This window comes from Botryllus schlosseri, chromosome 6 (assembly GCF_051294905.1).
Source record: "Botryllus schlosseri isolate E-star chromosome 6, Bs_hap1, whole genome shotgun sequence".
NCBI lineage: Eukaryota > Metazoa > Chordata > Ascidiacea > Stolidobranchia > Styelidae > Botryllus > Botryllus schlosseri.
Window position 1 is genome coordinate 14,702,439 of NC_137241.1, and position 72,089 is coordinate 14,774,527.

The 72,089-nt window shown below is 40.9% G+C and overlaps 2 protein-coding genes across 4 annotated transcripts; both read left to right on the forward strand.

Moving 5' to 3' along the window:
* The first annotated feature begins 16,909 nt into the window (after window positions 1-16,909).
* LOC145441083 (inter-alpha-trypsin inhibitor heavy chain H4-like) lies at window positions 16,910-53,015 on the forward strand. 2 transcript variants are annotated; one of them, XM_080318869.1, is made up of 15 exons: window positions 16,920-17,922; window positions 18,222-18,400; window positions 22,302-22,383; window positions 27,226-27,393; window positions 27,479-27,663; window positions 27,748-28,026; window positions 28,093-28,214; window positions 30,369-30,624; window positions 33,309-33,493; window positions 43,955-44,151; window positions 44,378-44,495; window positions 46,345-46,602; window positions 47,255-47,439; window positions 48,597-48,753; window positions 51,984-53,015. In XM_080318869.1, exons 1-15 carry the CDS (start codon window positions 17,803-17,805, stop codon window positions 52,487-52,489), a joined length of 2,997 nt encoding a protein of 998 aa, XP_080174995.1. In that variant the 5' UTR covers window positions 16,920-17,802; the 3' UTR covers window positions 52,490-53,015. The 2 variants fall into 2 exon arrangements, with proteins under 2 accessions (XP_080174996.1, XP_080174995.1); XM_080318870.1 differs by lacking the exons at window positions 30,369-30,624; window positions 33,309-33,493 and having other exon boundaries at window positions 16,910-17,922.
* A 7,513-nt stretch (window positions 53,016-60,528) lies between these two features.
* LOC145441084 (cytochrome P450 26B1-like) lies at window positions 60,529-70,775 on the forward strand. 2 transcript variants are annotated; one of them, XM_080318871.1, is made up of 8 exons: window positions 60,529-60,830; window positions 61,395-61,502; window positions 61,565-61,756; window positions 64,688-64,894; window positions 65,076-65,239; window positions 66,651-67,155; window positions 69,356-69,495; window positions 70,089-70,775. In XM_080318871.1, exons 1-8 carry the CDS (start codon window positions 60,645-60,647, stop codon window positions 70,312-70,314), a joined length of 1,728 nt encoding a protein of 575 aa, XP_080174997.1. In that variant the 5' UTR covers window positions 60,529-60,644; the 3' UTR covers window positions 70,315-70,775. The 2 variants fall into 2 exon arrangements, with proteins under 2 accessions (XP_080174997.1, XP_080174998.1); XM_080318872.1 differs by having other exon boundaries at window positions 60,699-60,830; window positions 61,400-61,502.
* Window positions 70,776-72,089: the final 1,314 nt, after the last annotated feature.

The window sequence follows — 72,089 nt, forward strand, 5'->3', positions numbered from 1 at the left end:
GTAGTCATTTGCAATACACCCGTTCACTACATTCTGACTAGACTGCGACGTTATTTCTCTACTGATTACAAAATGACTGATGGGTAACGCGCGATAATTGTTAGACTCGCCATAGAGCATGGGTCGGCAAACCCTGGCAAGCGCGCTAGTTGTGGCACGCGAGATGATTTTTCATGGCACGCCAAATGATTTGACGCAAACGAAATATTATAACCATATTTTAGCAAAAAGTGAATCAGAAGTTATTAAAATAGAGCGTTTCGGAGCAGATTTTAATCATCTTGAATATTTTTCCGCGTATCGCGCGATTTATTTGAACCTGATATCTTGATTGTAATGTGGCAACCCCTCACAAATAGGCACAATGTACAGAAATGAGTCCAACCGTGGTAGCAATTATTAAAGTACGACAACTTAACATCGTATGAAACCGTTTGGATACTTTAGTCTAGTGCCCACCAGAGGTCCCAAACTCAACTGGCGTCGCGGGCCGAATTCAAACCTTCAGATCGCTCGCGGGACTGACCAAGCAAATGATTTCAAAATGTATCATTGCGCGACTAAAAATAAATGGTGCAAAAATTACGTACAGCGACATGTCTAGTGCAGTAGCAACCAATAATTTAAGAATCACTGCCGTATCCGAGGATGTTGCCAGCTGCAGATAAGCGGTTGGTGGGATTCCTTGCTTGTATGACAAAATTAAAAATGTTTGACACGCCAGTTGGTAATAATTTCACGATTCTATACATTTTGGCACGCTGCATACAAAAGGTTGCCGGCCCCTGCCATAGAGTATCGGCCAGAGTTTCAGACAAATATCCAGGTAAGCCTAGCAAGAGAAATTTAACTCATGTCTGTCACCCGATCAATCTAATTTATGCGGATATAATATTTTTTCGAATTGGCCTGGTGCACAATATCTTAGTAATCAATATCCATTTACCCCGCACTCGCTCAATGCTGGGATTGAGGCGGGCACGACAGTTTTATATCCTATCTCTCATGCATGTAGGCAACGTCTTCTTAGCGATACAAGCCTTTAAAAAGGCTATTGTTGGTAACGTAGTTCTCAAACGCCCGCGAGTCTTGTTTTTACCACCTGCAACCCGAAAGGACGTTCTCCCGGCTTTACAACAAAGTAACGTAATATATGAATTCAAGTGCCACTGCGATTGTCGGTACGTAGGGAGAACTTCCAAGCGGCTGCAGGACCGTATCAAAGAACATATCCCACCGTCTGTCAAATCTCGAAATCGCAGCATAACAATCCGCTTGTTCTCGAACATAACCAGGCCGTGGGTCAAAAAGTCTTCTATCGGCAAACTTTTACTCGAAAATCATACATGTGCTGCTAATTTAGGGTTGCCATACGTCCGGAATTTCCCGGACATGTCCGGAATTCCACTGAAAAAATGCGTCCGGGAGGAAATTCCAAAATATGCCTAAATGTCCGGAATTTTGAAGGCTTGAAATAGGCTCAAAAGTTTTTCGCAAATCAACATAAACAATATTATTTTCAAGCAGATTTATGCTATTCGATATATTTCTTCGCGCTGCTCGCGAGTTAATGCGACGTATATCGCAGTTAATATGGGGCACCATCAAGCACCGCCCTCGCAAAAAAAAATGAAATCAAATATAAATAACCATCATTTATTGAAATAAGTCTAATTGTAATCGCAATTATAATCTAACGTTATATTTCTAGAGTTGGTTAAGGCCGTGGATACTTCAGTCACAGAGAAGGGTTCCAAATCTTGGGGTCGCCTGCCTTTATCTGGGGATCACGAATATGTTGGACGTAATCAGCTTCCAAAATAGGCCGTGAGTAAGTTTGGGCAAGTTTTTTCGTAATCAGTTTATCAAGTTTTGAGCTGGGCCACGGAACATTTTCAAGTTGGGAATGAGGTCGCGACCATAAGAGGTTGGAAATCACCAGATGTGCAATCTGATGGTGCATTTTGTAGTAGCTTAATATATGGAAGAATCAATATAACTGACAGAATTCATTCATAAAATTAAACAACCATAGATGCATAGGAAGTGCCCAAGAAGTTAAATCGATTAGCCTATGGTGGGCCCAAGATCAGTGCTTTTTTAGGCGGAAGGGGACTGAATAAATGTTATTTCGGACATGGTTAAAACATACACCCAGATAGCCGCACCAACCAAACAGTATAGCAGGGCTGTCATCTAGGGTTACCATACGTCCTCTTAAGAGGATATGTCCTCTTTTTTGAAAGTGTCCTCGGAGGACGCCCTTTTGTCCTCTTTTTTGAGATTTTGTCCTCTTTTTCGTAAATTTAGGTCACATTTAGAGCAAAATGCGAGTGATATGCCGTAAATTAGCACAGAAGCGACGCTATTTCGGAGTGAAAAACGGTGATTTGAGATCCGAGCGAAAAGTTGACCTTTTTTTTTAGTCAACCGATCAGAAAGTCGGAAAAATTCACCGATTTTTGAGAATTCTCCTCCGGTTTTGCAAGTCTCAAATTTCTGAAAAAGTGTCCTCTTTTTAGATTTCCAAAATATGGTAAGCCTAAGTCATCACAATCCTGACAGGCCAGACACGGCCTGCCAGACGATTTCATTCGGCCTGTCAAAAATTTTAATGCAGACACTATAGCAAGTAGCAATCACCAGAGCTCATATTACAGATGGCCCAGTTCATGATCCATAACTTCACTCCATTCCTGTTTGTATACAGTCGATGGGCAATGCTTTGCAAGTATGACGTCATAATTACAGACAATGTGCTACACCGTGTTTTGAATCCGCTAGTGGGCGCAAGAGAGTGTCCGGATTTTGCTTCACAAAAATATGGTAATCCTATGCAGCTAATTATCATGAGGACATGTTCTCTATATTGGCTAAGGGTCGCAAGTTATTTCATTTGTCTGTTCCTGAGTCCACCGTCATCGCTATGAGTAAACCTAGTCTATGCCAACAGAAAGAATTTGTGTATCATTTAAAAATCGCGCTTTAGCCTGTTTTGCTTCGCTATCACCGTGCCAACGCTACAGTTCTCTCGTTTTTCTAACTTTGTATATTTTCTGTGTAACGTCATAATTAGCGATATAAATTGTTGTTAAACAGTTATCCGAATTATCGCAATATTGCTGGCGATATCCTCTGACGAGATGTCTCCCGAAAAGCTTCGGGAACATATATGAATATATTATTCAAATGTGTTATGACGTCAATATACTAATTCGTCCGTTTGATCATCTCCAAATCTAATATAATCGTTTGAATCTTTTTTCCCGATCATTCAACCGGCCCTTTCATCGGAGTCGCTCTCGCTATCCCGATCGTAAACATGCTGTCATTCCAATGTAGTAGAAATGTAGTTGCGTGAATGAACAATAGAAACTAGGCCAGGGGTTTTCAACGTTTTTTCAACCATTTTCCGGTTGGAAACTGTTCTGCGGCCCAGCTCTTAGCCGGACACAGGGGTCACCAACGCGGTACCCGAGGGCTCCAGTTAGCCCGCGAGGACCAGATGAGTAGCCCGCGAGACTGTTTTAAAAATAGATCGACTAGCAGCATTTACCAATATTCGTCAGATTATTGCCAGTAAGCTTTTAAATATAATGATTGATGGATTTAGCTATTCTTGTTTAAACCACACTTACATGTAACCTACAAATGACAATAGATGCATATAAATACTTAAAATGATGATATAAAATCTCCTCAATTACAATTAGTAATATACCAACATGTAAGAATCACAAGATATCGAAGACGTAGGATACGGCGCACCGCCTATAGCCCTATACAGGCCACTTGACGGAAAGCCATTCTAGGTCGTCCAGGACAATGTTAAAGTAGTAAACAACATTACAATTCGGTAGCAGATTGCCGAAAAGTACTAGAAGATTTTCAATATCTGTATGCCCATTAGGTATTGCATCTTTTGACACAGCTTGTTACTCCTAAACTCAACGCCGTTTAGTACCATGTTTCTAACTTCATTTAATCGTTGCTGCTGTCCGGTATAATGAAATCTGTCATGATCTGTCTGGATGCTTAACAGTTGGAGATTGAAATTGTAACACTGCAAAATGACCTCCACCTCAAAGACCACCAGGCTCCAGCAAAATTTTGGTGCCTTGTTGACACGGAAAAGTACAGTGGTGTATGCGCAGCAGCTGTGAAGGTTGAAAGCGTGTTTAGTTCAACTTTCTCAGCCTTCTCGGATATGAACTTCATCACAAACAAACCGAGAAAACACCTCACTAAAGCACATCTGGATCACTCACTCAGAGTTGCAGTGTCAAGTTACCTACCAGAGTACAGCTCCCCAGTTGATAACATGCAATGCCAGGCTTGCAGATGTCGCAAGTGCATAGGCAGTTCATGACACGAGTGCTGTAATGCATAAGATGGCGTACTCGACATTGCACCACTGCATATTCTCAGAGCTTTGTTCTGAAGCAACTGTAGCGCTTTCAATACGTATTTTGGCGAGAATAAATACGCCTCAATACCATACTCCATAACTGATCTTATCAAAGTTTTGTATACGATCATAAGGCAAGACTTCGACGCACCCCAGGTAGTACCAGCCAATGCCCTTAATACATTGAGCCGTCTTGAGCACTTTGCGACTACCATACGCGAATGCGGGCCATAGTTGAGTTTTGCATCAAATGTCACCTCTAAATATTTAAACTCTCGTTCTAAGCGCAATTCGACCTGTCCGATGAGTAAATTGATGTTAGGGTACTTGCGCTTTCTCGTGAACAACACACCGGCCGACTTTTTAGCGTTAATTTTGAATACCCAATGGTGGCACCACTCCTGAATGGAGTTTAGCGAGGCTTGCACGTTTGAGGCTATATCACAAGCATTTAGCCCGATATCCCAAATGCATACGTCATCTGCAAATACATTGATGTTAGTCGTTAGGTCATGAGGGAGGTCATTGATCATGATTGCAAACAAAGTCGGAGACAACACGCTTCCTTGTGGAATACCATTATCGAGCGCAAACGTGTCTGATAAGGTGTTACCGAGACGAACCTGAAAAGTTCTGTTGTTAATGAATGAATGCACCCACCGCAGTATGTTTCCTGTAAGGCCAATTTTCCGCAGTTTAAGTAAGAGTCCGTCTCTCCAAACCATGTCGTAGGCCTTTTCAAAGTCCAAAAACACCGCTAAAACAAATCTTTTATTGAATAATGATTTATAGATATCGTCGTGTAGTGATATTATGCAATCTCGAGTAGACCGTTTGCGTCGAAAGCCGCAAACATGTGAGTGCAGTATTCTATTCCGTTCAAGCCACCAAGTTAGTCTGTTATTAATTAACCTTTCCATTGTCTTACAGATGTTGCTCGTCAGAGAAATTGGTCTATAAGATGAGGGATTATTCGCGGGTTTGCTATCTTTTAGAATAGGCACAACAATTGCATGCCGCCAAGATGCTGGGCACTGGCCCGTAACCCACAAATTATTGATAGAATCAAGAAGTTTTTGGAGGCTATAGTCACTGAGGTTCAGAAGCATTGCGGAGCAGATTCCATCAATACCCGGCGCAGTATTCTTCCTAAGTCGCAAAACATCAGACAATTCTGAGCGGGTCAAAGGTAGGTTCATAATGTCATCGCTCGGAATTTCGGCTAGGGCTGCGGGAATGGTGACGCTGCAGAACTCGGAGCGACGTTGGCGGTGTAATACGTCTATATTTTCATCACTACTGGTTGAAGCGAAATGCCGAGCCAGTGTGTTTGCCATGTTGGCATTGCCTGTGATTAGCGCGCCGTTCGAGACCAATTGGTTTACTTAATTCCACGAGCGCGAGCCTGACATCGAACGAATTACGCGCCAGACTTTCGTCAATTTGGAATTGCGATTTGTGCTGTTACAAAAAGACTCCCAATAAGATCGTTTTGCCTCGAGTAGCGTTTTTCTCGTGCGCGCTCGCTGTTGCTTGAACTTGATAACATCATCAACGCTAAAGGATCGCTTCATTTTTTGATAAGAGGCCCGTTTTAACCGGACAGCTCGCGTACAGCTATGATTCCACCAAGGCACACTACTTTTTCTAACTTCCTTTGTAAGCGGAATGGTATGCTTAGCGGCTTGGAATATGACGTTAGTTATATCTTCGATCGTCAATTGACCGGCGTCGTTACTAAGATTGGAGAATTGCTGATGGCAAATGTTTTTGAAATCTGGCCACTTGGCCCGACGGAGTGACCACGACGGGTGATGTTGATCTTGGATATTGACTTCTATGTCGAGGCTGCTCAATATGACATAGTGATCACTGCCAAACAGTTCGTTTGTGATTGTTGTTCGCACTCTGAGACTGGTTAAAGATAAGCTGATACGAGTGGGGGTGGCAGTGTTGATCATCACTAGTTCCAGGTCCTCCATCACGGATAAAATGTGCCTGCCATAAGCGTTCGGATGATTGCTTCCCCACATCGGATGATGCGCGTTGAGGTCGCCAACGATAAGCACATGAGGGTCGAATTTCGCGAACGACTTGCGAAAAACCGATCTGGGTATGGACTTGTTCGGAGGGGCATATGCGTTGACGATTGTAATACCTCCAAGGTGGACTATTTGAAGTTCGATCGGTTCGATATCCGCAATTATTGACTCTGTGAAAGATATCCCCGCTTTAATGACTAGGCACACACCGCCGCCGTGTATGTCACGATCATTCCTAACTAGTACATAATTCGGTATCTTAGGTGTATATTTGGCGACGAGGTGGGTCTCTTGGAGGGCAATGACATCAGGGTTTGGGTAGGTACTCTCCAGAAAATATTTCAACTCATGAATTTTGCGGTAGATTCCTCGACAATTCCATTGCATTAGGGTGAAGGGTTCGGTGGATATGGCGTACTATGATGCTTCAAAGTAGTATGAGGAGTTGTTAGATCGACACCTCTCATGGGCGTTGGAACGAACGGTTGGTACTCTGGTGTATCGGAACTCGCACTGGGCGTGGCACTTGCAGCAATAGTTGGAGTCTTCTCGTTCGTGCGTGAGGGGGTTCCTTCGTCCCCACATGGCTTGCTAAGGTTTTTGATATTTTCAATGACCGGTATGTGGATTCCCAGCTGGTCGCCGGCTGACTTCGCAATGATTTCCTCAATTTGTGGTTGCTTTCCCTCCGAGAAAGCTAAAAGTGTATTTTTCATGACTTCAGCTATGAAGGTGAATAATGTCATGGTTGGGATTGTAACAAATTCTTGCGGATCCACTGTATAAGGTCGGTCTTGGAATGAGGAATGAGGAGGAATGCTTGCTGCCGGTGTCGAACTCTGGTTGCGAGGCACTGTTGGAGGTGTTGTTGAATATCTTGTGGCGTTTCCATGACTCGATGTTAGTGAAGGAAAATCGGTTTCAGACTGCCAATTAGGTGGCGCTTGTCTTTGAAGATAAAGCTATCTTGCTTCCCAATAGTTGACGTTCTCATTCACCATTATAGAATTTATCTTCGCCTCTTGACGGAATCGAGTACAACCTGCATAGGCGGCTGAATGCGCAGCGCCACAGTTCACGCAATATGGAAGGTTTTTGCACTCTTTGTTACTGTGATTCATGCCGCATTTCGAGCATCGCTGACGACTTCGGCAGTGCTTAGACCTGTGCCCGTAGCGGTTGCAATTAAAACAACGGGTCGGAGGTGGATTGTAAACCCTCGTTCGAAAACGCAAAAACCCGATGTTAACAACTGCAGGTAAGATGGTCGAGGCGAAACACAGCAAAACCGACCGACTAGGTACTATTCCTTCCTTAGCGCGATAGCTCAGACGTTTCACGAAGGTAACCTGCTGACTACTTAGGGTATCTTTTATCTCGGCATCGGACATGTCGAGTGGGACATTGCTATAATCACTCCACGCACTTCTGGAGTTCTGGCTTTGAAAATCTCTGCGCGTATTTCTATCGGTTTGTCTGGCTCTCCCAGATTATCACATGCTAATAATTTGGATAATTGACTATTGTTAGCACATTCAACGCACAAGTCCCCAGATGGCAGGACACGAATATCGCGATATCGACCTCCGATAACACGTAGCAAGTTTTTGTTGACGCAGATAGGATTATATTGCCGAATTGGCTTTTTCAAACCTGTTATCACAACTGACATATTGTCATTAACTCCAGTCTCCCTATTAGAACTTTCCTTAGGGAAAGGGCCCTCTAACTCTTCAGTAGCGGAGCGCTTTTGCGCTCCTTTACTTCCTAACATCTCTTCAACGTTACCAAGCACGGGATGCGGCAACAACGTACACGATAGGAAACGAATACAGCTGTTTCGATATGAAGCTCCCGCTTGTAATTATCTGTCTAGATGAGCACGTCCGCTCACTACGACGTCCAACTATCGAATGACTGTAAGCTAGTGATAAACAGCAACCAAATTACTTTTCTTGAAAATAGCAGCATTATATTTATGTAGAAATTGGGTTGACTTTTATTATTTCAAAACTAATTATTCAACTGCATTTTTTGAAATACGTGGCCGTGTCATTAAAATCTGCGTCTTCAATTTCATATCAACGAATGCTGAAAATCCATTTAAACAAAGAAAGGTGGTGGTGAATGTAATAATAAGGCATAACGCTTCCGACGACATATTTGGGTATGATCGCAACAATGATGACACTAAAATTGACAAACAGTTTTTTTTATTGAACATATAACGTCAAGCCTGGTAATTGATATCCAGCAGCTCATCTGGAAGTTAGTAGGGAAATGGTTATGTAGGCCTATATCACAGGACAAAAAGGATTTTTGCTAACATTTCGAAGTCTCCGTGATTGACTTTACGTATCAAACCATTTATTCTTTACACAATGCCCAGCAAAACACCTCCATAAAGCCAAATATTTGTATCAGTGGGCTATTGGCAATTTAGCAACTAAAATGAGTCCACACAGCAGGATATTCAATCTCAGACTGCCATCCTGTTGATGTGAGTTCTACTGCAATGAAGCAAAACTGCTTCGCTTCGCTTCGTGGACCATATGAAAATGCTTCACGGACCCCCGGTTGAGAACCACTGAACTATAGTTTGTAGATGTGATTGGCGTTGCTACGCAACTAGCACAAGTAACTCCCTGTATTTTCTACTCGATTAACAGTATAAGTAGTAATTTTGAAGACACTGAAAACTACTTCAAGTAGCAGAAATATCTAAGTATATTTGGTCGGGGGAGGGTGGTCGCATACTTTCGACAGTTATTCGGAGGTGGCTATATACGAAATCGCAACATGTATCTTCTCGGGTAACGCAAAATGTTTATAATGACACAATACCCATTCGTAGAATATTCGAAAATATGTTCAATTACCGCGCTTTAGGGGCTGTTAAGGCTACTACATTTATGAAGTCATATGCAGCCAACATCGTCGCGGAGCGGAGCTTTGTTTGGAATACATTCGTGTTAAAATTAATAACTGGGTGCAGTACCAAATTCAATGTGGGCAGATATCTCCATGACATTCCCAGTTGATTTACCAGTCACACAAAGCACTAAAACAAAACCCAATGCAATTAATTTCCCGTATTGCCAATCACAGATGGGAATTCGGATTGCGTACATCTAGTTCGAAGCACATGGTATGAACCCTTCCCCGATGGCTGTTATAACAACCTTGATTTGACCCCGGATATACCACATGCAATTAATATATATATATATGCGATTGAAGCGCAAAATATTTTTAATAGTAAAATCTCAACCAGGACCGTACCAGTACCGTAACTGCCGCGCTCCAAATCGTCCAATTGGGGGTCCCGAAATTATGTCGGTGAATGAACATAAATTATATATACATCACTCATCGACAATTTATGCAACTCATTTTCATTTTTTTTGCGCTGGGTGTGATTTCATGTTGTCAAATTTTTGATTATGAGTACCCTTCCCCCACGAAAAAAGCATGATTTTATAGAAAATAAAAATAGGCATTTCGGCGTCGACCATTACCACGCCGCAATGCTCGAAAACATATGAAGTATTTGCCAATATGGTACTCTGAAAAGTGTGCCAATAGATCGCCTGCGAGAAAACCTTAGCCGAAAAGGATTGCTCTTATGTCGACCGGGAACTTCGAAATAAATATAAGCCTATTTAATTGTCCATAGCTGCCTAGATTGCTCGTGTCTAATTATTCTATCGTGGCAATCTGAACCCCTCAGGTCAAATAACATTTCTCAGAGAAAAATTATTTGCCAGTGAAGAAATACGAATTTTCGATAAAGCCTCCACGAACGTTTCTTTGATCTCGCATGGTTTCTCAATAAATTACGGCATGATGTGTGGATTTACGTCTTATGGCCATTTTCTTAATTTTTCTGAAAAGTTGTGATCAGCGTTTCACAATTCAGTTTCAAAGCAAGACCAATTATAGTGTCCAAAGTAGGGTTGCATTTAAAACAAACGGTGTTTTGAAACACTTTTTTAAAACATATTTTAAACGAAAGCCCTATTAAAAAACAAAATTATATTGTTTTCAAGTTATAAAATTATGCTATATTTGTGTAAATACTTTCCAAAAACATGTTGTATGACCACACGGACAATTACCACCCAATTTAGCCGACGTATATCGTTATGGGATGGTTGGAACCCATAAAAATAGTCAGTTCAACAGTTGTAGTACAGATATTTTGTCAAAGGGGCTATATTTACCCTATATTTTGAATGGTCAATTTCAATCCATTATGACTTGAAAACAATGAAAAACATGTTTTAAATTAGGGCCTTGTTTTAAACGTGTTTGTTTTTAGTTGATTTTTGTTTTATGTGCAACCCTAGTCTAAAGGGTGTGTGGTACTATCACTCTCGCAGAAATGAGCTCCCGAATGACACAGTGAATCTACAGTACGATAGTCCTTTCTACACTTAACACAAACTGCTGTTTCTTTTTTGACTAAGCATTATCTAAAAAAACAAGCAAGGTAAATGAAACAGACCATAGTAAATAAAGAATAACATAATGAATTTATAACGGACAACAACAGCTCTACTTGCGCCCCCCCCCCATCCCCCAGTCTTGATCACTCTTACTCCCTGAAACAGATTATAATTCTATTTTATTTTCATATATTCCTTTTGCATCTATATCCTGCTTTTCTGTTGAAAATTCATTAGTTTCAAGCAGTTTGTTCATATTTCTATAATAATTTTTCCCTAATTTCAATTTTTACCCCTCGGCACGTTTTTGGTCATAACTTTTTTTCCCTAAGGTAAAAAAAGTGACAAAACCTATCATTGAAAAGCTGGTAAAATTATCTTTCCAACAGTATATAATACGTCTTTATAAGAATTTTTTCTAGGTCAAGCCATTTTTAGACCAATTTCTACAGGACTAATAGTTACGTTCAAGAGTGATAACGCTATCGAAGGAATTGGATTCGAGATGAAGTATGAATACACCGAACGATAGACTCTCAGATTTGCTGCATTGTTTAAAAAACATGTTATTTCTTCGATATTCTCTCTCATGCCAGACATATTTGACTGAACACAGGATTTCTTCTGCGAAGCAATGTAATCAGCCTGATCAGGACGACTGTGATAGTTTCCTAGAAAATTTGAACAAATTACATCCAGCATTGCAATTCACGTCGGAAAAAGAAATTAACAACCGGCTGGCATTCCTTGACGTTCTTGTGGAGAAACGGGATGGCCAATTCCTTACCTCCGTTTATAGGAAGCCCACGTTTTCGGGTCATTACCTTCGATGGAGCTCTTTCAGTCCAAAAAGTCGTAAAATCAATTTAATCGGCAGCTTGGTCCACCGGGCGTTGATGATTTGTTCCGAGGTCAAATTGAATAGTGAACTTGATTACATCCGTAAAATTTTCATTGACAACGGATACCCTGAGTATGTCATCAAGCGGACAATAAATAATAAGTTAAGTCATCGGAATGATACCAAACCAAATGAAACCCCCGAAGAAGTCTCTCGTGAAAATAGGGATGTGTACGAAAGGACGTTCTCCCGGCTTTACAACAAAGTAACGTCATTTATGAATTCAAGTGCCACTGCGATTGTCGGTACGTAGGGAGAACTTCCAAACGGTTGCAGGACCGAATTAAAGAACACATCCCACCGTCTGTCAAATCATATATCTCGAAATCGCAGCATAACAATCCGCTTGTTCTAGAACATAACCAGGCCATGAGTCAAAAATCTTCTATTGGCAAACATTTACTAGAAAATCATACATGTGCTGGTAACTACCACGAGGACATGTTCTCTGTATTGGCTAAGGGTCGCAATTTATTTCATTTGTCTGTTCTTGAGTCCACCATCATCACTATGAGTAAACCTAGTTTATGCCAACAGAAAGAATTTGTGTATCATTTGAAAATCGCGCATTAACTTGTTTGGCTTCGCTATCTCCATGCCAACGCTTCAGTTCTCTCGTTTTCCTAACTTTGTATATTTTCTGTGTGACGTCATAATTAGCGATATATATTGTTGCTGAACATAGTTATTCGAATTCTCGCATTATTGCTGACGATATTCCCCTGACGAGCGTCAGCCGAAAAGCTTTGGGAATAAATATGAATATTTTATTCAAATGTGTTATGAAGTTCTGTACTCCTAAGCGTCTCTTCAAGTTATTTAAGCATTATGCTTGTTCACAATGTTCACGAAATGTGCTCACTAAATTTCGACAATTTATAGCCCGTGAAAAGTAATAAAACAACTCTCGTATTGCCATAAGATGTACCTGCCACAAGTCACATAAACTGTGCTGGGTTTTGAGAAATTACTTGATAGAAGGTCTGATGGAGCTCCTTGGAGACTGGTGGCTGAATGAACAGTTTTAGACACCGATCAGTTTTGCGACCAATTGTTTTGCCCGTGGAAGAATGGCCTACGAAACTGCTTAACGTGCTAACTTAATCGAACGTGCCTATCATACTTAATCTTCATATCGTGCTAACTGAAATTATACTTCTAGAAGTAGCATACATCCAGAAGTGGTCCAAATGTACACGAACTGGAAACCAATGAGACATACGCTCAAAAACTCAAATGTTCCAACTTTTATTTTTGTGTAATATTATACAAGCTACAGCGAACCAAAGAAGAATGTTTGGTCACAACCGTCAAAAAATAAATATAAATAAAATAACTCAAATGTTGCCATAAAATCACGTGTCGAATTTGGCTCGAACATACAAATTTGACGGTACACATTGCCTGTAAATCGACATTTTGACTTCCAGCTCGTTATATCGATAAAACATCAGAGGCAATTATTACATAAACAGTCTCTGTATGAAGGCATGCTTGATTTGGCTGTTATTATCAGCCTTCACCCTATAAATTTCATAAATGAATCGAAAAAAAGTCCACTCAAGGATAGTAGTGAAAAAAATGTACCATTATATACAAGCAGAGGTGGTCAGCAACGAAGTACTTCTACTTTTTGGAAGTACTCAAGTAGTTTTCCTCTACTTCTGGTACTTACTCAATTAGATCTGATTTTTGCTACTTCTACTTCGTAACATTTTGTGATCTACTTACTTACTTTTCGCTATTTTCAGTTTGTCAAGTAGAAGTAATTTAATCCCCCAATACGAAAGATAGCAATCTAGCAATTACCTATCTAGCAGCTCATGACGAGTCCTGCTAATCTGAAAAATCCGGCATTTTAACGTTATACCTGTTTTAGCAGATCATTTTTGAAGCGTTATGGACAAAAGACATGAAATGTATTTTCCGCTTTTTAGAAGTGGTATTTGCATTTCACTTTCAATTCGTAGTATCATACTTTGAGTTCTAACTACTTTCAGTTCTTCAGTTTATGTTGAAGCATAAAAGCAAGTGTAGTAAATGCCTCTATTTTCCGAAAATAAAGCTACACCAAATATAAATTTTACTATCCACAATATTTGTCATTACCGTATGCTAATCGCGCAAAGTGTTGAAACCGTATCCGATACAACTTCTACGTATTGCTCTTCGCCTAAACTTGGGGCCTTATTATATTGAGTAGGGCGCCATGCCATGATGTTCTCTAAACGGGGTATTCTAGTAAACGAAGGGTTAGTATCGCATTTTCATATCAATACTATAATTTGCATCCCATGATGCGAAAGAATACTTATGCTGTCGAAAATTGATGCTTCCTGGGCTGCATCAATACGATTCAAGCTCTCTGCACCTCTTGCATAGGTCAATTTGCAGCTTTTCACAGTACATGTGACCGAATTAAGACTGTTTTCAAAACTACTTACTTACTTGAGTAGATTTAAAGTCGATCAATGCAACTTCTACTTCAAGTAGTTTGAGATGGCTTATGGAAGTACTACTTCTACTGAGTAGATTTTTTCGTCGCTACTTCTACTTCTACTGGAGTAGCTTTCTTGACTACTTTGACCACCTCTGTATACAAGTCCTATACTTCACAATAAAAATGATTGCTGGTTTGTTCGTGTTGAAGGTTACAAAGTAAAATATATGCGTGAATGGAAATTTCTTTCACAGCCCCCCAAAACAGAAAACATTGACAGAGACCCCATAACTCGCGTAGCCTACGTCGAAGTTTTTTTTATGCCGGCATGCAAGTGTAGACAAATTCACAGATTGTAATCACGAAATTATCATGGAGAATTTTTCAAGTATTTTCGGTCCTTGTGATCTATCGGTACCACATCCCCCCTACCTACTATAATATAAAAATTAAAATACAAGTAGGCCTGAATCAGGAAAACACACGCTGCTCTTGGAGGAATGCCTTACACCAGAATGATCAACCAACTGAAGGACAAACGAACGAAATAATTACTTGCGGAAAAGAAGCAACGGAGTGATACCGCATCCACAACGGACACATAAAACATCGCATTGATAATACACCAGTAATGCGGGTTGCGGAGCACTAAATATTCGTTTACTGGAGCTTGGGGTGAATCCGTCTTTTTAGTTTGCGGTGAGCAACTTGCCGTGGAGTATATAATTTAAGGCGGCATAATGGCAAAAAAACGCGGGGACGGAAACTCGGCTTAGGGAGCGAGCATTGCAGGCTTACATCAACAACCAAGGATATTCGACCAAGCTGCAAACTGCCCGGGAGACAGCGATCAAGGCAAGCTTTATAGTATTTGAATACATTTTAATACCATAATAAAAAACGTGTCTGTGGGTTAAAAAAGAGTATAAAATATATCATGTTAACCATTGTTTTCAATGATGAAGGCGAATGAATATCATTTTTGGTAGTCGACCGTCACTTTCTTATTGCCTATAATACCAATACACTCACTAAGCAGCATGTATCAGCAATGTAATTCCCTGCTTTCACTTTAGAAATACAATTAATACGCCGCAGAATATAGTTAAAATTTCCTGCCCACCCCTGATATAGCACAATGAAGATCCGCTAACAGTGAGCAGTGAAATTACCAAATTCCATGTTTCTATTGCCAGTTACTCAATACATCACACCTCCCATCACTCCTACGTCAGTTTGTGTAAAGGATATAGGAAACGTGAGTATTCGTGTTGTGACAAAGCAATTGAATACAAAATACTGGATTACGATCACGATTACGTCGACTTTTTTCAAACTCATTCGATCACGATAGCAATCAGTTGAAAATAGTATCACTGTCGTAATCGACTACGATTACAAATCACGCTACCCCCTCCGTCTACTCTCCGAGCAGATAACTCGTTTTAAAATACCTAGGAGAAGAATTGAGCCAGGTACATATCAATAACATTGCCAATCTTATTTATTTAAAAGTTTTCGTCACTTCTACTGATCCCCATAATGGCCTGGGAAATAGGCTCGTGATAAAATAACTGCTTATTTGTTTTGATAGGTAAATACACAAAATCATACGAATATATTTCCTTCTACCAGCGTTTGGACACCGATTATGCAATGTGATGCAAATATGTGCCGTGAAGACACTGCTAGATCTTATATCTTATCAATTCAGAACTGGACTTTGTGAATGTTCATCATGTTGTCTCTAGGACCTCTGAGGTCATTTTAATTTACCTTTGGTGCTCTAAATCCGAATCTGGTATTATGTCTTTCTATTACGTCACGTTTTAAATATAATATTGAAGTTGATTACTTCTCACTTATGTGGTTTTGTTTTCAGACGACTTCTACTTATACACCAAAATTCTCTCGGCAAGAAGAATTACTCTTACAATTTGAATTTAGAAAAGTAGAATGTAGTTTAAGGATAAGATGGCTTCACTCTTATGACTTCAATTATCAACTAACACGTGAGATAGCACCTGAATCACGATAAATGGAGATTAGGTATGTGGGTTGTGTCATTATTTTTCGATAAGTTTGACCCCATCAGGTTTATAGTATATTGCTACTGCAAACCAGAAACCGCCTTGAACTGTAAATGTTTTTATAATAGAACTGCAGCATGCCGGGGGGTTTAATCAGTCAAAACACGAATGCATCGACAGAACAGAGTAATTGCAAAGTATTTGTTGTAGACCTAATCACCTTGCTGTCCCAACAGAGACCTCCGTATTTTCATGTCTACACATAATAATCCGTAATTATCACTGTACTTCAGCGTTTCCAACGCATCCTTGATGTTTTAGTATGCCTTCGAGTGAAACTGAATGTCAAATGTCGAGTCAAATCGAAAGTACCAGAATCAATGCGTATTTGTTTCCATTTTGAAGTAGCACGCACCTCAGGGCTTGTTTTGAGCTGTCAATAAACAGACTCCAGTCAGCTGCTTGATATTTGGCTATACCGTTGGTATCATGGCAGTAAACGAAAGATCTTTCACCACAAATAGTTCAGAAGAAGCTATATATAGGCCTATATACTCTATATTCCTATAAAATACTTGGAGAAAAAATAGCATGATAAGCACACAAGTGTGCACGATAGGCAAAAAGGCTAATAAGGACGTTGAAGTTAGCATGATAAGCAGTATGGCTACTTAGATAAGCGCACATCCTGTGTCTTTTAATGTTTCGAAGCACGCTGATACGACCACGCATTTGGGTCATTTGTCATAGCGCACTATTTTCTTTGACATTATAAATAAGAACAATGTTACGTTTATTGTTGACAAAGTTTGCGATTCAGTAATGAGCAGGGTGCTGTCACAAAAAGCATTGGCCGATTAAGTCTGCAGGTCAGATCTATAAAGATAACGATGGTAACTATATATGGAGCTATCAAACACCAGATACAAACCAAGCGCGATGTGTAAGAACGATACCTGCTACCGACTAAAAATGAATGCATCCACATCTCTTTTGAAAACTCGAAGAGAGAAGCTGATTCAGGAAAAGATTGAGAACCACCGGATGAAAAAGTTCACAGAAAACTATGTCATTCGGTGTTACAACGGCCCAGGCTTTATCATAGATGATTTCAATGACTTTATCTGTTGCTTTAATACGCTGACCGTGCCACCATTAACGAAAGTCGAAATTTTATCTAAATAAGAAATTTGGAAATCCTCACGGCGAAAAAATCTGACGTAATAGAGCAATTCTGAGCTGAGAATAGGATTCAGGAACCAACAATTAGCGCACATCAATCATCAAATTTTTTGGCGCAAATGTTTTCACAGAATTCGTAGACCGGTGTTTGGTATGATATTGTACGGTTTAACAAGCTGATGAAAAGATAGTATTCGAGATGTTTTCTAGCCTCGCTGAGAATTGAGATCGCCCATAAGCCATTCTCTAGTAAGACTATACTTTTTTTAGGTGGAAGCTATAAAGATCGTTCGAGCACTGCAAATCTTGTTGGCTTAAATGGTATGCGATAGATAGAATATCACGGGAAAGATGGGACAGTGTAACTTCATCCTCGGCATCGTGTTGATGGTTTCCGTCGACCTCACATGCATTCAAGCTAGATCAGTAAATACGGCCGGGTCATTTGTGGTCAGCGCCGAGGACAACAAGGTATCGATAGTTGCATATATTTATCGCAAACACGCATTACACGGAATATGTTATTACATCAATAAGATGTATTCCAGTGGGATAGGGACATACAATTCTCTGGTGAGACGAGGGTACATCACAACTTTCGCAGGTTATCGGCTGCTGTAACATTTACAGGGTGATATCACATTTCTTTGTGGAATGCACCAAAGCGGTTTCTGGGGCACTATAAGTTTTTTCGACAGTAATATTTGTGTACCAAAATACAACCATCAAGTCAAACAAGGCAAATGATTGCAATGATTGTTGAATCTCAGATCCGAAGGAAACGTTCTGTTGAGTCAACGATGACGCAAATGAGTGTGAAAAGTGTCGTCAAATCTCGCTTTGCAAAAGTGACCACGACTACAATAATGGAGAATTCCGCGCGAGTAGATAAAGAACTGACGTTTTCTGTTCGACTACCCGAGGCAGCTTTCATCAGCAAATTTACCATGTGAGTGACCTATATTGCTTTACAGGAAGTATCACGAAAATGTATCGGTATCACTGTGCGGTGCTAGAAGTAGTATTTTTCGCCCGTGTGCATGGTGCGGCTATTTGTGGCAACACCAAACAAAGTACGGCTCTCAGGCTTTAAAACAGGGGTATAAAACCTTTAATCCAAGGACCATTCACCGATGATTGCGCGAACACAGAAGCGTTTGCTGCTAATTCGTATTCTTAGAAATAACTGTTTTATAATCTCTGTCAGGCCCCATAAAACGTCGGTATTCGCACCCTCGTAGAATGATAGACCTTACATCTGAAGGCGTCTCCTCAGGTTTCCTATATATATCTGCAGGTAATTTCATCACTACATCTGACTCACACACACACACACACACACTAACACAAACAAACCCACACCATTACTGTAGCAAACGAGGTCCGTTATATTAAGCGATTCTCGAAAAAGCCGGAATAACGGTGAATCCGAGACTTGTATATTTATTCATATCGGCGTGCTACGTACTAAAGTTGCGAATATCGATACCATGAAAAAAATTATTGTGCATTCATTGCCTAGTCGAGCGACGCGCAAGACTATTTTAAAGCCAATCAAGAAATATTGGTATTTGTATATGTTACTATTCATCTTAACCTCTCTCACCGACGTGATTAGATTTACCAGGAAAGTTGATGGATGTGGTGTCTTCGGAAACTTGGGTCACATACTTATTAGTGTGAGTAGGATCGATAAATTCTCTGGTCTGGCTCCTATCCCGTTTTTTGAATTCTCTGCTGGATCCGGTCTGACATCTAGGCCGCATTCTTGAAATAACCGAGATCAGGTCCGAAAAACATTTATACGAGTAGGCTACTTATTTCTAGTATGCTACAAAGACAGTAGATCATACGGTTTACGGGCTCAGGTCATATATTTATTATCACAGCAAAAGAAACATGCAATATAAACCCATGGGTTTGTATTGAACAAAGATCTTCCTATCATTCATTGTATTGCTGTCTTGTGATGTTTTGAAGAGATGAAATCTTGTGAATAAACTTGAACTTGAACTTGAACGTATGTATTGGGGCTGCTCGCGTGTGGTTGGTAGTTACAACAGGCATCAATCGCGTCAATAGCGATTCTGACCCTATCAAAAACTACGAATTCATATCCAATTCATATTCAACTCCAGGCGTATCAGAAAAAAATATGAATCCGTCTCCGGTCTGTCTGCGGCCAAATGGGTTAGCTTCGGCCGGCGCCATTGCTCTTATTATGTGGAAGGAAGTTTTTATTTAGCCATAAATCACGTAAGATATCGAGAGATAATATAAGTCGTTTCGAAAAATACCGCGCTGTCACTCTTTGGACACCCCTTCTCTAACAGGTTGGCTACCCCAGTGCTATTATCGATACCCATGTCAGTGTGTGTGCGTGCAGAGACACCACCAGCTTGTTTTCGTCGGAGTAGGGGTGAATGACATGCGCATATCTGGCAAAAGAGTCAAGAAGGATACACAAGTTGAAGAAATAACGACGTAGAATTCTACCCAAGTACTATTAGAACCAGTTCTTATATAAGCATCCCATAACTACTTCAACTAGAACTAAAAGTTGCTGTCTGGAAAGACTGTATATACCAGTAAAAAAGTAGTTTTGAAGAGCAGTCATAAATAAGCTCTTGTGGTCCGCAAAAAAACAGGAAACTGATATACGTGGACGGTATGCAGGGAGCTGGGTTTGTGCTGCTATACTTCATGCAGGATATAGATGTTTTCAGTAGCATAAGGAGTTGAGCGCATCATGTGATACAAATGATAGCTTTGCTATAAACCAGTCGTTCTATACCGTTTGTCAACGCAGGACCTCCTTTCAGAAAATGTGAGAATGTGAAAATGTGGCGCCTTCTCATCACAAGGCCCGTAGTTATTAAGACGATGAGCGATACGGATAAGTTGTATTGGATGGTACACCAACGATTTTCTCTATTAGGATGGCAACTGAAAATCTGGTAGATCGCATTATTCTAAATGCTGACCTGTTTACTGTGATGAAACTGTCAAATAGACCACTATGCCGTTTGAAATTGCGTACTTGAGCCATGCAACTGCTACATAAATTGCAACGATCTGGAATACTACATGAGTATTTCGTAACAGTAGAAGTACTTCGTTACTGACTAACTCCGAATATGTGTTACGTTAGGCAAGCACGCATAAATAGCGTGACACCACGGTATATAACTGGCAGTCCGTTTACAAATATCAATTGGTATGCTGTCGCATGCAATTAACATTGATTGCGAAAGTTGTAGACATGGAGTGTGATCGAGAGCGTGGGACAGATTAGAAAGTACGACAGTGGTTGATTGCAGAGGAAAGCGATATAAACTAAATTGAGACAATCGAGTCCAAAACTGTCGTATTCCGAGAGCGGTACCCATCTTGAATATGGAGGAAGTCTCATTTTGACAAGTTTATGACTAATAAAATGATGATTGGATCAACCAGCTCACCGGCGCACAACAAAACGGAACAGAGCATTATGACTATTCGTGTTTGTGTGAGAATGTGCTTATATATGTGTTAGGCCTGGCCCTAACTGCCTCACTCCAAACCCCGAAATGGGGAGGGGCGAGTTCGAAGGAGGCACAATGTTATTTTATACATCAGCATAAATTATCGCGTATTTTTGGAGAATTATAGAAAATTTTCTTCCCGCCTTGCGCGATTCAAGGTTGCTGCTTTTCTGCATTTTGATATGGGTATGCTCTTTCCCTCAGAAATGCTCATAATTCATAAAGATGGATATTTCTGCTCCTGTCATTACCGCGCCACGACACACAGTTTCGACCAACATGCGACTCCGCAAAGTGCAATGACAAAATCGCCGGCGGCGAGAAAAGCTTGCCCGACACCTCCGATATATCAATGTTCAACTGTCCATTGTCCAACTGCCTGATATATGTGACTAAATGACCGGCGCCGAATATTCCCGTTCTAGCAATCTCAGTCCTGTAGTACAAATGTCACCCGCAGACAAAAATGATGCATCCCGCGAAGATATGTCAACTTGGAATACTGTGCGTCTCACCAAAGAAGTTTATCTTTCAGTTTAGTGTGGTACGTTCGGGGATTCCAATATATTTTGACTATAAAAGCCGAGAGGTTACTAAATAACATCATACAACAATATGATTATTATAAACGGCTTTCGAAGACACCGCCTTGTCGGCTCTACACGGCCAAAATATGCACGTCAACACGGCTTATTCTGTATATGACGCGAAAAATGTCAACTCAACGGAAAGTAGACGTGGAAACCGATTTTCCGAGCACCTACTCGACAAAAATGACCCTTTCTTCATTCAATTCACCAGCGATCAAAGTTTGGTGAATGAATTTGACGTTTATATGCCCTCTCTTTCGGATCCGCAAATTTGGGGGCTGAAAATTTTTGTCGAGCTTGATAAGGGGGCTATGAATCGAGAAAGGTTGAAAACCCCTGGCCTAAATCCATTGTCGAAGTCGTCGCGAAACTCCATGTTCGTTCCCATGGGAATTACATATGCGTCGCAATTTCGAGGACAATTTTGGCCATAGCAGTTTGTATGGTATGCGTACAACAGCGCATTTACCTGTGCAAAGTGTGCATGTACTGTACATGTACAATTACATGTTTTCGACATAAAAGTCGTGTGACGTGATTAGCTATAGTCACGATCAGGATGATGACTTGATCGACCCTTTGATCATTACTTTCATATGCTATATGTAAATTAAAAATCAATTTGATTAAAAAGCACAGCCGAAATTTCAACAATTCGCGCTTACAGCAGAACCCGGAAAACCGATGTCTTATCCATAATTAAAGCGATGTTTGAATCGGTTACCTCTCTTTTAAGGAATGTAGATGGTATCACATTTATCGGAAAAGTCAAAGAAAAGGCTTTGGCGAAGCGGGAATATGAAGGAGCTGTTGCAACCGTGAGTTTGGTTTGCACGCCTAAGCTCTCTTCAACTATTGCATGTTATGACCTGGGGCTTGGAAGTTTTGTTATCGGCGTGTTATCTTTGCGAAAGTATCGTCGTACGCAAGTTCGCGGCTACTCTTCTGTATTATGAGATTTGTAAAATTGCTAGTATGCTATTCCGCAGTCATTCCTAACCTTTTCATGGTCGCGGTTCGCGTTCCCCTTTCAATATATTCCCATTGTCCATTGTCTGCTCATTGTGAATCATAAACGGTCAAATGAAACAAATATGTGGACATGGTGTTATGGTCAACGTATATCGCAATATCCAATATCAAAATCTTCCGTTTTTAGGTAAAAAAATCGCCTTACTTATGACAATTTGTAGTTCGCACTTTAGATTTGCAACAGCAATAAGGAAGTAAACGTATATTTTCTTGACGAGCCGAACCGTCATTCCTACATTAAGTGACATCCGCATCGAACTGCCTCTAATCCGCTTTGGTTTTTTAATACCAATTCCAATGATAAAACGTAAGAATGATGATCCGTATGCCGTGTTCCCGAATGCATGATTATCAGCATATTACACATACACATGCATCTCTCGTACACTATCTGGCGAAACGAGAGAGTAGCTCAGGACGCAACAATGCTGTCTGGCGATACGAGATAGTAGCTCAAGAGAAAAAGAGCCAGGCAGCATTGTTGCGTCCCAATGCCAATCTCCATAACAATGAAAAATTCGAGGCTGATTGTGGGAGTTACAGGGCCACGAGCGGAATAAAATTTATATTTTCGTAATCAGTGCAGAGTCAACTTTCGATTGATACCCGTTTTACCAAATTTAATGCTTGGCAAGTCGGTCAAAAATGACCGTCAAATTGCCTGTAGCCAAATGGAAATTGTGACGTGTTACAATTTCACTGAGGCGTGAGATTTGCCTGTGTCGACACCATATAGCAGTGGTCGGGAACCTATGGCTCGCGAGCCATATATGGCTCTTTTGGGCATAAGATATGGCTCTTTTCGAAATTTCTATTTTTGTGCTTAATTTCTCAATATTGCAGCAACTTGTAAATAATCTTCAGCACGACCAGTATAATTATGCTTGTTGAAGTACAAACAGGTCTTTGAGTGGTTAATACAGTGGCGTATTGAGGGTTTGGTGGACGATACGTTGATAGATCAAAGAGACTAGGAGATATGGCGACGTTTGTATCACAATGCAGTTTCCAATTCATTCTATTCACAATTACAAATTCAAATTACAAACAACGCCATAGCTATCCACGTTCTTGATTGATAACGCAGCTTTGTAGTCGCTGTTAAAATGTAGGCGTGTTGCGTAACGTTATGTTACCGCCGAATATTTTGATAATTGAGAAGTCGAATCAGAATCAGAGCGACAATTACATTCGATTATTATCAGATATTATAAATTCTATGATATTTACGATGAATTGCGCTGTCACAGGTAAGGCATGGCCAGGCCGTGCCTCACATATGCCTTATTACCTCTCCTTTCAAGCTTCATTTTCGAACAATTATGCACGTTGCATGATTTTGGTAGTAAAAATGTTCAAAATCGAGTAGATAGGTGCGGCACTGTCTCACTTGCCTCCCCTAACCCCACGTTACTGACACATCACGCATTGCAGTGGGTGTGTATACTGCTGTGTAGTGATCATGTGTGGCTCCACCTACGTATGTCCTCATGGGTCCTCGCGTCCCGTATAACTGAAGAAAGTCTCAAATTTTGTATGAACAACAATATTATCAACCAGAATACAAAGCCATCAGGAATACCATGCAACACCAAAAATGCATTAACTGTAAAAAGCCGTTGTCTATTATGTCTGTTGGAAATCTGAATGGCAATTGTAGTAAGGCTGCTGCACACTGGCTCTCGCGACACGACAAAACGAGAGAATCGCGCCTGTCTGTGACAAAACCATGCACACCGCGTCGCCAGACTACGCAACAAAGCGTCAGCGAGTGGGCTGCGCAAAATTTTCAACTTTGTCGCGAGTTGCGGGCTCAGCGCAGTAGAAAATAATCATGCGCTCTTATTTCGACGGTGCTGTTTCAATCTTTTCTCATCCTTCAACTTCCTAACTCAACATTCTCGTGTACCAGATGCGTAATTTATCGAGGGTTACACAGTGAAGGCTGTGCGGGATTGACGCAGTGCGCTGTATGATATCCAACAAGCCCAGAAAAAGAATGATTCAACCACAAGTTGATAACTTAAACATGGAAGAACGAAATGAAGATATATTTGATTATTAGATTACTATATGTACACAATACAACATGAATAACAAAGAACATGACCGCTAGCCCGCCAATGCCACTGACATGCTTGACATTACGAAAGTACCGGTAGGCCTATATATTATGAAGATATCTGATTCATGGACTATATCAGGGCATTTCAACGATTAGACACCTTGTTTATATTCTTTGTATCTCGGGTACTGTATCTTATGCATCTGCGTCGTGAGTTGAAATAATAAACTGAGTTTTCGAATTTGAGAATATCTTAGTGGCATTATGGTGTATTCCTTATCAAAATTCGGAGCATCCGCAAAATGCTGTCAGTACACTTAGAAAACACATATGTGTAGGAAGTATTTTGATGTGTTCTTCAATAACCAAGAACCTATACAGAACAGATAGACCTACGTTACGACTCGGTGTCCCAGTGTGCAGCAGAACACAACTACCGCGATCGTGAGCGCGACATGATCGGGAAATTACCTGTTTTAGTCGTGTCGCAAAGCCAGTGTGCAGCAGCCTGTAAGCATCGAAAAATATCACAGGCCTCTCAGTGCAATACAATTAAAAATATCTAACTTGCAAAAGATCTATATGTAACTCAAGTTTCGCATACTCATTTACTCAAATAAGGCAACCAGCATGATTACTACGAGTTTTTACTGAGAAAATAGGTACAAACGACGAATTCAATGTAGTGATTTCGAATTTGCGCTATCATGACGTCACGAATTGTTAATTGTGACTTAGTGATTGATTGACATGTATGGCTCTTTGGAAGTTATATGGAAAATATAAGGTCAATATGGCTCTTCGGACGAAAAAGGTTCCCGACCACTGCCATATAGGATACTATGCTATCAATTTCAGCTGTTTTTCAAAAGGCACAAAACAAGGCAATATAACAATACATCTGTGAATCATGCTGTCTGAGTGGCTGGGATATTTCATGTTTGGGTTAAATGCTTACGATGACATATTTATATGTAGTTTGCTGAAATAGTATACGGTAAAACTAAACTTTTCATCAATTCATTATTATGTATAGAGCTCTCTAGCCCGCTTCAGGATAAACACGGGGCCCTCCGCTAGTAACTTTTTTGGTGTAGGAGCCGCATTTCAAATTTCAGAGCACGTACAGAGCCGCATGAAAATACTCGAGTACTTATAACTAGGGCGGGGTACAATGATTCTAGGCTCGAGCGCTGTCGTGCCGACTGCCGAGCCGTTATTTTGCGAGGGTATATGCGTAGTCGTGTGACGTCATAATCGCTCAGACGTCGATGACGTCATAGTTGCGTACGCACGCACTGTATTCCATGACATCGCTGTGTACATCATTAAAACACTTATGTGACGTAATAACGGCACCGCACCTGGTAATGTCAAGTCATGCAGTTGTATTTAATCTTGAAATGGTAGTATGGTACGCTTAACTACAGAACGAAGAATATGAGCGAATGCCGCGGCGATTGATGAGTGTGTTAAGCAGACAAGAATGATTACACTAAACAGATGATTACAAACTCCAGCGATATCTAAAACTCCACATAACCCTGACAAACTGGAACTGCGCATCCAATCAGTAATTAGGCTTTTACGTCAAACACGAAGGCGTACTGACATCGCATTGAGTAGACCTTACTGGAGTTATCGATCTTACGCAGGAGAAATGAATTCCAATTCGAATGCATGGGCCTACATCACAGCATACTGTCACTGTCCAAGTGTCCAATTTCGATTCCGATTAAAAAACTATCACGGAAACTACCATAGCGTGGTTGTATGAGTTTTCGCTTTCATTCTTGTTGAACATTTTGCAATTAACATATACGCTGCTCAGTGCCCAGTGCTCACACTCGTCGATTATGCACGGAATACAAAGTCTTTTTGAAAAAATACTCCTTAGACTTGACTGAAATTCCTGATATTCCTATAATTTATATATTGTGTTATTGAAACTAGGTGCCTCTCATATATCGGTTTTTGTTTGTTTGTTTGTTTTGTAGTGTTCATGGTGTTTGTCGACTTCTATGGTCACGTCCCACTTCTAGGCTCTTTGTACGACACCGCTTACGCGGATGAGGTTGCGAGGAGGAGCCTTGATAAACCTCCAACACTTAGGTATAGGACTTCTGAGGTCGACCTCGGTCGGACTCGAACCCGCACCCCTTGGTGTTACAGTCGTGGATTATACTACGGCGCTATCTCGCCACGCTCATTAATCGGTATTGGAATGGGCCAACGCAATTTCTTGCTACGAGATTAATGAACATTCAAGGTTGAAACCCCATTCTCTATGACAAGAGTGTAGACTGTAGAATAATCTCCAAGCGCTATAAATTGTGCTCGGTACAACAGGTCAGTTGTTGTGCAGGCGTGGCGAAAATTTAGTCTTAGATGGGATGAATATAAATTCATTTTGTAAGATATGATATTCATTGATAAAGTCAGAACTATCGTCGTGGGCCGCAGTCTTCCCCTCGCCTAGCACCAGCATAACCAAGTTGGCGTGACGTTATTCACAGGAAAACCATTGGGCGATTTATGAAACATATCACCATACCATTTTCAGGGTAACTCCGCAGGATTGGTTACGGCTAAAGTGCGCGAAACGCAAACATTCAACGTTGCTGCAAACGTACCGGCACAAGCAAGCGTCACATTTGAACTGGAATATCAAGAGCTACTGAAGAGAAAGCTCGGAAAATACGAGCAAGTCTTGTTTATTAATCTCGGTCAAGTAAGTAACTGGGAACGCCTATTACAAAAATATCGGAAATACCTTAGTAGTGTTCAATCACAATTGGTTCATATGATGTTACCAGGTAGTGGATGATTTGTCGTTGAACGTATACATAACAGAGGAGATAGGAATTAGTACATTGCAAACCCGTCACCCTCAAAACGGGGAAATGAAGGATAGACGGTTGGTCACTAGTGGATACGAATCAGACGGACAGGTCGACATTGACGTGCAAATTCGAAGAAGTAGACATCAGGCGTCAGTAAGGTATAACGAATATTTCAGTTCACTCAATCCAACGTCACAACAATCAGCACCGAATTAGGATCACGCTTTTCAAATATCTTGCAGATTCAAACCCAACCAAGTACAGCAGCGGCGCTTATTGATGATTCCCGAAAATGACCGCAAAGTGAGCGTGATCTATGACGTCACAAGGGAAAATCTCGGTGGGGAGTTACTGATGCGAGACGGATACTTTGTACATTTCTTCGCCCCCGAGCATTTGCCTGCATTGCCGAAAAAAGTCGTGTTCGTCATTGACCAGAGTGGGTCGATGTCCGGCGTAAAGATGAAACAGACCAAAGCCGCATTCGAAACTGTGCTAAGAGAAATGTCCTACGCGGACGAGTGAGTCAATGCGATAGTTTCGCGATAAGCTTGCTCAAGTCATAATATGTGCTATATTCCTTTAAGGTTTAATATTGTATCATTTGCTAGTGGAACCACGGTGTGGGAATCTTCTGGGATGGTACCAGTGAACAAGTTATCGGTGCAAAAGGCCGTTCGTTACGTGAATCGTATTTCTGCTTATGGACGTGGGTTGACAAGGCCGTGATCCCTATATACCAGTGGTTCCCAACCTTTTTTCACCCACGTACCATTTCGAGATTTTATAGAGTGCTCGCGTACCGAAGGCTGTCAAAAAATGTTTGCGTTATTTATGACGTATTTGACCTATGGGAGGCGTAATAGCAAACACTATTAAACTAGGCATTATCAGCCAGGGTTAATGGGATGCATGAAATTGTTTTTTCACCACCAGTCACAAGAAGAACAACATAATCTAATAACAGCAAACAACAAACGTCAATTGTTTTAATGTGATGGCTGTATATTTGCTTATTTTCCACTAGCTCAGCGGTTCTCAAACTTTTTTAGACACGCCCCCGTTTATGATAGTGAAATATTTCGCGCGCCCCTTATCGTCATATCACAAAATGCAACCAGAATGCTAGCAATCCCAACGAATAATTTGATGGCATGGAAGGTTATGACAGTTGATAAGAGAATTCTCAAATATGCAATTGGGACTATATACAGTAAATACACAGAGCAAAAACAATGAGTTGGAGGTAAATCGCGCGAAGGGCGAAAATTTTTTTAGTAGGCCGCAGCTTCGCGCCCCCTTCAGATGCTTTCACGCCCGCCAGTTTGAGAACCACTGCACTAGCTGGTCGATGCGTGGCATATGTTTGCTCACAGCGCATCGAAAGTCATGCATGGGCTCAACAAGTCGGCTTTGTTTCTTCGACTTGATAGTCACCAGAGATAAAAATCCTTGCTCGCAATACCACGTTGAAAGGAAAATTACCAACTGTGGAACAGCGTGAGAAGCTAGAGTCGAGTACGAGGAGGCCATGCTAAGCCTGAAGTTTATTGGAAAACAGTCTTTGTGTTCAACCCCACCGTAACTAATAACTCCCTCCGGTCGAAAAAAAAACAGAATCTACTCGCGTACCACCTGGAAGACCTTCGCGTACCACTAGTGGTACGCGTACCACTGGTTGGGAACCGCTGCTATATACCGTGGGATTAATTGATAAAATCGAAATACTAAACAGCAGAAGAGGTCGCACGCACATATGACCGAACAATAGCGCGTAGAAATAACTAATCATTTCTCTCCACGTGCAAGAGTATCCAGCATGACGTTGCTGTTTGTCTCACTATCGAATGTAAACATTCAATAGTCTCACACTCTCATAATCCCATATCCTACCCGTAGCGAGAAAAAAAAATCAGGTATATATTCCGCGATTCACGAACTAGCAAGAGTAGATAACGGCGACCTTCAGAATCGTCTTTCATTTATATCGGTTTACTGTGTTCACCGAAATTGCGAGTATTATTACTATTATGAAAAATATGTATAGGCTATATATTCGTTATCTGGACCCGCGAATGGCGAAAATGGCTTCAAGTCTAAGAATGAGATTTGTCAATAATATTGCTAATTACTCTATCACAGCTCATGTAATCATATTTACCGGTGGAGCTGAGCTGGTATAGGTGGCATCTTCGAAAATTTAGGACACGTAATTAATAATTTCGTGACCATCAGTCAGGATTGCCGCTTCAGTCCAAAGTTATTTTAATCGCCCACACGTACCAGACCAAACTATTAAGAACTTCTTGGTGAGACGCACACGATTCCAAATATGCATTTCTTCACAGGGAGCATACTTTCTCTGTGCGGGTCGCATTAAGTACTGTGGGAATCAGATTGTAAACATTGGCACTACTTGGCACCTGACATATATATCGAAGGTGTCGGTGAACATGCGACGGTTTTCTCGACCAAGGTTTTCGCGCCGCCGATCTATTTGGCAGTATATTCCGCGAAGTCGCATGTAGGCCACAAGTTTGTCTATTTCACTTTTACGTATATTCATTTAAAATTGGCTGCTACAATACGCCATCATGCGTTCCATGCCGGGTACTGGAGACCGTGGATTACTTCGTTCTCGCATGTGTTTGAATTTGAACGTAGATTTCACCACGCATAACCTTCTGGTTCGGCCAGAGCTTCTATCAGCTCTCGTTGAGTTCATTCTAGCCGACAATGCGATAGTTCTACCATAGTCAACTGATTAGTGATACTAAATTCTGGCCGTAGCGCACCAGAACGATAACATGATAGCACCACATTGATTTTTCAATTATTATAAATATTGACACCAAACTTTCAGGTACGAACTTTAACGAAGCGCTTCTCAAAGCTGTTGATGTTCTGGGGACGTCAGAACGCAGAAGTGACGTATTAACAACCATTATCGCCCTAACGGACGGCGCCCCGACGGTGGGAGTCACAAGTGAAAAGGATATTAGGAACAATGTGAAGGCGCGCATCAATGGATCTCTTACGTTGTTTTGTGTCGGTTTCGGACACGATTTGAACCACGATTTTCTCAAAAAGCTGTCCAATGATAATAACGGCATCGCCAGGTAAATTACCGGCGTGAAACATCAACAACATAATAATACCCCGGTTCAGGAATATGTGGGTGTATGCCCAATCTATACAATAGCGAACACTGTGCGATGTAAAGTACCGGTTCAAAATATTCTTTAGATTGCCTTAAATGAAGTGGTATTTGATTACGCCTGGATAGCAAGTGTGTTGAGAATCTGCGAATACCCAGACGATTCCCAGAATCGAGCCTGCTGCATGTAAACAAGACGAGAGTTACTAGGCCTTTGGGCGAATCGTTTTATTTTATCCGTGTCCTGGTGTAAATTCTTAGTTTCCACGTCAACTCTGTAGTTAAATTGCATGAAATACTAAATGTGCACTACATCAGTGCTCTTCAAACTTTATCGTCATGGCGCACCCTTTTAACGTTCACTCAAAACATTTACACCCCTGGCCACATAATAAACCGAATCCGCAGTAGCTGCATTTCGATTACATGTATAGCATAGGGCCGCATTCCAGTGGAGAGTCATCACGGCCCATCTGGAAGACAAATATTCATGTTAAATTGGCCACTGGGAACTTTGCACCGCGGAGAGCCCAGGTGGTGTTCCGTGCCATCACTGATATCTTGAGATATGCCTTGCGTATAAAAGTTTCTAATTGTAGAAGTGGAGCGTCCCCGTAGGCTCCCTGCACCAAAATCGCTGGTAAATGTTAGGAAAAGTTACTGGAATACGGATTCTAGTCGCGCGGAACGCGATACTTTCTTCGACTTCATGCTGAATTTCTTCGATAATGTTGGTAGTTTCACGTATTATGTTTCTGTCCAAGTTGTATTCATTCTCTGCCCACGGGATCAGATTAACCGGTAGAGCTGATGAAGAGCGTCTTCGAAAAATTTGGGCACAAAATTAATGATGATGCATCTTCTGGTTATATTAATCCCCTTGTTGCATGTGGTTGTTTCGTGACCTCCCACCCAGATTGTCGATCTAGTCAAAATATATTGGAATTCCCATAACGTACCAGAAAAATCTTCATTCGTGAGTCGCACACGATTCTTATACTTTGTATTTTTGTGGAGCGCATCATTTTCCTCTGCGTTTCGCATTTGTATCAGAGATGAGCGGATTTGAAATTTCTATGTTATAATCCAATCCACATTCGAAGCTTCAAATCCTAATCGAAATCCTAATCCAGAACATTTTTATATTGAAGTCCATGTCGAATCCTAATCCGATTCCAACTTGAAATTGAGAAAAATGCTAATTTATGCAAGGGAAGGATTGGAAATTTTTCTTTCACAACCAACAATTCTCTTGATTCAAGATAACTTAGCATTAGCATAGTACTGCACCTCTCGTGTGCATTGGCACCGACTGTACCATAGTGTAGTGCACCATAAGTACACTTTGAACTGATCTGAATAAAGTTTGTCACCATTCGCCACACGACCTATAAATCTCCGAGATAAAAAGGTAAATCCAATCCAAATCCTAATCCGTTCAGGAAAAAATCTCCAATCCTAATCCAATCCAAATCCGACAAATTTTCACAAATCCTGCTTTTTCAAATCCTAATCCTAATCCATGCTGATCTCTGATTTGTATGGTGGGGCTCAGATTGCAAAAACACTATTATATTCGAACGAAAAAGCCAAGTCACCCGAATGGCGCTATGCGTGAAGATTTATTTTTGAATCGTTAATTCAAATTGCATATTGATGGCCGGCAACACACGCTAATTTAATCATATGTGTGACGGCCGCATAATTATGATTTCACGTCTGCATGTGGCTGTACGTCCGCAGGTTTGCCACCCCTGACCTAATCGAAATAAGGACGAGCAAGGCTGCACCTGCAACTTATAGGAAATGTAAAATACTAGTCTGGTCTCGAGGTTACCGGATCACCATCTAACACGATGGTTCTCATACTCGGCCACCAAGACCCCCTGGCTACCCCCTGCAATTATGTACACTGCGCTATTTATAAGATTGTCGCAGAAAGTACAAATTCAAAATGTCTGAGCTATCACGGAGGTTTCCTCGAGAATCGTTATAGACAGATACCACAAGCTGAACACGTGTTAACTTCACCCTGTGCTACTCCAAAAGAAACCAGTAAGTCCATTACAACGGCTAAATGACGAAGATAAACATTTTGCTTTATGACATCACAAAAGGAATGCAATTTACAAGCTGCATGCATAGCTGATATGCTCATTGTAAGATATTGCCCATCCGGGCAATCTGTTGTGAAGCATAAACTTGTCTACTTATTGTGATAGCTATAGTCATCGGTCCACTGTATTGCGAATCTGGTACTCCCCTGCACGCCCCATCCGAATGGTGCACTCTTTAAAAATTCACCCGGTTTAAGAGCCATGCACTATATACATGGCCTGAAATGTACACACGAGAGGAGCCCTATCACTTTGACTAACAACTTGTTTGCACCATGTTTGCACTGCACGCATATCGGATCGCTCGCCGCTAGCATCATCTTACTATAGTTTAGCGGCATTAGCTCCATTTGGTAATTTGAAATAGTAGCGAAATGTGCAGAGGATGCATGCGGATTAACAGTTATATAAACATACAACAGAGTGACAGGGGATATCATTGTGTTATCGTATTTATCTATCACCACCGACGACGCACCATCAGTCAATGGCGTTTATAGGATAAACTGAGCTCGTATGCACGTTACAGGAAGATCTACGCTGATTCCGACGCGGATCTGCAGATGGAAGGCTTCTTCAAAGAAGTGGCCACACCATTATTACTCAACGTTAATATCCGCTACATTGGTATGGGCATCAAGGGCGTCAGCAAATCCAAAGTCGATAGATACTTCAAAGGCTCCGAAATAGTTGTTGTTGGGACCAAGCGACGTCGTGAGTATTAGAATACGGGCTGGATCTGGAAGACTGTAAGAGCACTTTGTCAGCACCTCTCAAGAAGCTGGTGTTGGACCCCCATCGGGCGATTAAACCCACTCCTTGGGGCTTGATTCCCATATCACATTTTCATCTGCGGTTGATTTCATCACTACCGTTTATGCATACGATTTTCAAAATCGTTCGAACACACATAGATTTCGAATCTGCTTCACTGTGCCTGGCTTTTCTAAAATTTTGGGGCCCTCTTCTAACTAAATATTAATATTAAAAATCGTTGAGTTATATTTCACACACAATGTACAATGCGATAAGACACAATGCGACGTATTGAACAGATAGGAGGATGTCGAACGACACGCAGTTGCGATCCTTTTAATCTAACACCCACTTCGGCCTAGAGTGCCCGATGTCACAGTTCTTTTTGATGTTGATCTGTTTGAAGCCGCAGCCCTTTCTGCTAGGTTTTACCATTCATTGTGAGTGCTTTCTTTCGTCGGGTATTTTTCTGGGCTTTTTGTCGCCGTAAGAACGGCAACGGCGGGGGAAGAGGAGCCCAGATAAACCTCTGACGGAAATCGAACCAGATCCACCAGATTAGTAGGCGCTTATCGTCACCACTACGCTATGCCCCCGCTAACTTGCCCCCCTCCCCAATTGAAGAGTTCGAGGTGCGACAGTCCCCATCATGTGGATTCGCTAAGAAATATCATATAATTCTTTCGGAATTTCACGTTACACTTATATTTAATTCAGTATAGATCCCATCGCAAAGTAGAAATGCTAAGTGGTATTTGAAGACTAATATTCCGTTTTAAATTTAACTGGTGGTAATGAACTTACTGGTGTTAATGAATTAGTATGCCCTTCCGACTATTTGTGCCATCATAGGCAGGCTTGGAAAAACTACTGAATTTTTGAAATGCGCAATTAGAAATATAACTAGAATTACTCACTTTTTCCAAAACTAGTACCTAGTAGGGATGGTGTTAACGTGAGGTTCACGTTCTGTGTGAGAGGTTCACAAACGAAACTTGGTAGGTTCTGCACTGTGAACCTTTTTCATATATTACAATTTTTACTTCATTATAACATCTTTGGTTGAAATTTACTGCATTTAAACTGCGGGTCACTCTATGCATGGCGCTGACAGCATAAAAAAATAAACACTAAACCAGGGCTTTGGAGCCGGAGCCGGAGCACCAGAGCCGTGCATTTTCATCGGAGCTGGAGCGGGTGCCGGAGCTCTACATAAAATTCAGCCGGAGCTGGAGCCCGTTATTTGAGGAGTAGCTCCGGCTCCGACGTATTTCATAAGATGCTATTATATATGCAACGACCACATCTGCTGATTTATCATAATTGAACAGCAGGCCTGAATTTTAATGCTGTGCGTTCTAATGCAACTATGATGTTGTCGACAATTGACAAGTATTCGTTATGACGTCACAAGCCGGCACGGCGGCACCTATATGTCTTCGTTGCTACTTCGGATGTTACTGACGGCTGACAGACTCTAGATTACTATAGATAACTAACCTATGAGTAGATTAGTAATCTATATAGACCAGAGTTGGATCAATTGTAATTTGTAATTGTAATTGAATGTAATTAATTACATTTTTCAATGTAATTGTAATGTAATTGTAATTGAAGCATTTTTATTTTGTGTAATTGTAATTGTAATTGTAATTTGACAAAAATTTTGCTAAATTACAATTTCAATTACATTAAATTGCTATTGAGACCTGACAAGCACAACATAAAACAATTGACTTATAATGCATTCTCTTTAAATGTAGAAATAGGAATTTGGTGGATCCATTCGCGGAAGCCCTTGACTTCGCCCTTGCGGGCGAAGTTTTTTTTTATTTTTACCGCTATGCTGGCCTCGGCTGCCATTGTATACAATTTTTAGATTACTAACCAACGGATGGATTCGCAACATGTGACTTACGATTGAATACGCCGAGAAGCGAACTGCTGAGCCGGCTAAAAGCAGCAGAATTGATATTCCCATAGCTGGCGATCCAAGCGTTGAAATTTGATATGTATGGTCCTAATCGAAAGCTAGTGTCGCACTGATTCCGCAATAGAAGTATATTTCCAGGCAATGGTACCATCCCAAAATAGTCGTGAAAGTCTGGGAATCGGCATTGTTCTAAACAATCGCTGGGCGTAATTGGTAATTGTTGTGGTCATGCTGCTGCAGCGCTCTCACTTTTCAGAACAATCGGCCTTAAACGGCTATTTTGGAGCAGTTACATTGCCCTGACGAGATTATATTTTGTATTTTCGGAATTAGTACATCAATAGCTTACGATAAAGACCAGATGCATCAAATTTGGACGCGTGGATCGCCAGCTCTAGGACTACAAAGTTTGCTGCTTTTAGCCGGCTCTGCAGTATGTTTGTCGGTGCATTCATCCGTGACTCACATCTTGCGCATCTATCAGTGGGTTCGCAATCTACAATACGATTTCAGATCACGATGCTGCATCGTTATTTCGTCTGGCTAACTAACCAGACCACTGGATATTATATAACGTCTTATCTGACAAAGCACGGTTTTGTTTTCACTCCTCATCCTAATTCCTACGTCCCTCGATAAAAATAATATTATTTCTTTAATTATATACTATTGACGCAAATCCAACACGTGCATATATTATAATACTTTTTCAACGACATACTGCACCCTATCCTTAATCCTAACCCATAGGAAATTAGGTAAATAACATTTTACATTTCCAATTACGTGAGCCATAATTACCGAGCATTCAAAACACGCTTATATTACGCCACGATGACATCTCACATAGCATACTATGTACGCACATAAACGCATTTGTTACTACACAATCTGAACTAGACTTGAATTGTTATTAAATACGACGCTACGGTTGTCAAGGAGCACGGTTGAATTTATGATTATTAAATTACATGTTCAACAGCAGCAATTGTAATTGTAATTGTAATGTAATTGAAGCATGCAAGGAGTAATTGTAATTGTAATTGTAATTTGATATTTTTAGCATGGAGTAATTGTAATTGTAATGTAATTGAAACATTCATGAAAGTAATTGTAATTGTAATTGTAATTGAACTGAAATAATGTAATTGATCCAACTCTGATATAGACTAGTAATGGCCAACCTTTTCGGCTAAAGGAGCACATGCAATTGACGATCGAGTGCGTGGTCCACTAGCCGCACCAAGCGGGTGAAATTTTCAAAGATTATAAATAAACTAGGTCAATATTATTATTACTTGGGTATATGCGGGTCTATTATATACCGCCCGCTAGGCTCAGTTTGCAAGGACACGACTATTCGGCGTCTGGCCACATCGATATCGAAGGTCTCCGAAAATATGCGACAAACAGTTTGTGCCTACATTTCACCGTCGACGATCTTTATGCGAGCGCAAACGCGAATGACTTTCTACCGTAATTGCGGATACAGTTAGACTCAATCGGGTAAATTAGGCGTGTTTTTCATTTTCAGTAGGGGGTAGGCTACAGCCCAAGTGTCGCAGCCGGAATTGTAGTTTTTGGTTGGCATTGCAAGTTAACAATATGAGCAATTCATTTTCGACAATATAATAGGAAATTACCTCGCGGGCCACATTTGGCCAGCGGGTTGGCCACCCCTGATCTAGACAGGCCCATTCGATAATTTCAGAGCCGGAGCCGGAGCTGGAGCCAGAGCAGTGGTAATATTGCGGCTCTGGAGCTGGAGCCGGAGCTAATGTATGACAGAAGAAAGCTCCGGAGCCGGAGCTGAAGCAGTTTAAATTTACGGCTACTCCAAAGTCCTGCACTAAACGAGCATGCACCTTGACCATCTCAAATATTTTATTTGATTTGTTACAAACGTTAGCTTGAAATATCCGTCTTTCCGTTTGTGAATGTTTATTGACTCCGTGCTGTGAGCTTGACCCGCAATCACACAACATCAAGAGAGAATACACTATACATGTAAATTAGGGCTCTTCAAAAATGACTTTTTTTTCTCAAATCGTACTGGCTACTTGATAAAATTGTTAGGATACCTAATTTAAGCCTACACACAAAATTTGGTTCAATTCCAGCCAGTAACCGCTTTGTTACAGAAGAAGAAAGTTTCTATTTTTATATAAAAATAAATAATAAAAAATTTGAAAATTTTCTGTTTACCACATGAAAGTGTTAGGCTGTCTATAGAAACGATGCTCATTTTTTTAAGGGTCTGGAGGAACCGCAGTAAACCTCCCCCTGTGGTGAAACGCTTGTGACAGACTGTGGTTTTGCACACAGCACAAAGTCACAAGCGCCGTAATAGGGCCCTTTTGTGTCATAGGACATAAAAGTACCCATCTCGGTTTGTTTCCTATTTTCTTCCTTTTTTCGTCTGGTTAAAGGTTCAAACAGTTCGCACAAGCAGGCCTTGGCTGGGGGCGTCTGCGGCCACTTGTCCCGCCGTCACCATACTTGTGCCTGGGGAGAGAGCCACCATTCTGACCGCATCCCCGGGGTTGGACTATGAAAGCCTTACGGCCATACTCGTCCTGGGTGTGAGAGTGATTGGAAGTATTATGGTTGGACCCATAGGCGCCGAGTTACGGGGTGGCGGGGTGGCGCAGCCACCCCATGAAGCATTTATGGGGTGGCGGCCACCCCATACAATAAGATAAAACGCCCGCCGTCTGCGATTTCATATCATCAGCGCTGTCAATTAGCGAGTCCGTGATATCGCGTAAATGCCAACTATTCACCATTAACCAATACGCGTGCGAATAATTGGATGCGCAGGTTCGTTGGCGACGACGAAATAGTGCTTAAAACGCCCCAATAAATGGTAATCCGTGATTAGTAATCAGACAATCGAGGCAACCTCGTTTAGGACGTCGGTTTCGACACGCTTACTCTGAGAAACACCACCTTCTCTCTCGACCATCCGAGCGAATTCATGTTCTCCTTTAGTAATGAATTTGTATTTGCGCCCATATTCGTTTACAAAATAATTCTTGAGTTAGTTCCGTGATAGTCTCTTTAATTGGAGGCTGGGAGCGCGAAATAGGACAGTGTATTTGAGTAGCCCTGCCCTATGCCTGCGAATTGAAAGTCATTTCTGCGCAAAGTGCGCATGTTCATTACTCTAACAAAGCTTTGCCAACTTCTATCGGGAAATGCAACAATGCAGCTCAAACGTCGTTAGAATGAGCAAACAATTGTCGCGATGTCAGACTTGGAACCCCATTGTTCTGTACACAAGTTGAGGAATTACTGATTAGATGCGCGTTTCTCGTTTGCTATCATCTGTAGGTTACAAATTCTCGTCTGCTTTATACACTCGTATTTCCTCGGTGTCACTTGTCAGAGTGTTTGATTTGTTAGTAATACCGCGCATTGTGCAATGCACGGCGTTGAATTACGTTGTCGAAAACTGATGAAACACGAGATTCTCTGTGGCGCAAATTCTGAATTTATTCGATTAGTTTGAACGGGAACCTTCTATTCTATGTTCCAATAAACTTCATTGCTGGACGGACTCTATCGAGCGCAACCATATCGCGGATTGAATTTCAAACCTTTGGGATTTGCATTTCTATTGATAAGGTCGCAGCATGCGCCCATATTGCTTTTACTGCAATAACACGTGGATAATTAAAAGCGCACCATTTCACGATCAAATTCGACTGGCTGATCCGAGCCTACGAAGGCTGTAGGCCCTGGGCAGATATGTCTGATCTTAATGGCTGCCCTGGGCAGATATGTCTGATCTTAATGGCTACTCCAAGTTGTTTCGACACCTTCCTATCTTTTCATTGTATCGCAGTCTTGTGATGTTTCGAAACGATGAAAATATTAATAAACCTGATTGACTGATTGAACCAGCGTGTCGTTTGCATAAAAACCCCAGGTGCGTAGCCAAAGAGTTTCTCATTTATAACTAGAAATCCCGTCCTTTTGAAATGCCAATTCACTAATTCGTATTATTACAAATTCGACCTCATCGTTAGAAACGTAGATTTCATCGCGCGCTCTGAGAAACACCATCTACTATCGCGCTATGACGACCAAATATACGTTCACCTCCTACAAATTAACGTGCATTATTTGCATCGATGACTGCCGCCAGCCGCGTTCAAAATATTTTGTGAAGCATTTGTAAGATAAGTATTCTCGGAGCGCGAAGTTGAACAGTGTGATGTTGTGTGTTTGTGTACCTGCTAGTTAGAATTTATTCCAGTGCCCATAATATTGATCCAATTATGCTTTGCGAACGTAAATCGGGAAATGCAGCAATGCAGTCAAAATCGATGTTTTAATCAGCAACCATTGACAAATCCAAGTCGCTTCGACATCTTCCTGTCTATTCATTGCATCGCATTTTTTGTGGTGTATTGAACTGATAAAATTGCTAATAAACCAATGATAACCAATTGTCGCGATGCGAGCTACCCAATACTAAGTAAAAACCCATTGTGCTGAAGGTAAGGAATAATTACTGATTTGCCGCGCGCGTTTGTAATCATCATTCTTGTCTGTCTTTCTTGTTCCAGAATTGTCGCGCTGTGTTACTGCTCAGTGCTCACTGCTCAGTCCAGCGACGATTGCCGAGCTCGCAGTAATCAATGACCTAATTTCGCAATCATCTCAGCGGGAGATCGCGTCGCGTTGCATTGTGCGATGCGATATACGTACATGCACAGACGAATCTTGCTCATTGGTCGCGGCCCGCGTAACACTGATAATACGACTTGTTGAATTGCAACTGAATATTAGTGTCAGAATGGTCATTTCAAAAGGACGGGGTTTCGCGTCTCAAAAGGGGCGGTTTCGACACCCTCCTGGCTAGTGGCTACGCGCCTGCCGCCACCCCATGCAAAAATAAAAGTCAGCGCCTTGGACCACTAGGGTTTCGCACCGGCCAGCGTCCAGAGAGCCGATGCTTATTTTTTTTTCTTTTTTATGCGGCTCTCCGGAAACCCAGACCATCGCAGGCCCTCTCTACATCTGGTGTAGGTGCCTGCTGCGGTCTGGGGGTTTTGAAGTTCTTCTTTTTATTTTTTATATTTTCTAACTAAGGAGGTTGAACAGTATTTAAATTAATGTAATGTTTTTTATTTTATTTCTCTAGTTAGTTCTCATTAGTTAATACCCTGATGCATCTTATTCGATTTTATATTTCTACCGTTTCGGTGAGTCCGTTTTTTTTTCATTTTTTATATTTCGCTTTACGGGAGAAAGTTGGTTCTCCTGTGGCTTACTTTTTTGGGGGTTTTGGTCTCTATTTTCCTCCCCATTTTGGGCCCTCCTTTTTTCCTCTTTGTTATTTTCCTACTCTATCGAGTTTTCTCTCTATATTTTCGACTATTTTTGATACGTGTTTGTTGTTTTCTACGTTTTCTAGTCGTTTTTTGACTTTTCGTAGGATTTTCATCTCCAATCCTTCATTTTCTATTCCTTCATTTTCTATTTTTTTGTTATCAATGTCGAGAGCAATCTTCAGGTTTATTATCGTCTTTTTCATAATCGATGCAATGATCCAGTAAATTTTTTCCTTTCCGGTGTTGTACATTATTGAGTCATTGTCTAGTTCGAGTCCTTGCGTTTTTTCGATTTTTTCTTTAATATCTGCAATGTATTCACATTCAGTGAATATATGTTTTGCACAGTCGTTACTCGAATTACAAAATTTGCAGTTCAGGAGTAATTTCCTGCCATTTTTGTCCTCTGTTATATTCCGTCTTCTTCTTTTCTGTCCGAATATGTATCCGTCATGTGCAGCCCGATAATTTATGATCATATCACTATTAGTTATCATATTCTTCCCAAACCACTTGGTTCTGGTTATTTTTGTCCATTCTATTTTCTTTCAGTGTTGTGTTCGGAGTTCTATCTCATTTTCTTTGAGATTTTTTATTCCTTTATACAATTCTTTGTGGGAGCTCTCTCTCCACTCTTCCTCTTTCCATCCGATTTTTTTGCCAATTCTATGCTATCCACCCAACTTTTTGGTGTAGGATATTTGTGTCTTTCGTTATTATTATAGAGGTTGGGTCGGATGACTTTTATTTTGGTTCCGACCTCATATATGGCATATTTATGCCATATTTCGGTCGGTTTTTCCAGATTTTTGAGTATCGCGATCTTTTCGAGTTCTACTGCTCTGACTCGTGACTCAATATCCGGGATTCTGAGTCCGCCTTTTTCTGTTTCGGCGATCAGCGTTTTACGTGATATTGCCTCCATTTTGTGGGGGAGCCATAGGAATTTAAAGTATATTTTTTCGAGTTCCTTCTGGTCTTCTTTTTTCGGTGGTATGACTCGGGCATTATACAGAATTTTAGTTGTTGCCAAGGAGTTCAAGATGGCTTTTTTCCCCATCCATGTCAATTTTCTGTACCTGTAGGCCATCAGGGTTCGTACTATTTTCAATCTGTTCTCGGTCCAAGTTTCATTGTACTGGTTTTTGCCGAAATATTGGCCCCATATTTTAATCCGTTCTTTTTTCTAATTCTCGAATTTTCCTATTCTAGTTCCTGTTCTCGGGTTTATGTGTAATATTTCTGTTTTTGCTGGGTTTAATTTTTGCCCGGTTGCCCGTTCATATTTTTGAAATTCTCTGAATACGGCTTCGATATCCTCCTCCCTCCCAAGGTAGCATGTAATATCATCGGCGTATTGTTGTAATTTTATACTTTCCCTGCTGATTTTGAAAGGTCTTATTTTTTCGTTTTTCGTTATTTTTCTGGCTAGGGGGTCACAGCTGATGGCATATAAACACATGCTCAGCGGACACCCCTGCCTTATCCCCCTTTTGATGTTAATAGGTTCGGTTAGGGTACCGTTTACTAGAATTCTGCTTTTCGCTGAATCGTATATGTTCTTTATCAACTGGACGAAGGGCTTGGGAAGCCTGTAACTTTCAAGTATGGCTTTCAAGTAGGCTACAGGACAGTCAATGAAATGTAATCAAACGATTAGGCTACTAAGAGCTGAGTCAGGATAATGAAATGTAATTGGTAAGGCGTCAGCGATAAGGATGATACCGATAAGGTTCGTAAAATTAAAATAAATGCGAAAGGAAAGAACCTCCTGATAACTAAGAATTACAATATTTTGGTTCGCATTTACATTTTCACTTGCTCAGAAACTGTTAGATTGCATTTGGTGAACATTAGGGTGCGAAAAGTTTCTGGCCTCAGTAAATTAGGCCAAGATTGGAGGTAAGATTGGGATAACATCTCTAAAAATGCGTGATCAAGTTTGATGAAGCCTTGGTTGGAAATTTGAATTTTTTGTGCTATTGTTGCAACAAGCCTCGGTACTGGTTAGAGATTAAAAAAAACTTTGACTGTAGTGTAGGAAATGGTTCAGCACAGTTTTCAGAAGAGTTTATTTCCTGTTCATCCATTTTTGAAATATTAAGATTTAGTTTAGACCACTGGTTCTCTAACTTTTTTAGACACGCCCCCCTTTACGACAGTAAATATTACTCAATTACAAATTACAATCTATCCAACTCTGATCCCCATAGTGTCCTATATGGTGTCGACACAGGCAAATCTCACGCATCAGTGAAATTGTATCACGTCACAATTTCCATTTGGCTACAGGCAATTTGACGGTCATTTTTGACCGGCTTGCCGAGCATTAAATTTGTTAAAACGGGTATCAATTGAAAGCTGACTCTGCACTGATTGCGTAAATATAAATTTATTCCGCTCGTGTCCCTGGAAGTCCCACAATCAGCCTCGAATATTTCATTGTTATGGAGATTGGCATTGGGACGCAACAATGGTGTCTGGCTCTTTTTCTCTTGAGCTACTCTCGCGTTTCGCCAGACAGCACTGTGACGTGCTGAGCTACTCTCTCGTTTCGCCAGTAATCAGTGCCGAGTCAGCTTTCGATTGATACCCGTTTTACCAAATTTAATGCTCGTCAAGCCGGTCAAAAATGACCGTCAAATTGCCTGTAGCCAATTGGAAATTGTGACGTGATACAATTTCACTGAGGCGTGAGATTCGCCTGTGTCGACACCATATAGGACACTATGGTATCAGTATCCACGCCAAACGACGACACGTATTCTCTAGTTGTTCGGCAACTAAAATTTTTTAATGTGCAGCGAGACCTAGAACTACTCACTTTTCAAAATCTGCAGCTATAGGATTAGAACTTAAGTATACAAAAAAGTGGTTCAGTTGATGATAATCAACTAACTAAGATTGTACAGGTCTGATCATAGCGGTAAGCGTTATAGACGAAATAATATGCAATATCATCGCTGCATAATCAAAGATATGGAAACACGTAATCGACTTTTCAAAACGTCTTGATAAGCGAGACCAATTTATACTTGTAATATTTTGCACGATCAAAATGTTTTAGAACCCGTCTTTCGTATAGTGAAATCAGTCGTTCACAATTATCGTACAAAATTCTGTAGCTGGTATCTGTCACTGCAGAAACGACCGTCAAAGCGCAAGTTACTGGGACAAAAAAGTATGGCAAAGTCGAGTACAGTGCGATCGGACGGGAGATTGAAAAGGATTTCAGTCATTCCGAAAAAGACACTGGCGCTTTCAGCAACTTTATCGAGAGGTTATGGGCGTATTACACCATCGACGGATTGCTTGACAGCACAGTATTGACAGACACGAAGGTAAGGTACATAAAGCCACGTGAAATTCGTATTAGTCCAACCACGGCCATGATGCAGCTGGTTATGGACGAGTTCTGGCCAATAAACCTATCGGGTTGAGATATAGCCTACCTGTACCGCCTTCTGGTGTGTGGATGTATGCGTCGTTTCGGCTATCAATGGAACAATGCATCAGTAAGCTATTTATGATTTAGCCTTATTGGAGTCCATTATATTTTCTGTCCAGGAGGAGCAGGACATTATCGCATCTAAAGTTACCAGACTCGCATTAAAGTACAGTTTTGTTACTCCGTTGACTTCGATGGTCGTGGTTTCACCGGTATCTGAAGCAGCTACCACAACAGGTGATTACGCTTTTCGCTATCCATTTCGGAAAGGACCACGGAATGTCGCATTAATGGGAGCTCGGGGTGGATGGCATTATATTACCTGGTTGTTTCGAAAACTTCGCCGAGAGCAATGACGAAAATCGATGCCCTATATACTTGTCAAAATCTGAAAGTGTAATATAAGTAATTTGGCTTCAAAACGCTTAAAATAGAAATGGAAGTATGTGTGTATATATTTATTAATGGGCACAACACAGTGGAGGTTATCGCCTTTTAGGCCTTGTGCTCCACGACATTAATTTCATAATATCTTTGCTTTTGTATTATTGGGAACGTGTTTCAATCTCTCTCGCACCCATTCTTCATTCTCTCTTGCTCCCATGCGTCCCCATCGTGGTCTCTGCTGCCGACTTGCAGCACGGCTCCCTTTCAGTCTGGGCTTTTCAAAGTACTACCGTCGTAGTGACTAGTGAGGTCTGCGACGAGGAGCTCAGATAAACCTCCGACACGTAGACGTTGGTCAGAACCGGTATTCGAACCAACGTCCATTGGTGTCGTGACTGCAGTGTTTACCCAACTGCGCCACTCGCTTCCCTGAAGTGGAAGTATAGTTCAGGAACGAAATAATCACTCGTATTGACAAAACCAACTTATGCACAGCAGAAACGTAGAATATTCCGCGGTTACAATGTTTAGACGACTCAAGTCAACTTTTTCAGAAGTCTTGACTTGACTTGACTTGTCTCGATTCACCTCCAAAAATTGAGTAACTTGACTTGAATCGAGTCACTGTCAATCATCGAATGACTTCACTTGACTCGAGACAAACTGTGCAATGACTCGAAATGACTTGTGACTCGAAGGTAGTGACTTGATCCCAACACTTCGCGGTTGTCAAATTACAGTCATTGCTGGTACTCGTATATCCAAGTTCGAGATGTACAGGATCAGGATGTTGGGTTCTAACCGGACGGGAATCCAGCAAGTTTTGCCAACACAGGATTGGATCCGGACTCGCAGTTTTGCCCAAGTGAATGATGAAAGTGAATTCGTATTTATTTGGTTTGATGTTCTGTAACAACTTGAACTCTGATAGTTTCTGCATAGCACCACAATATCAAAGAATCCTTAATAGCAAACTCCGACGCACTGGCGGAGGTGTAGTTAGACAAATACCAACGACCATGTCAAGTTAGTCGTCATTGGTAGTAAAGTAGAAGTAGAAGAAACGTAGCAAATTTCTTCTCCAGTACATGTAGAAATAGTTTTTTTCCAAGATAGTATATGAGTTTCCTAGGCCTAGTTTTGCCTTGTAAATTGAAATATGTTGAGTAGTAGAGGTAGAATTTGTCTAACATCATGGCATGACCATTGACCAATCGAATAAGATGCGTAAATAGGCAAAACCGCCATAACACAATAAAAAGTATAAACGCTAGTTGTTTCGGAAAAAAATATTAGTAGTGTAAGTACTTGAGTCAGTAACGCAACTAGGCAAAACCTACTTCAGTACCTTGAAAAGTAGTACTTTGTTCATGAAAAGATTCATGCTGAAATGCTCACCTTTAAACAGGATTTTTGTAGATCCGGGTTTCAAAATTAAAAACTGAAAAGGGATCCGGATCGGACCAATATTCCATTGTATGGAACCGGATCGGATCCAGCTTCCGAAAAAACCATGATCCGTACATATATAATACAAGTAGAGAAATTGCGGTAAATTTGAACGCAATTCCAAGTAAAAGCAGCGATTTTTAAGACATATATGACATATGCGGCCGTCCTACCACCTGGCATTGGGGCGGTGTCTTCCCTTGACAACATCACAAACTCACACCGTCACATCCCTCATACTATTTCCCAGGCTACTCCACCGCGCCCCCGGCACCTGTATGCTTGTTGCGCTTTAACCCTGCAAGAGCTACCTCTGGGATACCCCTCATTTGGTGTCCCTACATATTTGACGGGTCTACCCCAAACAAGGCTGCAGCACCGCGAAGGCAATCCCCACCCGTAAGACAATCTGCACCCGCAAGATCATTTTTCTCTGAAAGGATTTACACAATGTTTCGATCGCCAACAAGACACGATCCGGAAGCTGAATTTCGATACAGACCTCCAAGTAAGCATTCTAATTGCAAATAATTCCAGCCGCCACGATGATAAGACAGTTTTTGCTCGATTCCAATCGCCAGAAGCGAAGTTATTGCAGGTATTACTTCCAGAATTAATAATCAAAAACTCAAATAACGTCGCTTCTACAGGTTGGAATTGCGTTAAATTTGTTTTGCATCGATTTTGCAGACAACTCTACAATTTCACGAGGTAGACCAGTAAAGTTTCAAAAGAATGTCTCAATATTCTTACTATAATTCGAATTATTCACACTCCTACTGTTTCGCATCTGCTAGTTGGAATTGAGCCAGACTTGGTGTGCAAAATTTTCTGTAATCAACCCAACAGTCTTATCGAATAGCTACAAAAATTCGAATTTGAGCAACCCTATTGCGCATTTACTAAGAGCAATACACGCAGCGGAAGTCTGTGGTTTGTCAATTAACTCAATTATAGTATATTGACTCCGTGTTGCTGAGGCCCAAGTAAAGTTGGAAAGGCTGGACGCGTATTGGAGTGTCACAATCAAACTGTGACCAAGGAAGGAGCAAATATATGCATTGACCCCGCCCATGATTTTGGTCCAGACTTATGTGACACATTGGGCAATGTGCGTCCGAAATAAATATATCGTTTATAGTAACAATCGGCATTCTTAGTCATTGTAGTGACGGAAGAGTCTTCCAGTTGCGGAGGCGTACTGAAGAGCTCTGAGGACACCATAAATCTGCCTTGGCTGGAATTGACTGACAGTTCAATGTTCCACTGTGATTGGGAAATTAATTTACCCCATGGATCATGGATCGATTTGTACCTGGACCGCATTCAAACAACTACTACGAAGGTTATTTAAGCCGTAAAGTTCTTCCCATGCGTTTCGTAAATGTATCCCGAGTAACTTTGTCAGAAATCATAATTGTGCTTCTCCACACTTGAAAGCAGTCGGTGCAACCAATCGATATAATGATATTTTGATTTAATCGTTTCGATCTTATATGGTCTTAATGAGGTTGGGTGACGAGTGACAACGTACCTCCGTGATAGCCGCCTTCCGCACCATTCACTAATATACGTAGCTAATATGACTTGGGTTGTGTTTAAAACAAATATATTTAGAACCAGGCTCTTGTTTAAAACATGTTTTTCATCGTGTTTTTTTTCAAGCCATGATGTCACGCATATTCAATTATGACGTCATAATGGATTGATATTCACAATTGAAAATATCGAGTAAAAATAACAACGTGGACGAAATAGTCTTCCAACCCCTGTCATATACGGACCAAAAATATCTTTAATCAGTCTTGCAGCATTTTTGCGATCGGTGGTCATCATCATCAGAACATTCATTCCGTACCGATGATCTGACTATTTCGAGGGTTCCAACCTTTGTTTATAACACTGTTTAAAATATGTTTTAAACAACCAATTGTTCTAAATGCAACCCTAAATATGACGCATGTGCTACTCAGACACTGACATATTTTAGTGATCCTATTCTAAAGCCTAAATGCGTTGCTGATCCAAGCTATGAGTCCAATTTCTAAGGTCAACCGCTATCTGATTGAAACTAGATCGCGACCAATATCGTATTTTTGGGCCGACACCGATAACTAGCATATCAAGCGATAAAAATCTCGATTCAGCCGGTATTCAAAATGGATGGCATCTAGCTTTAGACTAATTTGCAAAACTATAACAATTATTTGAACAGCTTTCCACCTATTGCTAAATGCTTGGACATGACTATAGTTCTACCTACTAACGACCATTACCAAATTGTCGAGTTTTTTGCCTCTAATGACCGATACCGATATTTCTGTTAAACTGTGATATCGACGAACCGTTAATCGATCGGACCCTAATTGAATTCGTATGAGAAGCATTATAATATCCAAAGGTGTGCTGTAAAGTTGTGGAGATCGGCATGTACATTGTACATCCTCCAAGTTACCACCAAAGTTGGTAGGATATTTTGCATATAATACGATGCACCTTCAGATAGTGGTTACAAGCGGAAGCCAAGTGATATTTAGACACGATGGCGGACACTACGGACCGAAGTACTTTTTGATTACCGCTAACCGCTTGAAAATACGAATGTCTGGGGATCCGATGGCAACACACACGGAAGACGTCACAATCACGTACAAAGAGTGTAAGCGCAAGCATATTGAATCCACAGTTAAATATCATGCCTGAGTCTAAATATGATAATCCGATTGAAACTCCTTGTTCATATTTAGTATGATAATGTGCATTTTTGTCGTTTCGAATGGAACCAAACGGGATAATTAAAGTATTAATGAAAAATTACCGAACGCCTTTGCTGAGCGTACCAATTTCTTTTTATTCAATAGTATTAGTGGATCTCTAATTCGAAAACAACAACGGGAAGATATATATATAATTCAAGTTATTACCATACTTTAGAGCAGCGGTTCTCAGCCTTTTTTGACACGCGCCCCCCTTGGCGATGGTCAAAAAAATCGCGCCCCCTGACCCCCCTTACATTTATCGTCATGTCAAAAAGAGCACATTATCTAATACAGAGGTGGGCAACCTTCCTGCTAATCATGGCCTCATTTCGATTACCTATGTAGCCTATAAGGCCGCATTCCAGGGCATAGCCGCAATGAAGGATCTGGACGCAAAATACCTATGGCAAACTGTCCATATCCATTCCCGGTGAACTCCGGACTATTCTATTTTTCACAACGGCCTATTGTTCGCACCGAAATCGCGAGTGGCAATGTGAATAGTTGCTGGATGTGCATATTGTCGCGCCGAGCGCGAAAAATTTTCAGAACCACGAATGAATTGTTATTTCTTGAGGATTCCTATTCCTGCTCCAATTAAGAACGGTGCTACTGCATTAAAATCGAAAAATGAAGTCTTGTTGAATTGCGCGGAGCGCGAAGAAAATTTCAAGATTAAATAAAATCTCTCGAAAACTCGGGAGTGAATTCGTAATTGCAATTTGCTTGTCTACGGCTGCCAACCCATACTAATTGAATTAGGCGTCGACGGCCGCACAAATTCCCTTCTACGGCCGCATGCGGCCGTACGGGCTGCCCACCCCTGATATAATAGCATACATAAGGTATATCTTAAGCCAATTTTGAATCCGCATTCCAGTTGTTTAGTCTTTTACATAGCCGACAAACTTCCCCAAACTTGTTTGAAAATAACAAAAAAAAACATTGAAAAGGACATCAATTAATTTCAAGGTATGTTGCACTGAGACTAATCCTGATGCTGATCGTGACTACAGAGAGCATGGCGTCGTTCTGTCCTGCCATATGCTAAATGTGATCAGTTTTGGAAATGAATTAAATTGTGTTGATTTATAGCCAAATTTAGGGCGAAACCGGCAACCTATATTGCATCTATGTCTGTCTTAGGCAGTGCAGTTCGCTAGCTATCAACAACAGCTACCTAGCGCACAGAGATTTAGGCTACTGCCAAAGCTATAAAGTAATGAATGACTTGCACGTAGGAATTTCTCTAACTCTTCAAAGAATATCAAAAATTTGCTCAACTGAGGTTGAAGTCAGCCTATACTCCGTTGAGCGCGCGACTGCTGGAGTTTGAATTTGGCAAGCTTTCTAGATTACGAATTAAGTTTAATAATCGTCTCTTCAGAATGGTTGTGAAACACATGTTTAGTCACAATTTATGCAGACATTGTTAAAATTGACAAAAATTTCTCGCGCCCCCCGGAGAGCCTCCCACGCCCCCAAGGGGGGCGCGCCCCCCAGGTTGAGAACCCCTGCTTTAGAGCACGGGTCGCGACCTCCAATTGTATAAAGGGCTATTTTCCAACTTGGTATAGGTGCCGCGGGTCACAATAACGGAATATAAATAAGCTATTCTCTTCTGCAAAGTTTTCACCATATACCGCGTCATTTATTACACCGTTTGCCCACTATCTTGGGCGATAAACATATTTAGCGTATACCTAATATATTAAAGAACTGCGAATAAAAACATAAACATCATATGTTATGATGAAAAATCGAATTTCATTTTGTATTATGAGCCACATCAGGTGTTTGGTAACGCTTGGTAGCGACGTAGAACAAATTTTTCGTGGTATATTCTAAGATCGTTCGCAAATGTTCGGTTGCCTATTGCGAGCGTGAGGTAGATCTATTTATATTTATTTTGGGACTTCGTTGAGATTCGGGTAAAAGTAGCGTTTTCTTGACAAAAAAACCTTCCGCTAACAAAACTTCTATTAAGTTTTCTTAATTCACTAGAACTAGAACGACTCGAAAAACCAGTATTTAGTTGACCGACAACTTACAGAATCCTTGGTAGCTTGTCTGGGCGGGACCGTTGTGAAAGCTGGATATTTTTAATTGTATTATCGTCAGGGCTATATGATATTTGTCGAAACTCAATTAACATTTACATTTTACAGCAAAACCAACAATTGTAGATACGATTAATGGGTAAATCTATTTCTTCTACAGTGACACGTGCTTTTTACAAGTATGCTGCTTTGCAGCACGCGCCAAGGTATTAATACCTCAATTGTTCTAATGTAAGTCACGCTTGGTCCAATGAGTTCTTCCAAACAGGCTTAATAACGTCTAGCAACGGAAAACATTACATTGGTATAATTTGGTTGACTTTACTACTAAATTCTCATTTTTTTCGAGGCTACATATTACCTTCTGCCAGAAACCTACATTCTAGCGGCAGTTCCAACAAGCTATCCAACAATCTGGAATGCAGTAGGTCAAGTTTGTAATTACAATTTGTATTTGCGAATGTGACTTTCATGGAAGTTCATTTATCTCTGGTGATCAGGCAAAAATGTTGAATCGAAAACTCCATTGTCTCTCTGATCAATCAAGGCGTGAGATAACGGGTACTGCGGATTCGCGATTGATATTGTCTGCAGGCGCGACAGCAACATTGTTTTTGTAATTATACGAGCTTCATATCAAACTCGAGGGATTAGACTCACTGTTTTGACCTCACATTAGTGACTTGTCTCAGCTACCACAAGGATACTGGTTGAGGCCGGCATGAAAGTTTCCAAAATTTTTCTACAACAATTATAAATAAGATGAGAATTAAGGATGAAATTAAAAATTAAAAATTGGTCCATATCATATCATATCATTTCATATCAACAAAAGAGCCATAAATGGCTGCCGAACCATCGGTTTCTGACCAGTTATTCCAAACAAAAGACCTACGTCAATTATGCTGGTTTGATGGGCCTCTGACAGTTTCTTTCTTCAACTTGCAATAGTGATAATATTCCTCGTAATGGAGTATGGGAGCATAAATGCACTTTACGTACAAGTGTTGTTTAATACCATGCGAAATCGCACTGGCATCCTGATATGCGTTGCTGTTTTGTACGTACAGTTGTCGAGACGAAATCAACAGAACCGACGGGCGATCCCTACGAGCGGTTACCAGCGAAAGCCAGCTGCGGTCGCGTGATTTCCGTGGAAGGCATCGGACAAGGAACAATCTCAAGTCCCAATTACCCATCCGCATACCCACCGAACACGTTCTGCAAATGGAAATTCGTTGTCGATACCAACACCACCTTACTGAGCCTTCGTTTTGTCGAAATGGACATCGAAACAAATGAGCACGAAGACTGCGCCTACGACCGTGTCACAGTAGACCAGAGTTCGGTGTCGAAAACCGTGTGCGGGACGAAAAGCGACTTGGCAGTTCACGTGGATCCAAACTCCACGAATGTGATAGTTACGTTCAGGAGCGACAATGCCATTGAAGGAATTGGATTCGAGATGCAGTACGAATACACCAAACGGGTGACTCCCAAAATGTGTAAAAAACGCAATTCTCCGATATTTTACCGTATATACAAATCCTGCAAAGCAATTTTATCTCAGCCTTAGGCCTACTTCCGAAACGTGCCCATTCAGTTTCGTCAATTATTACAGTTTGAAAAATAATGATAAAGCTTTCTGATTGCAGAAGTTGTAACAGCAACACGTTTTATTAATTTTCATTCACATGCGCATGGCTACAAACCTATACGTTTCCGAGAAAAGCGTGCAATTCGCTTACTTCATAGAAGTCATCCTTGACCCGCTTGGATAGCACTGGTCAACACAGTTTTTGATGACTTTGATCAGGCAATTGATTCTGACTAACTTTTGGGCGCTGAAATAAAAAATGACTTCCGCTTTTCTCTATCACGTCAAGTTTTTGGGTTAGGCACCCCCCCCCACATTGTCTCAAAACCCACATAATAGCATCACTTTTAATATATTGTGTTTATTGTATAAAACGTTTCAAAAACTACAACCAGTCGAAAGTAAATCATTAGACTTCAAATAAACATTTGCACTGCTTTATTTGGTTGATTTAAACTGATATTGCTTGTACAAGACAAATAAAGTGCGAGTTTCAGGGTCTAAATTCACGCTAATAACCCATAATTCTGTAGGTTGTCTAGTTTGATACTCGAGCGATAGTCAGCTAACAAATGTAAGCTCCAATCTACTCAGGTATTTTATCCCTATCATCTTCAGATGTTTTACAAAACCATACGATTAGCCTGTCACAGTATCATGGTATAATTCCATAAATTGCATCAATTTGTGACTGCATCGCAAAGATGCATATTGTGATTTTCTTCCTATATGCAACAGAAATGTAATTTGCAAATATTGTCCAATTTTATCTGTATCGTTACTAATAACAGTGATTGATGGTACATAAAAATCCTATTTTAGTTAATATTAGTAATTTAGATATACCTTTGAAAGCAATTGTTTTCATAATAAAGAACTAGGAGTCGGAGTCAGAGTCAGCGTCATTTTCACAAACTCCGACTCCAACTCCAACTCCAGTCAGTGTTGTTTCCACGTCCGCGACTTCAGCCACAATAGTTTTCACGACTCCGTCTCCATAAGGCGTGCTAAAAAGGGACTACGACTCCGACTCCGACTCCGAATCCACAGCCCTGGCCGCAAAAGGTATAATTTTGGTTCGACACGGTGACAGAGCTATCTGTTAATATGTATGTGATATTTGATGAATTTATTACAAAAAATTCAGCGATAGTTTTTAGATATCAAAGGTCACTGTGTTGTGTACTATAGCCAATGAGTGAGACACGTAGAAGATACGGCTTGATTATAAGAATCTGCCGAACTGTTTGAATTCATGATAAGATTTGTCCGACTGGTTTTTCTTGAAGGCTGCTGGTAGGGATGGTGTGAACGTGAGGTTCACGTTCGCGTTCTGTGTGTGAACCTCGGAAATTTAGAGGTTCACGTTCACAACAGAACCTTGGTAGGTTCTGCACTGTGAACCTTTTCATATATTACAATTTTCAGGTCATTATTACATCTTTGGTTCGAATTTATTGCATTTCAACTGCGGGCCACTCTATACATGATGCTGGCTGAATAAAAAATCAACACAAAACGAACACGCCCATTGACAATCTAAAAATTTTATTTGTTTTAATGGTTACAAAAGTTTGCTCGAAATATCCAGCTTTCCGGTTGTGGATATTTAGTGACTCTATGCTGTGGTATTGACCCGCAATCACACAACATCACTAGCAAAATACACTACATGTAGTCAGCGAATGATGCTTATCCAACCAATAGAGGAGATTGATATCGTTTTCTGATGTAACAAATATAGCAGGTTTACTGTATTATTAAAACCAAATCCGTGTGATTGAGGTGTTGGCTGCAGCTGTATAACTTGCAGGGTAATATCAGTAGCATGTATAGAAACCTGTTTTACACTCTGCTCAATATCAATGTCGCAATAATCAGACGCCGAATGCATTATGGTATGGCCAAGACTTTTACGATGTAAAGCAGCGGTCGCCAACTCAAAATAGGTCGCGGGCCACTTTTCCAAATTCCTGGAGGCCGCGGGCCGCATGACATCAATATCGATATAAAAGTAGGCAACGCAGTTCAACAACCACGTCTGATAACTCTACGTTATTACAACGCTGTGCTTTCTAACATAGGCGACGGTTATAGTCACCACAAAAGAACTAATATTTTATTGAACAAACACAAATACAACAAAAAGTATCATGATCATCAATGTCATTATATTTTGGACTATGAGCTGTACACGATACCTGACAATGACAACACTCTTTAGCCGCTAAAGCAGGGGTGGCCAACATTTTTGTAATTCACGGCCGCATTTCGCGTACTCATGTAGCCTGCGGCCGCATACCGGTGGTTAGTCGTGATAAACTAGCTGGGGCCAAATACTCACGTTATCATGTCCATGTCCATTGCCGGTACACTCCGAACTAATCTATATGCACATATCGGCTTACTATGCGCACCAAATCGTTAGTAGTTATGTTGTAAAGAACCACAGAGAACCAATCTGTAGTCGCGCGAAGCGCGAAAAATTTTTCATGTTCATGAGTGAATTTCGTCAATAAATATTAGTATAGTTTCACATATTACTATGAAATATTTATCCTTTCTCGGCCAATGTGATCAGATTCCCAGATACAGCTGATGCAGGGGGTATCTGTGAAAACTTAGGGTTGTTATTACAAGTGTCGACAGCCGCATAATTTTCCTTCTACTGCTGCAGATTGGCCACCCATGGATTGAAGAATCAATATTGGGGTTAGCTATACACGGTAGGCCTACTTGCTAGACAACTATCTCCTCGTAAAGCATGGTCTTTTGAAGCGCCCGAAGTCGTTTTGCAGGCGTCTCGGTCTTGGCAGTGGTGGGCCATTGCACGTCAAGGCAATATGCCCATTCGTACCAGCAAATTCTTCATCCATGGAATGATATTACCATGCCGAAGCCGTATCAACTAGTGAGTAATAGTGATAGTGGGCACATAGAATGGCTCACTTTGAAAAACAACAACATTATGTTTCAACTGAAATCAATTTTAGCGTTTCAACATGATTTACTAAGCGTTTTTCTGAATTTTTTTCAAATCAGGTCGCGGGCCGCGTGTTGGAGACCCCTGATGTAAAGCTTATATTCCCTGGCAAGTCCTCGTCGAAATTGTCGGCAAAGCATCGGAAGATATTGATTTTATGGGATCATTATATCATTTGATTGCCCCAGTTGCTACATTTAGCGACGTTTAAAACGCCAATATGTACTTCTGCATTGTGGCTTTATGTAGCCCGAGTCATCGCTAGGTATCGTGTACAATAATATAGGCTATCACTACATTAAAAGATAGGGCTGGAATTAGCAATATGACGTCACGTAACGTCATGAGGTTCACGTTCGCGTTCACACAGAACCTTTCAAAAAGGTTCGCGTTCACACGAACCTGAACCTTTCAGAGGTTCACACCATCCCTAGCTGCTGGGATGAACTGGTGCAAGGGTGACGGGTGTGCAACGAGCGAGTTCAGGCCTATGAGACTCGCTCATTTCAAGGCCAGCCCCTTCTGCGTCGGGGAACATGAAGATGTAGAGATTTGGCCAGCATACCGCTGATAAAATGCGTTGCCAAAACATCAGCGGCGACAAAACCTTGGCCAAAAATGACCGTCGCTGGAAGGCCAACCCGTTCGATATGGATATTGGATATTCTCCGTTGATAACGGTCGGCAGCGAATAGTCCGGTTCTTGCAATCAAAGTAGACAGTAGCACAAATGCACAGCACAGAGGAATTATATTCACCTTAATTTGAAATCAATAACAATCATTTACGATTTTCATCCGCGCAATTCGCACCACCGTCGTCATTCGCACTGCTAATTTTTTCATTCGCACTGCTAATTTTTTTATTCGCACAAGTGCCTACCATCCCACTGGTCGAAAAGCGCTGCACTGTTGGATAAATGTGATTCTTTTTCATCGTGACTATAATGATCTTAATTTTTCGAAGTAGCTCTAATTCAAGTCTCGCAATGGAGTATTGTTGTTGTTAGAAATAATTTGATTCGAGATGAATGAATTTGTTCGTCATGTTCTCTACCTTTGACCTCCTCTGATTTCATCGGCAATAGAAACTCTATTTTTGGTCAATCTTATATAACTACCTGATTACATTACTTACATGACCATTGACCATGTGTTCGTTAGTACCATCCTTTCACGCGCATTCTTCCCACACTTAAGATTGAATGACAGTTTCGCAGCATAACTGTAAATCCCGACTCGGCTGCTATTGAAGTTTATAGATATGCGATCATTTGGAATCTGATGTACACGCATTCGCACTATAAGCAAGTGAATGGGAATCCACGTGCCACAAAAACTCATCAGGGAAGGCGGATGAATAACGTGGGGTTAAAACTGCGGCCTGTTCCTAATCGAGGTCAAACGAAGTGAGGTACCTCGAAATCGAATACCGCGCGGATTATCGCAGACTATTCAGGTAAAAAGGGCATGACCCTTAAGACGCGGAGAACTTCAAAAGCCACCCAGGATTTTAATATCTTTCCCGCTGTGACGTTATGAGATTCACGTATACATAACGCAGATTGGAAATGTAGCGTTCCGCTGCCGTCGAATTTTCCGTGGATTACGCCTTGCTCGCACTCGCAGGCGTCTCACCTCGTTTCTTCTTATTAGAGATTGCAATCAACGCAGCAGCGCCGACCGTCATTCCGCAAATATTCGAGTCTTGAAACGCGGCTTGAACTTTGTCTAAAGACAGTTCAGGAAAAGGTTACCGCGTCACGCTCCATGACTTCCAAAACAACCGCACACCAGAAATTTTCGATTTTCACCCAAAAACCGTTCCCGACGGCTCAGATCCTATCGAAAAATCACAACGAAGTTGTGGTGGTTTTACGATGCAATTGCTCAGTGGATATAACGATGTGGAGAGAATGGTAGATGAGTAGAGGGAATGTTAGCAACTGTAATTTCGGCTATTCATTGCGACTATCTGCATCTACAGTAATTGTGTGATTATATCGAAATGAAGGTATAAGTAGAATCTGCATTAATCGACTGCTAAATTCTTCAAACAGCCTTACCTCGTATATTTGTCGTGATTTGTTCGCTTACCAACGAAATTATTGGTTGTATACTTGCAATTTCGCTATCGCCGTGACCATTTCTAGGTGAATCCATACATGTATTCTCATCGAATGACAATGAGAAAATTTAGTTATGCCGTAGAGTTTCGTTGGAACAGAATAGTGCAATTGATTGCGATATGGAAGATAATTGCAAGTTGATGTTGTATCGTGTAATTATGTACTCCCGTATTGAGTTTGGAATTTAGAAGCGCTTTTTCAAGATTTTAAAGTTGTTGATGAAAGTTGTGCTGCCGGCATCGGCGTATCGGGCCGGATGCTAATGGAAGATTAAATTGATCTATCGGCGTCGAGGGAGGTGAACCGTAAAGGTGAATGTTTTTCACGAATCCATGAAGTTTCAAATGTGAGGTTCAGCGTAGGGCAAAGATACATGATACATTTTAGTGAGTCCTCGTAGTACTATATCGAGGTGATGATTCATCAAAATTTGACACGACGATACAACGCGCTATACTCAAGGTAATGCATGGTCTCGATTTGCGACTAGTATCGGTCTATAAACGCAGTGCGATTAACTGCAGAAGCCTACAATAGCTACTGGCGTGCGTGCAAATACGAGGGGGTTTGATTTCTCACTTTTTGGATGTCACTCTTTTAGCTTTAAATATGAATTGATTGTTGTGAACTCACGCATGCACGTGGTTACTGTATGTGTAACTAATCGTTGTTCGCCAATATCTACATATGATTTCTGTTTCTCCGAGCAACAGTGGAAATTGTCTACGGTCTGTAGATGCCGTTACAAGTGAATGTCACTAAACTGCAGTCCAAGACTAAAAACTACTGAATATTATTTTCCAAAACTCGGATACTTTACACAATCGGTCACTTGAAAACAAACTGCAATTTATTCAAAACCACAAAAGTCACGAGTCCAAATCCAATCCACACCCATTACCGAATTGTATCTGACACGCTGCGGGACAAACTGTGCTTGAGTTAAATCTGCAATAATTCTTTTTCGTTGACCTATCGCGTTTTGATGGTAACGTTTTTTCTTTAGCTAGCTCCAGCAGTAGACAGCAATAGATGACAGAGTTAAGCGCAATATAGGTTGTTAGCTTTATCTCCTCGCAATCGGCAAGAGTTCAGGACTTGACTCACACACGCGCTGGTATGACTATATTTTTGAACCCATGCATACCTTGTACTTGTTATATGTTATGTTATATTCGGGCGAATATTGCCCACACGTTACTTCGGTCAATGCTCCCAATCGAAAGTCAACATGCACGATTCCACGAAAAGAATTGGATTGTCGTTGCAATCGATTGCGCGCGTTTACAAGAAAATTGACATCACCTAGACAGCGTATCACCTCGCCAGGCGTCAGATATTTTCGTCCCTTGTTGCGTAATGGATAATCGCGCTGATTCGACGACAGAGTTAAGTTTATTGTGAAAACTATCCGCTGCAGTGAAGGATTTGCTGATGCGTTCCACATTCACAAAAGACTTACGCTTCGTGTTTGTGATACTAAATCACTACAACCGGGAAACGAATTGATTCTTACGGCGTAGTTGAGAAAGATATTACCGTTGGGATAGGACATATTTCAGATCTCTTTGCTTTTTCCACGTACTGAATATTCATTTTATACCGGAGCTAAGACGCATTTAACGATGGCGTGTCTAACAACGGTCGTCTTAAAAGTTTAGAGTTAGTCAATCGGATTGCCAATCATAAAATAATCCAGCGTGTAGCCGGAATTATAAAGGTTTAAACGGCGTCGTAAGCTGCGCGCTGCAAATCCTGTCTCAATTATTTCGAGAATTCCTTTGCTCATATCTTTCGCGCGGATCACCCTTTATAACAGGGAAGCGACAATTAGCCGCATACGGTGCCATGGCCGTTAATTTATATTTCCTTCTTTGACTAACATGCTTTGCATATCTTCCCCTTCCAGCGGAGATTATATTCCCTCTTAAAATCAGCTTTTCGGCGAACCCCGTTTGCTGTTTGCTGTCCGTCAACATGACTGGATGTCGCGTGACCAATTGCGTTCCCCGTTGAGTAGATCAACTTCAAAAAGAATGCAGTAAAAAGATGAACGGCTAATTTCGCAACTACTGTTTTCGTGCGTGTATAAAGACCACATCTGCCGGTGCCATTACCGCGATCGCGCATGTTGCAGACTTATGGAGGTTGTATTTCAGGTGATGGCTTACCGAATTAGCGACAAAATTCCTAGAGAAGGATAGCTAGACAACAACGTGAGAGGCGTAGACGCGGGTGGCGTGCCGACAGCTTTTCAAATATCGACTGCTACCAATCGGCCGGTGAGACCGTGGATAATATAATGACGCCGCGAGCCCGAATTGCCATCTGTTGGCGATACGCGCTGAAATTCGAGTTGAACAAGTCATTTCGTAAAACACAAGTAGGGATTAGAAACTAATTTGTAAATAATTGAAATTTTTCAGTGCTCTCGACAGTAGTACCACTTTCTCCAAACATTTCAGATTATCTGCTCTTGAGACGGATTATGTTGCAGATACAGCCGTTCTTTTATGGTTCTAGCGTAGGTGTCTATGCGACTGAAAGAGATAAGCGCCAACAGCCCGATTGCGAACGAGATGTTATAGTAAAGAAATGGAAATGTGGTCGCAGTTTTGCGAGAATCGGTATTCTGATTTGAGGCATAGATTGTTCGCAGGGGAAATAATTACGCAAAGTGAGTTCGACATCATTGTGCTGAAATAGTCCTATTAAACGTCGGTTATTGATTGTATAATCGGATGTATATTATTCGGATGCCGGAGCTCGTTCACAGAGATATTCCAGACTTAACCATTGTTGCATCATGTTCGAAACTGTTGCTGTACTGAAGCTGTTGATATCAGCCATAAGCCTCATATGTAAAAACTATGACGGACGGAATCAAGTTTATTTATGTCGCTACAGGGCTAGTAACGCTATGCGAAAAATACATATCTATTTACGGTGACTCTCCAATGAAGGAATGCGAAAAGTGACTTTTCGATCACCAAGGAATTGGTTGACTTGAAAATTCGATTGTGATGATCTGGATAATTTGCTGGACCATTGTCGGGCCAATAGTTCTCTATCACGCATTCAAACTGACATGGCGATCTTATATTCTCTGGACTGCCCAGGACTCCACTTCTCCGCATCGAGATTTACCGATACCCCCCGGAGATTTCGGAATGCCGATCATCGGAGAAACCCATCTGTGGGCCTTGCAGGTGAGGCGAAACTGGAGTGTTGTACGTAGCTTTTCGTTGCAAACAGGAAGCACGACAATGATGGCCGCAGACTTTTGAAGGTAGCTTTAGCAACCACCGATCACTTTCGATGTAGCGAACGATCGTACATTCTGTGTTTGTGTACACAATCACTTGTTGAGCTGTACGTTGATGATTATTCCCACGGCTGCGTTATTTTGGGTGGAAACACGATTTACGTAAATGTTCGAGATTCAACAGATTTTACACATTAATCTATTATTAAGAGCATATACTGAATCGTGAGACTGGTAGCAGTGTGGAAACATAACTAGATAGAGAATAACACGCCGTGATTGATGAACGCGGATAACAAATGAACATATTATGAGTTCGCTATGCTGCTGCGTGGTGTAAATTAGATAAAGAGCTTCCGTGTTGTTATGGAATAATCATCACATATGGTTACAGTAATGGAGTTAGACGTGTCAGCGAACAGTCGCAGCTTTTTCCAATTCCGGCATAAAGCGCTGATCGTATATGCAATATCCGCCGAACGATTGATTCATCTGTCGCTTTCACCAGGGCAGCCGGTTCAATTCTAACCGGAGAATGAAATACGGAAAAGCGTTTTCCACGAACTTCATCGGCAGGACGATGGTCAAAGTCACGGGCCACGATTACGTGAAGCAGGTGTCCATTTTCCAAATACGCCCACAAGCGTAAATTTAAATCCACGTGGTTTCAAATTACAGATTCTGACCGCGAAGCACGAGACTTTGGCCACGATCTGGCCGACCACTGTGCAGACGATTCTCGGGAAAACGGCAATCGCGAATTCTGTTGGCAATTTGCATAAGCATCGGCGGAACGCTTTCCTAAAAGCATTTACGAGAGACGCGCTGAACAAGTACCTCCCTCACATTCAGGAAACTGTACGCGAAAAGGTGAGGAATAGTCGGAGGCTAGTCGCTGGTGAAGTTAAATCAACCCCATCCGTTTTCTGTCGTTGATCTAGTAACGGTTATCACTAGTTAAGTATGGCCTCTTGCTTGATGTGAGCTCGCAGTATGGGCAGTTTATAAATTGGCAAGGTTGATGAATTTCCGATTTAACCGTGAATCGGAATGATTGTCCTAACAACTGCGACTACAAAGCGCGACTAGCACGTCGGCAATCGGGTACTCTGCTTTATGGTGACAAAAACGGGTAAAAGGGATGGTGTGCACCTCTGAAAGGTTCAGGTTCGTGTGAACTCGAATCTTTTTGAAAGGTTCTGTGTGAACGCCAACGTGAACCTCATGACGTCGCGCGACGTCATATTGCTAATTCCAACCCTTCATTTCAGTGAAGTGATATATTAATGTAAAACATGATTAAGCGGCGACTTGGGCCACATTATGCCACTATGCTGAAGTACATACTGACTTATCATCTGGAGCAATCAAGTGATATATTAATCCCATAAAATCAATATCTTCCGTTACTTTGCCAACAATTTCGACGAAGACTTGCAAGGGTCTTAACGGTTCAGGCTAGACCGGAATATGTATTCGGCGTCTGAGTATTGCTACATTGATATTGAGCGGAGTGTAAAAAGGGTTTATTACTGATATTATCCCATTAACAAGTTATACAGGCGTAGCCAACACTACGCAAGGATTTCTTTTTATGATACAACAAATATATGAAATCAAGATTGTTCCCGTACGCTAGGGTTACCATATTTTGGAAATCTGAAAAGAATTTTTAGAATTTTCAGACTTGCAAAACCGGAGGGGAATCCTGAAAAATGGTCAATTTTTCCCACTTCGTGGTAGGTTGACTAAAAAGTTAAATCAACTTTCTCGACCTGCGACGAAAATACAGTTTTTCCTCCACGTTATCAGATGGTTAACTTGAAAAAAAGGTCAACTTCCCCGTAAATACCCGCCAGAGCGTTACTTCGGTGCTGATTTACGGCTTCTCAGTCGAATTTGGCCGTAAATTTGACCAGAATTCTAAAAAAAGAGGACAAGGGGCGTCCTCCGAGGACACTTTCAAAAAAGTCAATAAAGAGGACAAATCCCCTTAAAAGAGGACGTATGATAACCCTACCGTACGCCTGCTAGATTTGTTTCACATTAGACAACGATGAATTCTTTATATGAATTTCATTGACTGGTTAAAAAAACATCATTCGCGGACTATACCCACATGCAGCGTATTTTGTTCCTGATATTGTGTGATTGCGGGTCGTGCTCACAACAGAGAGTCACTAAATATTTACAAACGGAAAACTGGATGTTTCGAGCAAACTTCAGTAACAAGACAAGTGAAATTGTTGAGATTGTCAATGTGCAAGCTCGTTTAGTGTTTATTTTGTTATGCTGCAAAATGTTATAATGACGTGGAAAATTATAATATATGATAAAGGTTCACAGTGCGTCTGCAGAACCTACCAAGGTTCGTTTGCGAACGCGAACCTCTAAATTTCTGAGATTCGCACACAGAACGCAAACGTGAACCTCACATTCACACCATCCCTAGTAAATATGTATCGATGTATCAATTAGACCCAATTTTTGAAATGACTTTGAAACACGCAACAGCTTGACATGGCGATCTGGACCGGATCAAGTCAGCGGTCTCATGTTCGAGGACGCGTTTGTAATTGTTATTGTTATCATATCTCCTATAGTAGGGTCGCCATATTTTTAGATCCGAAAAAGGGGACGCTTTTCAAAAATTCTGAAAGCTACAGAACCGGCTAAAAAAAATTGGTGAATGTAAAAATATTTCTATCAATGCTTCTGTGTTGACTAAAAAAGGTCATCACTTTGTTTCGACTCCCGACTAACCCGCTAATTCACGATACTTTTATAGTGTTGACTAAAAATAAAAAAGTCACCATTTTGATCGACTTCCGCATTACCCATTTTTATACAATTCTGCTTACCAATTTCGATTAGAAGTCGACTTTCTGTTGGCATTTTATTACTTTTTCTGAAAAAAATAAGGGTACAGATTCTCAAAAAAGAGGACATTTAGCCGTCCTCCGAGACCACTATCGATTTTGTGAAAAAAAGAGGACAAATCTTTTTAGTGGAGGACGTGTGGTGACCCTCTCCCACATCCATTAGCCATCCATATGCAGAGATGATCAGTGACTAAATATCTTGTACTCGTTGGAGTACCCAAGTGAGTTTGGTCTTCATTAGATACTTACTTAAGTATCTATGTCTTTTTATATTACTTTCTCTTCTAGCTTTAGTACTCGCTTAGTACAATGAATGAACTTACCATGATGACTGGCTGTGGTGAATGATGGTGACAGATCATAATTCTGCCTTGGTCGCAAAAATGCATTTACATAAATTGACTAATTAACGCTGCAGTAGACTCGGTGATCGACAGATCACTTCGTTGCAGCTTTATCTAGCAATCATAAAGCATATTGGCCTTATTTTATGAACTGAACATCGTACACATCTCTCTTTGAACTTGACACTGTAACCATTTTTTTGTATGGGTCCATGTGTTTCTGATGTTTATGCTATCTTGTTGCCTGTTTTGTTATTTTGCGATGATGATGAATAATTTTTTTTTTCTCTCTCTCTTTCTCAATTTACTTCTCCAAACCAATTACTTGAATACATCGCAACGTCTACTTGTAACCGGAAAGAAATTTCCGGCCTTACTTCCACACTCGTCTGCTGTAATTGCCAACCATGACTATATAGCCTACTATGACCACACATGGATGATATTAGAGCACCCAACGAATTTGAGTTAATGTAATTTCCACTAAAACAGCCCCATACTGTTACGTATATTGTTTTTATTATTGATACCAAGGTTTGTAAATAGTGTTGGATCCGAATCGGTATCATTTTCAGATGCAGTCTTGGTGCGCGGAAGGTTGCCGAGAGCAGTTGGTTTATCCGGAGACGAAGGAGCTTACATTCAACATTGCTTTTCGTGTGCTCGTGGGCCTTGACTTCAAAAGTCGCAATGAGCAAGTCGAGTTATTCAAGACATTTGACACGATGATAACAAATCTCTTCTCGCTACCCTACGACCTTCCCGGATCCGGGTACCGTAAGGTTCGACCAATCGCATCGTTGTTTTACAAACTAGTTTCTGTGGATATTTAAAATTTCCCATGCAGTTATTCAACATGGTTTTCCGTTAACACGCATAACTTATTATGACTTCATTCCGATTATCAGCGTTGCAATATTGTGAAAAGCGTCCAGTTGACAGTTTGATGCCTTTTTCACACAGGCTTTGAAGGCAAAGAAGATAATTCATGGGATACTGGATGATCATGTCCGAAACCTTCGGAAACAAGTGGAAAGCTCGAACTGTCTCGGTGCTCCAACTGATACCGATGGGAATACCAGCGTTTTGAAAATAGTGTTGGAGGCACAAACGCCTCATAAGGAAAAGTAAATATATATACATTTCATTGCATAAAATTGGATGGCGTTGGAACGCACTAATCGGTCAGCAAACTCTGCAACTCTGAAGGCAAATCCGGTTGTTACGATACAGATGCAATTGACTGCCTGCTCGCGCTGTTTACCATTTACAATGATTTGCAGTGCATGCAAATTGAGCATGACACATTTCACGCGATTCGAGTCGTTGCCGGAAAAATATCATCATCGATATATCGGCCGCGATGCATCGTAACGCAATCAATAAAATAATTCGATAATACTAAAATTTCATGTCACATAACGTCACGTGCATCATTTGTTCCTCGGCCATGTGCATGATATAATCCTATATCTACCCTAGTTCTAGTTCTATCTTTATACTGACCCACTACATACAAGATAGGTTATATACTAAGGTGACCATACGTCCTCTTATAAGAGGATTAGTCCTCTTTTGTGACTTTTTTGAAAGTGTCATTGGAGGACGCCCAAATGTCCTCTTTTTAAAGATTTTGTCCTCTTTTTGAGAATTTTAGGTAAATATAGGGCAAAATACAGTAAATCAGCACTGATTGCACTCCGGCGTCTATTTCGGGCGCTGGACCGGAAAGGTGACCTTTTTTAGTCAACCAACTGATAATGTGAAAGAAAAACTGCATTTTGGGAGCTGAGCCAGAAAGTTGACCATTTTCTTTAGTCAACCGACCACAAAGTGCAAAATATTTATCATTGTTTTAGGATTTTCCTTCAGTATTGCAAGTCTGAACATTTTAAAATAGTGTCCCCCTTTCACATTTCCAAAATATGGTAACCCTATTATATACTGTCAAAGAAGTCATGTATTCTAACTAAACCATGGCTACATTTTGCTTGCACCCATGCACGTGTTCTGTACACCCATTCTACTTGGTGTAAACGAGTCAATTAACCAATTCTTGGGTGGTAGGGGTAAAGTCGCAGAATATTGTAGTATTCACAATGTATGCATATTTGTATTAGCAATATATAATCACCGGAGGCCTCATGAAAATGCTAGGCTGCCTAAAAACTCCTCGTCTTGAGTTTGGCTAAACTTCAACCCGTAGAAGCGAAGTTAGTAGGGTAGAAAATTGTGAATTGAATGAGAAAATTAAAAAAACTATTTTACTCAGATTTCACTGAGGACCCCATGAAATTGTTAGGTTTGCTCCAAAAACGCTGTTAAACAAAGTTAGCTCAATCCCAATCCGTAGAAGTGAAGATATTATAGTACAAATGTCAAAAAGAAAGTACTAACGATGGAAAACTAAATGTTGAATGGACATCCCGTTCCATAGAGAACTAATTTTACTATTCGGTAAGTGTTATCCTACCCATTAGAACTGATCCATTTTAATGAATTGATTTCCTCTAGTCAATATAAGACTTTGTGCTTCAGTCGCGAGCAAGTTGACGAAACCTGCGGCATCACCGAAGGTCTGGAACAGCTTGAAATGACAGATACGGAATTGAAAGAGACAACAGTGGAAATGCTATTCGCCGGCTACCAAACGACAGCCAGCGTGTCCACCTCCGCGATAATAAACTTGATAAAATTCCCTCACGTCTTCCGCAAGTTGGAAGAGGAAATGCGGCAGTTCGGGCTTCTGAAACCGACCACATCTCGTGACTCCCCGACCGGCACCGTCGACTCGGACGCAGCCGCCTTCCCAGACGAGGGCTTTGCGTATTCCGGAATTCGGCACCGGAAATCTAACTCGGACACGCTGAACAATAACCAAAGTGTGGGGGACTCTAAAATTACTCGAGACAAAAACAAAGTGTTGACTCTGGAAACGCTGTCGAAAATGACCTACCTCGAACAATTCTTCAAAGAGATTTTGCGCGTTATGCCACCGATTCTCGGCGGATATAGATTGGCTCTCAAAACCTTTAGACTTGGGGTAAGTGGATCATTGTACATTTTTACATAAGCAGTAAGCTCGGTAACAAGTTTTGGAAAGAGTCATTGCAGGATATTGCCAATGTGACTCTGGAAGTGGTGTAGCCAGGGGGTGAAATGTTAGGTGTCGTTGCCCCTCAAATTTCGAACTTCTGCATTAACACGTCATCGACGTACAATTAGTCACAATGGATCTGAAGTCACGCCATTGTTATAAGTAGGACCGGGTAAAATCGAGTATCTGAGCGATGCGATTCCGAATCGAGTAATGTTATCAAATATTATGACGTCATATACGTATATGAATGATTTGGAAAGTAGAAATATGTACCTCTTATGCGACCACGAAGAAAATGATGCCAATTATATATCACATAAAAGATATTGTGGCATTTCTGTAATCGCACTTGTTTTATTGCGCTTTGTAAAATTGCTGCAAGTTGATCACGACTGTTGAGAAATTTCGTTTTCACTGAAGTGTTTCACTTTACGCTACATATTTTACATGCTATAATTTAATACGAACAATTGAGGTTTCAACGCTTTCACGGTGGGAAGAAAGTATCGAAACGATAATTCTCGCTGATAGTATAATTCTTAGTGACAAAGGATACACAATTTCATTTAGGGTTGCATTTAAAACAAAAATCAATTTAAAACAAACATGTTTAAAACATCTTTTTAAAGTCATGACGTCACGAACATTCAATTGTTACGTCACGGTGGGTCGACATTGACAATTGAAAATATAGGGTAAATATAGCTTCTTTGACGAAATATCGGCAATATTGCTGTTGAACCGACTATTTTGAGGGTTCCAACCATCCCATATCGATATACGTCGGCTATATCGGGTGGTAATTGTTCGTGGGATCATCCAACATGTTTTTGGAAAGTATTTACATACTTATGGCATGATTTTACAACTTGAAAAAACACAATTTTTAGTAAAGGCCTTTGATTAAAACATTGTTTGAAACATGTTTTAAAACACCGTTTGTTTTGAATGCAACACTTTAAGAAAATCATATCTCCTTGAAGGACTGGAATAATTTCAATACATACTTGATTTGAGTTCGGCTACTCGAATCGTTGTGCTCAGTCCCGGATACATCTCGATGGCCCAAGAATAGTAAAAAATAATATAGCTCCTGGTGTATTATGACCATTGATGTCGAAACACCATGGTTACCAAAAATCAAGCAACAAACTTTTAATTGCATGCCGCTCGCAGAAAATCGGTGTCTTGCAAAAATACGACAGTGGACCATGCTACAAGTCTGCAGATCATGATTCATAATCTGCAATATCGGTCTGATTTCAAATGACCATAACTGTCGAACCATGTGAATACCAAAACAATAACATCATCATGCGGCTCGCTTTTCTAGCGACAGTTATACATGCGTCGGTCTCCTGACATTCGATCAGTACATAGCACGCAATTGCGTTTGTGATATATTGAACATATGCAATACGTAATGTGCCTGCGATTCAATAGTTACAGCCGCGTGTGCTTATTGATTGCGGTAGTAGACGAATCAGCCACACCTTCTAAATGCACTTTATCGTATGCAATGTCTACGTTTGCGCTGTTGCTATAACACATCACATCGACGGATGATCGGAATCGCAACGCGAGTCTACAGTTGTCCAACTGAATGAATTACATTCTCGCGGGGTCACGAGAAGGCGAGCGTATTTTTAGCATCGCACGGCGCGTTACCTTGACGCTTAGATATCCATACACGCTGTAGTTATATCATCATTTAAGATAGGTTTCGAGGTCAATTGGCTTTCAGGCCATTTCAGATTATCATATCCGGGCGGTTTACCTTACGTTGAACGGTTGAACCGTAATCTAGATAAATTGGAGGCTCACGTTCGCGAGATTAAAAAGTAACTTGATTCTTTCCAAAACGTGAACTTTTCCCACCGAACCGCGCACGGTAATTATCGCATAGATTATCTCCACACCGGGCCCGTTCAGTGATAGATCGCTATCTCTTAACTCTTGAACTTCTGAGGTGTTTCGGAAATTTATTTTTCAATACACCCACAACATGTAATCACGATATGTGCTTCTAAAAAACCTTTTTGGTGAAGGTGCTTCCCGGTTCGGCTGAAACACCGGAAACCATCAATCCTTTCGGAGCATAATGAGGAATAAAATCTAATCTCATTTCTTGTTGTTTCAAAAGGAATATCGCGTGCCGAAAGGTTGGACTATAATTTACAATATCCGCGATACGCATGAAGCGGAGTGGGAACAAGAAACGGAATTCAATCCGGATATATTCGCTCCTTGCAACTGGAAAGACAACAAAGAGTCACGATACAGGTTGGTCTACATAATCTGGGGGCTGTCATTGCCAAATACTTATTTTACCCTTGCGTTGTTCAACTGTGTAAGCGACAAAGATACATTTCGTCTTGCGCATGAAATACAATTGACCTTCCATGACCCACTTATAGCTTGGAGAAACATTCAAAGGCATGACATCTAAATACGACACGCATAATTAGACATACCATGTACGCCTCAAAGAGGTCAACACGTCCAGAAATATAGACCATCATTATACTATTCTTTATTCGCAGTAAAACTGGTAAATACACACATAATCCGTGGAGCAACCTGCCCCTAAAGGAAAATGGCGAGATTGGAGTAAACTTTTAAAATTTCAGTAATACAGTCAAATTGTTATTCCTATGCAATACATGGTAGTAAGGTAAAAAGTAGAAATGTAGATAAAATCGTGACTTTAGGCCTAAAAAATCACAAATTAGCAAACGAATGTTCTTCTGCTCTCTTGGCAAGAGAGAAATGTGATCCGATTTAGACGATATTTGATAGTTATTGACCTGGACTGTAAGCGCAGAAATCTTGGAATAACCCCTAAAATATTACAAACTTTCTTTCAAATTTCTTAGATGGATTCCGTTCGGTGGAGGGTCAAGAACGTGCGTCGGAAAGGAATTCGCGCGCCTTCAATTCAAAATTTTCATGATTGAACTCATCCGACATTTTGGTCGCCTAGAATTCGCTAAAGGAAAGCCGCCGAGTATGTTCGCGGTGCCCTTTCTCCATCCCACCGATGGCCTACCTGTAAAATTAAACAGACGGGAAGACAAGAAGCCACATGACGACGTGAAGTGATATTGGCAAAGTGCTTGGATTCAATTAAAAATTGCTACAAAATTACCACACCATAATTTATTCACCATCCTATTATATATTGCTCGAATATATGGGCTGCTATTTCTCCCTTTATCATATGTCGCAAGCCAAAGAAATCCCAAACCTGTATGCTATGAATACATCGGATTAGTATGAAAGGAAGGATAACCAAGCGGATTACAGAGGAAGTCACACCAGAATTGAACTCATAAACTATGAGCATGGCGGTTCGGATCTCCAGAAGGATGAAGACCGATAAAGATGATGAATAATTTTGCGTACCAACTTCGACTTCAGTCTGACTATAATACATATGTATTCGGAATCATATAGCTGACTGAAGGGTTTGCAATTATTCTGCTTTTGCGTAGCAGTTTACTCGTGTAACACACTTTACTCGTTGCAAATATATTACACTGTGTTTATCACGATATGTAAAATACCGTGACGAGTCAGTCGATAAGGTGTGGTTTTGGTATTCGGCGCAGAAATTTGTGGCGGAATCTAATCGTGTTTAAACTATAGGGTCAACATATTTGAAATCTGGAAAGGCGGGCACTCTTATGGAATGATACAAGTTAGTTTACCGAAATTGAAAACAGCTGATTTTGAAATATATAATTGAAATCTTGTTGTGCTGACTAAAAAAGGTCATCAATCGGATTCGACTCCCTTATTACCCACTTTTTAACGATACTTCTTTGGTGTTGGCTAAAGAAAGAGGTCATCACTAGGACTCGACTTACGAATGACCCTCTCGCACTCGCATCACGTATTTCGCGTCAAAGGGTCCTCGGAGGACATTTTCAATTTTCTGAAAGTGAAGGACAAATGTACATGTAGTAAGGGTAACCCTAATTTAATGCGTTCTTGTATGTGCTAACCACTGAGTCGTCGAGTTTCAAGCGTGTAATACAAAGTACAAAGGCCAGCGAAGGGAAATGTGTCTTAGGTACTCATACACACGCACAGAGAAAGAGAGAGAGTCTTAAAATTTGAATTTTTTATTTTTTGTAATAAATTCAAAAACTTCAATTGGCTCTGCGTCGGCTTCTGTTGGTTTGAATTAAGCCAAATCTGACGTGCAGCGTTTTATTAGGCAACTCAACAATTTATTCAGTGAATCCCAGAAAGAAAAAAATATAATTTTGAACTGCCCTTACCTACACACATTGGCCAGTTAAACGCAGTTCAGATAGATATTCTGACCGTTGCAAGACCGGGTATCAGTCACAATCTAGCGACGGTCTATGGATGGCGCGGCGCAACAATGACATTTTAAATCGTTGACCAATTCAGATTATTGCCGTTGTTTAAACTTGGAAGCCCCCCAGTTTGAGAATAAGTTCGGTCTATAGTTGGCGTTAGAGAGGAGCTGAGTATCATCAGGCGACAGTGTAGTACTAAATGAGGAGGTATCAGAAATGTGGTTGACATATAAAATGAAGAGAACCGGCCCAAACACGTAGCCTCCGGGTACACCACAAGTAACCAAATGAGGAGAGGGCAAGCTGTTGGGGATTGAAACCATTTGTTGGCGTCCAGTGAAGTAGCTTTTCATGACTTCAAGTTGTAGACCAGGGGTGGGCCACCTGCGGCCGTAGAAGGTAATTTGTGCGGCCGTGAAACGTAATTTAATTAGTATGTGTGGGCGGCCGTCGACAGGCAAATTGAATGTTTGATTAATTGAATATTAAATAATCTCGAAATTTTCTTCGCGCTGTGCGCGATTCTATGCTATCCTTCATAGTAGC

Bases quoted from the DNA above. Each gene is read 5' to 3' on its own strand.
- LOC145441083 (XM_080318869.1), top strand. From the start codon at position 17,803: ATGGGACAGTGTAACTTCATCCTCGGCATCGTGTTGATGGTTTCCGTC. The intron at 18,401-22,301 runs GTGAGTGACCTA...CTCTCTTTTAAG, and splicing joins TTCATCAGCAAATTTACCAT to GAATGTAGATGGTATCACAT. The intron at 28,215-30,368 runs GTGGGTTGACAA...CCAAACTTTCAG, and splicing joins TCGTATTTCTGCTTATGGAC to GTACGAACTTTAACGAAGCG.
- LOC145441084 (XM_080318871.1), top strand. From the start codon at position 60,645: ATGATCTGGATAATTTGCTGGACCATTGTCGGGCCAATAGTTCTCTAT. The intron at 65,240-66,650 runs GTAAATATATAT...TTTGTGCTTCAG, and splicing joins CAAACGCCTCATAAGGAAAA to TCGCGAGCAAGTTGACGAAA. The intron at 67,156-69,355 runs GTAAGTGGATCA...TTGTTTCAAAAG, and splicing joins TCAAAACCTTTAGACTTGGG to GAATATCGCGTGCCGAAAGG.